The 72,089-nt window shown below is 45.4% G+C and overlaps 1 protein-coding gene across 3 annotated transcripts; it reads left to right on the top strand.

The window, feature by feature from the left end:
- The first annotated feature begins 24,866 nt into the window (after positions 1-24,866).
- LOC138662826 (oocyte zinc finger protein XlCOF7.1-like) lies at positions 24,867-61,675 on the top strand. 3 transcript variants are annotated; one of them, XM_069748794.1, is made up of 7 exons: positions 24,867-24,894; positions 57,560-57,709; positions 57,839-58,018; positions 58,101-58,224; positions 58,308-58,408; positions 58,607-58,697; positions 60,701-61,675. In XM_069748794.1, the coding sequence occupies exons 1-7, from the start codon at positions 24,868-24,870 to the stop codon at positions 61,552-61,554; spliced, it is 1,527 nt and encodes a 508-aa protein (XP_069604895.1). In that variant the 5' UTR covers position 24,867; the 3' UTR covers positions 61,555-61,675. The 3 variants fall into 3 exon arrangements, with proteins under 3 accessions (XP_069604895.1, XP_069604894.1, XP_069604893.1); XM_069748793.1 differs by lacking the exon at positions 24,867-24,894 and having other exon boundaries at positions 57,371-57,709; XM_069748792.1 differs by lacking the exon at positions 24,867-24,894 and having other exon boundaries at positions 57,371-57,709; positions 60,698-61,675.
- The last annotated feature ends 10,414 nt before the right edge of the window (positions 61,676-72,089 follow it).

The following is a 72,089-nucleotide window of genomic DNA, read 5'->3' as shown; positions in this document are numbered from 1 at the left end:
CCGATGTAGGATGTTCAAATTTGTAGCAACGGTAAAACAATTTAACTCAGATGCTTCCAAACAGTTTTGAATCAAACAATATTTAACATGTTGTATATATTATTTATTGCTCTAGTTGTAATAAAATGTATGTGGGTTGTAGCACCAGAACTTTGAAAAAAACGCATCTGAGAGCATTTGACTGAAATCTGACACTTCTGATTCTTTCTGCGCTATGTGCCAGGCTTCCAAACATTTTATACAGCAGCATTGAATACCTCCTCATTTCAAGTATATGCCATTGAAAAGGTATTTCTGGGACAAAGAGGAGGTGATGTCAGAAAACGTCTTCGAGATCGTGAAGCTTTCTGGATGTTCAATCTGAACCCGTGTGTTCCACAAAGATTAAATCTTCGGAGAGAATTACTGTTTCATTATTATTACCATGGTATTTTTTCCTTCTGCTTTGAAAAATTGCTTTATTTCATGTTTTGATGCGTCATCATTATAATGTCTTGTGCTTTTTAGAGATTCATTGTTAGTTTTAGAATCACGTGATATATTTGGGGGGTTTTGATATGTTTTGTATAAATCGCTGGATGGTCATTTTATGTGCAATTCTGAAAAGAACACGGTCGTGTTCGAAGCACGTTGCTGCGGATTTTTCATGCCATGTCCATTTTACCAATTTTAGATTAAAGTTTAATAGCCTTTTCATCAGCTGGACTATTCCGTTTTTTTTTTTCATGTTTCCATGTTAAAACTAATGGTGTTGTTCAAAAGTACAACTTGTCTTGCAAAAAACAAGCCCTCACATGGCCATACTGACCCCCCCAAAAAAGTTATGGCTCTGGGACAAAGGGGAGCAAAAAACAAAATGCAAAAATGAAAATACCTCCAGTCATGAAGGGGTTAAAGAAAACTTTTTTTTTTAAGTGTATACACTTCACAACAAACACTTTTCCATATATTTTATTATATATATTTTTTATCTCAAATTATTCATCACTGTTTTTTAAACTTTTATCTTTATAACTTTAACCCCTTAGCGACCGCCGATATGCCTTTTAACGGCGGCCGCTAAGGGTACTTAAACCACAGCGCCGTTAATTAACGGCGCTGTGGAAAAAGTGAATAGCACCCCCCACAGTCCAATTTTCTCCGGGGTCTCGGCTGCCGGGGGTAGCCGAGACCCCAGAGAACATGATTCGGGTCGGTTTTCACCGACCCCGCTTTTGCGTTCGCCGGTAATTAACCGTTTACCGGCGATCGCAAAAAAAAAATCCGGATTTGCTTTGTGTTTCTCTCCCCTCTAATGTGATCGAACATTAGAGGGGAGAGAAATAGGGTCCCCCGAGCCCCCCACGGTACCTTATGTACTGGAGAAGGTGCCCCCCCGGTCCCCGACCCTCCTCGTTCTCCCGGCTCCAAAATGGCGGGCGCATGTGCAGATGCGCCCACCAAAACCTAGCTTCCCCCGGTGTATTGGGGTCGGTTTTTACCGACCCCTGGAGCAATCGCAATCCCGGGGGTCTTTACAGACCCCCGGGATTGCGATCGCTGCAAATAGTTTGAAAAAAAAAATGCTTTTCATTTCTCTCCCCTCTGATGTGATTGCACATCAGAAGGGAGAGGAATAGAGCCCCCGAGCCCCCCACCATACCTCTTGTAGTCCTGCGTGCCCCGGTCCCCAGCCCACAGCTCCTGGCCCCCCTTCTTCTTCTCTGTTGGAAGAAAATGGCGGGCGCATGCGCAGTGCGCCTGCCATGATCTGCCAGCAGAGACTCAGCAACCTATGAGAATTTTCTCATTGGCTGCTGGGTTTTGATTACTGTAATATGTCCTATTACAGTGATCAAAACCCCTAATATTTAATAAATATGGCAGCACTTGGGATGTACCTCTCTCTTCTCTCCTTGTAGTTGTTCTAGGAGAGAAGAGAGAGACTACAGTTCAAGTGCTGCCCTGTCAGTTACAAAAAACACTTTTCTATATCCGCCAGCATCCCATTTACCCACCCCCGTTATCCGTAATCCCTGCATCTTCAGCAGAGGATTATTAAAAAAAAGAAAAAAAATTATAATTTTTTTTTTAAAAAATTTTAGGGTTAGGGGAGGAATTAGATAAAATGGCCCGCAGAACTTTCAGCGCGGAGCAAGCTTACAGCCTGCTTTGCTCCGGCAGCGAAACAGATTCTGTCTCTGAAGCTGAGCAGCTTTCAGACAGTGATGACGACTCTTCCTCCACGGGATCCCCCAGCCCGGTGGTAGCGGAGTTGGTCGTCACTGCTGAAGCTTCAGAGGCAGGACCAAGTACCGCAGTCCCCCCCACTGCTGTGGTATAATGACACCTCATTTTCCCCTCAAATTCCCCCTTTTTCTGCAGTCCCTGGAATAAAAGTAGATGTCGCCAATTTTACCCCCATTGATTTTTTTGAAATTTTCATTAGCCCCGAAGTCCTGCAATTAATCGTCCACCAAACAAACCTATATGCCCGGCAATATATTTCCCAAAAACCCACTGCCTTTCATTCCCGTTCCTGGATCCCCACAAATGTCCCCAAAATAAAAAAATTCTTAGGCCTCACCCTGAATATGGGTATAGTAAAAAAAAACACTCTCCGCTCTTACTGGGCAACAAAAGCTGTCCACTGCACCCCTGTATTTGCAGCCATCATGTCCCGAGCCCGTTACGAAGCCCTGATGAGATTCCTCCACTTCAGTGACAATTCCCAAGCTCTCCCAAGAACTGACCCCAACTACGATCGGCTAAATAAATTAAGACCCCTAATTTCCCTCCTAAAAACTTCCTTTCTAAATTCCTATACCCCAGAGCAAAATGTGGCAGTCGACGAGTCCTGGATGAGCTACAAGGGCCGTCTGTCATTCCGCCAATTTATTCCCTCCAAGAGAGCCAAATACGGCATAAAATTATACAAAGCTTGCGAGAGTTCATCAGGGTACACATCAACCTTCTTAAATTATGAAGGTAGGGACCGCCAAATAAACCCCCCAAACTGCCCCCAGACAATTGGTATCCCAGGCAAAACTGTCTGGGAGCTAATGACGCCCTTTCTCAATCAAGGGTACCACGTGTATACCGACAACTATTACACAAGCATCCCCCTATACAAATCCCTCCATGCTGCAAATACAGGGGCCTGTGGGACAGTGAGGAAAAACAGAGTGGGGTTTCCGTCACAGTTGGTGTCCAGACGTTTGGAGAGGGGGGCGTCATTCTCACTTGCAAGTGACCAACTTCTTGCAGTGAAGTGGAAAGACAGGAAGGACGTCTACATGCTTTCCACACTGCATGCGGACACCACTGTGACGGTCAGAGAAAGGGGTGCCACCAGGGACAAAGAAAAACCTGTCTGCGTCACAGACTATAACAAACATATGGGTGGCGTAGACCTGTCAGACCAGGTTCTGCAACCATACCTGGTCAACAGGAAGACCAGGGCGTGGTATAAAAAGGTGGCAATCTATCTAATTCAAACTGCCACATATAACAGCTTTGTCCTATATAAAAAATCTCAAGGACCACTTACGTTCCTGCACTTTCAGGAAAAAGTAGTAGAGAGCCTCATATTTGAGTCCATGGCATCGGGGGAAGCCTTCGACTCTGAGGATTCCCGGAGACTTGCAGAACGCCATTTTCTTCACCCTGTCCCTGTCACTCCCACCCAAAGGTATCCTCAAAAAAGGTGCCGAGTTTGCAGAAAGCATGGCAGACGGAGTGATTCCCGATTCTATTGCCCCACATGCCCATCCCAACCAGGCCTTTGTATCTACCCCTGTTTTGAGACCTACCACACCACCTACAATTATTAGTTTGTTTTTTTTCAATAATTTTTATTTTCTGCTTACTGGCCCCAGTAGTACAATTTGGAACAATTGATAAATAATATTTTAATTAGTAGATCCCATTTTACCACATTTCACAATTAATTCCAGAACTTGATCAATCCCATACCAAACTACTATCCCAACAAATTCTCATCCACGTACCCACGTCTGTACGCTCTAGTGTGGACCCCACAAATGTTCTTGCAAAGTCAGGTCATCTGAAAATTCTACGACTCGATCAATCCCATACCAAACTACTATTCCAACAAATTGTCGTCCACATACCTATGTCAATAAGCGTTAGAATGTGGACCCCAGAAATGATCTTGAAAAGTGAGATCATCTGAAAATGAATTCTAGGACTTGATTACTCACAAACATTTTTGACCATTTATCTAACTTTGACTGTTTTTACGACTGTCTTGCTACACAAAACTTTGGCTTCCATTTATATTACTTATATTTATGTTGATGATATGGGCATGATCATTTTATTGTAGGATTTCTAAAAAAAATTAGGAAGTTCCGTACTTATACACTATGGGCTTTACTTTATGGTTCTTGCCGAACCTCTGGTACCAGACAATACTTTCTATGGAGAACTGGTTGTTTTGTGCATATAGCGGTTCTGACCTTGGTGGGTGGGAGCTTGCTATGGTGTACCACATCTATTGGCACATTCGTCTCTCATATAGGGATTGATGGAGCTAAAAGGACGTTGTACGACCAGTCTCTGAAAGTGTCTGCCATTCTAGCCCTGATGGTGTTCTTTCATCTTTGGAACAAACTCCGCTTTGCCACATAGTTGGCTGCATTTTCCTACACATTTTGCCCTTCATTCCAGTACAGTTTATTCTTCCTGCTACAATATACGCAAATGCGGGACAACTGTTTTGTTAGCAAGACCAATTTTATAGTCAGCCAATGTGTTTTAGGAGCATGCCTCCCTCTGTGAGTAATAATTCCTGGAAGGATTTTCTTTTTTGCTCAATGTCTCTAGAAGCTTTGAATGGGTCCTGGATCTTCAATTTCAAATAAAGCCAAATTTGTCACATTGTGCCCCTTTCTGTCCAAGCCCTGCCATTTGTCCAAACAGAACTTTTTTACTAAATATGGGATATCGCTGCACTCATAATAAAGTGGGTAACGAATTGTGGGGTCCACTTTTTGATGTTATTTCTGAAAAAGTGAGACATTCAGGTCTAAAACAAGATTCTCGTGGAAAAAAATGAATTTTTTCAATATGACGACCTAATGTTATCAAACTCTGTGTCATACATGTGGGTTCAAATTGCTCAATATACCCCTGATTAAAATCTTTGAGGGGTTTAGTTTCCAAAACGGGGTCAGTTGTGGGGGGTTTCTGCTGTTAGGCACATCTACAAACCCAAAATGGCGTCCGCTCTCACAGTTAAGAGATTAAAAAGTCAAACGGCGCGCCTTCCATTCCAAGCTCCGCAGTGCGCCCAAACAGAGGTTTACCCCCACATACGGGGTATCGACATACTCAGGACAAATTGCACATCAACTTTTGGGGTCCATTATGTCTTGCTACCCTTGGAAAAATAAAAAATTGGGGGTGAAAAGATCATTTTTGTGAAAAAAAATGATTTTTAATTTTTTCGGCTCTACGTTATAAACTTGTGTGAAGCACTTGGGGGTTCAAAGTGTTGATGACACACCTAGATAAGTTCCTTAGGGGGTCTAGTTTCCAAAATGGTGTCACTTGTGGGGGGTTTCCACTGTTTAGGCACATCAGGGGCTCTCCAAACACGACATGGTGTCCGATCTCAATTCCAGAGAATTCTATGTTGAAAAAGTCAAATGGCGCTCCTTCCCTTCTGAGCTCTACTGTGCACCCAAACAGTGGTCCCTCCCCACATATGGGGTATCGGCATTCTCCGGACAAATTGCACAACAAATTATGTGGTTCATTTTCTTTTTTTACACTTGTGAAAATAAAAAAAATTGGTTCTGAAGTAAAATGTTTGTGAAAAAAAGTAAAATGTTCATTTTTTCCTTCCACATTGCTTCAGTTCCTGTGCAGCAACTGAAGGGTTAATAAACTTCTTGAATGTGGTTTTGCGCACCTTGAGGGGTGCAGTTTTTAGAATGGTGTCAATTTTGGGCATTTTCTGCTACATAGACCCCTCAAACTGACTTCAAATGTGAGGTGGTCCCTAAAAAAAATGGTTTTGTAAATTTTGCTGTAAAAATAAGAAATTGCTGGTCAAATTTTAACCCTTATAACTCCCTAATAAAAAAAATTTTTTTCCAAAATTGTGCTGATGTAAAGTAGACATATGGGAAATGTTATTTATTGACCATTTTGTGTGACATATCTCTTTGATGTAAGGGAATAAAAATTCAAATTTTGAAAATTGCTAAATTTTCAAAATTTTTGCCATATTTCCGTTTTTTTCATAAATAATCGCAAGTAATATCGAAGAAATGTTACCACTAACATGAAGTACAATATGTGATGAAAAAACAATCTCAGAATCAGCGGGATCCGTTGAAGCGTTCCAGAGTTATAACCTCATAAAGTGACAGTGGTCAGAATTGTAAAAATTGGCCTGGTCATTAAGTACCAAATTGGCTCTGTCACTAAGGGGTTAAAGGAAAAGTTAAATTATTGCTCAGAATTTGCACTTAGTAGAATACCCGGCTGGGTAATGAGAGTTATTTATAGTATGAAGAATAGGATGTTATTTAAAAATATTTAACATTGTTTCGTTTGTAACGTTCAAGTGTCCTCACCTCCCATAAAGGGAAGCATTGTTCTATTTACTTGTTTTAAGCATTTCAAAAATTTTGTATGTCTTTTGCTCAGAGCCTTCCCGTCATATGGGTGCATCCTAGCCATAACATACTGGGGGACGAGAAACTAGTAACATCTGGAACAAGAGAGAGAGAATTAGAAAGAACGAACGAGAACAGAAGTTGTGAGGACTATTCCGAATGCTCAGCAGGGTAGCACTACAACACACAGGCGCTAGTGGTAGGCAACGATTTTCACCTGCAAAGGGTACTTTGGATGTGCCCATCGGACCGGCCGGTCTCAGATAGCCCTGTTAACTGTGCTCTGGATTGAGGATCCTGAAGTCTTCAGTAAAGAGGTAAAGAGACTGCAACCCTGTGTCCTCGTTATTGACTGCACCTCACACCATCACCATCCACCTTACTGGGAAGCCCTGGGGACATACTTCACCTGTGGGAAGGTATACCATCTAGCTGCCATCACATCACCTCAGTGGACCCCAAGCAGCGTCGGTCACCCTGACCGAATACCACAGGTGGCGTCACGAACCCCTGACAGACTCCTATCACCTTTTATTGGACGCCCCTTAGCAGGGTCACGGACCGGGTCTAGCCACCGTGACAACCCCAGAACCGAACCAGAGAGGCCCGGTACCGAATACCCGTGGCCCTGTGTCTGGGGGCGCTCCATACATAGGTTGCATCATACTTTATACTTTCTTTGTCAGTTGTAAAGTATCAGCTGTGCTATTGTTTAGCCCAATACTTATATATGTCATTTGTATTCCTTTAGTTTTACCGCATTTCAATACCTGTTACCAATAAACAAGTTAGACTACAGAGAACAGTCTGCTTATTTGAAAGACAGAAGTGGTTTATGCTGTACGTTGGATCACACACCGTATCAACATGTATGAAGACAGAACAGCTGTAGACCCCCACATCTGCTCAGCTGCACTTCTCTCTCAATCTGCGCCTAAGCTGATGCTTGTACAAGCTCCTCCCCTACTCTACCTACCCAACCCGCTCCTCCAACACCCTTTCCTATCCAGCCAGGCCCTGACTGAATTCTCTAGTGTTGGATGCAGGTGTAAGGTTCTGTGCCGTGCCCCCTCCTTACCTGAGAGCGGAATCCCACACCTCTGGGTGAGGTGCAGTACTCTGTGGCGACTGGACCCTCAGGGGCACCACATCCCCCCCGTTAAACACAGCACGTCCATGGGCTGGAACAGAGCAAAAACAGATATTATAAGAAAGCATACAAACATTTTTCCGATATGCATATCAAGTAAAACAGGTAAAAACTTTTTTCCCTTTATGGGAGGTACTTCACATTTAAACATTACAACTTTAAATAACAACAATAACATAACTATCAAGCATAAAACATGGAATAAGACATTAGCACACTTTAATACTGCTTTCTATGAACTCCTCTTCTTCGAGTTCACCAGGTCAGTCCTTATTGAAGGCAATAAAATGTCTGTGTGGCAAGTGGAGTTCAACAAGCTTTAGTGGGATCCCCAGCCGGGGTATCCCTTCTGTCAGTGTACTATGGGGTAACCGTCCCAAACCCCCACGTACGCTCTGGGCGTGACTGCAGAGCATCGCTGGTCTCCATCTAGGACCACGTCTTCAGTCACGCCAGACAGTTTTAGTTCTGTTGTACAACATTAACAAGAAATGTTCTCCCCACACTAAATACTGTAGATGTAGTAAAACCAATAAGGAGCACCTTAAGAAGTGCTAACTGTGTACGATGAAAGTTTTTGGATCATTCACTGTTCATGACCTCAGTGTCTTGAAACAGCACAAACACTCAGTTTAGCTTATCTTAGTAATCGGCACTCCTGCTCTTTTGCCTCCCTCCTGGGCACTTGCTGTAGGCAGTAGTCCTCCCAACTGAGGGTCTCTAAATGGGCCCCCTCCTGTTGAACCTCCCCAGGGAATCCGATCAAATCAGTAGAACACCACCTTTTCTCCATACACCTCCTGGGGTGTGCGTGTGGGCTGTAGCAGAGCCACCAGTCGGCCCCTGACATCAGAGGTCTGATCCCAGACCAGGTAACTACCATCCCAGTTCGGTGGAAGTGCTGACGGGGGCTTTAATTGGCCTAGCAGGGTCTCCTCGGTTACTGGGGCAGAGTTGATGACATTACCTGCTTCTGTTGTTTTTCCGGTGCCGACCTCCTCTTCTGCTAGGGACGGTGATGCTGGTCACGAGGCCAACCGCCGCTGGCATGCTATCTTCTGCAGGGCCGTTTTCCACTTAGATGAGCTGCGGTGATCAGTGAGTGCAGGAACTGGCGGCTCAGCTCTTGCACCTCCGCTCCAAGGAACCCCGGATCCCTGGCTGGCAGCTGGTCAGCGTTCTCATCTGATCGGCTGGGGGAGTGCTCTGCTTTCATCCCTCGCTCCGGACAGCCACCGCTCGCCATCTTGGGTTCCGGGTTGTTTGCAGCACCCACGTGTTGTTCCTTCTTTCTCTCCCATGGGCGGTCCTTATAATAATAATAATAATTTTTATTTATATAGCGCCAACATATTCCGCAGCACTTTACAACTTATAGAGGGGACTTGTACAGACAATAGACATTACAGCATAACAGAAATCACAGTTCAAAACAGATATCAGGAGGAATGAGGGCCCTGCTACTCGCAAGCTACAATCTATGAGGAAAAGGGGAGACACGAGAGGTGGATGGTAACAATTGCTTTAGTTATTCGGACCAGCCATAGTGTAAGGATCGGGTGTTCATGTAAAGCTGCATGAACCAGTTAACTACATAGTAACATAGTAACATAGTTAGTAAGGCCGAAAAAAGACATTTGTCCATCCAGTTCAGCCTATATTCCATCATAATAAATCCCCAGATCTACGTCCTTCTACAGAACCTAATAATTGTAAGATACAATATTGTTCTGCTCCAGGAAGACATCCAGGCCTCTCTTGAACCCCTCGACTGAGTTCGCCATCACCACCTCCTCATGCAAGCAATTCCAGATTATCACTGCCCTAACAGTAAAGAATCCTCTTCTATGTTGGTGGAAAAACCTTCTCTCCTCCAGACGCAAAGAATGCCCCCTTGTGCCCGTCACCTTCCTTGGTATAAACAGATCCTCTGCGAGATATTTGTATTGTCCCCTTATATACTTATACATGGTTATTAGATCGCCCCTCAGTCGTCTTTTTTCTAGACTAAATAATCCTAATTTCGCTAATCTATCTGGGTATTGTAGTTCTCCCATCCCCTTTATTAATTTTGTTGCCCTCCTTTGTACTCTCTCTAGTTCCATTATATCCTTCCTGAGCACCGGTGCCCAAAACTGGACACAGTACTCCATGTGCGGTCTAACTAGGGATTTGTACAGAGGCAGTATAATGCTCTCATCATGTGTATCCAGACCTCTTTTAATGCACCCCATGATCCTGTTTGCCTTGGCAGCTGCTGCCTGGCACTGGCTGCTCCAGGTAAGTTTATCATTAACTAGGATCCCCAAGTCCTTCTCCCTGTCAGATTTACCCAGTGGTTTCCCATTCAGTGTGTAATGGTGATATTGATTCCTTCTTCCCATGTGTATAACCTTACATTTATCATTGTTAAACCTCATCTGCCACCTTTCAGCCCAAGTTTCCAACGTATCCAGATCCATCTGTAGCAGAATACTATCTTCTCTTGTATTAACTGCTTTACATAGTTTTGTATCATCTGCAAATATCGATATTTTACTGTGTAAACCTTCTACCAGATCATTAATGAATATGTTGAAGAGAACAGGTCCCAATACCGACCCCTGCGGTACCCCACTGGTCACAGCGACCCAGTTAGAGACTATACCATTTATAACCACCCTCTGCTTTCTATCACTAAGCCAGTTACTAACCCATTTACACACATTTTCCCCCAGACCCAGCATTCTCATTTTGTGTACCAACCTCTTGTGCGGCACGGTATCAAACGCTTTGGAAAAATCGAGATATACCACGTCCAATGACTCACCGTGGTCCAGCCTATAGCTTACCTCTTCATAAAAACTGATTAGATTGGTTTGACAGGAGCGATTTCTCATAAACCCATGCTGATATGGAGTTAAACAGTTATTCTCATTGAGATAATCCAGAATAACATCCCTCAGAAACCCTTCAAATATTTTACCAACAATAGAGGTTAGACTTACTGGCCTATAATTTCCAGGTTCACTTTTAGAGCCCTTTTTGAATATTGGCACCACATTTGCTATGCGCCAGTCCTGCGGAACAGACCCCGTCGCTATAGAGTCCCTAAAAATAAGAAATAATGGTTTATCTATTACATTACTTAGTTCTCTTAGTACTCGTGGGTGTATGCCATCCGGACCCGGAGATTTATCTATTTTAATCTTATTTAGCCGGTTTCGCACCTCTTCTTGGGTTAGATTGGTGACCCTTAATATAGGGTTTTCATTGTTTCTTGGGATTTCACCTAGCATTTCATTTTCCACCGTGAATACCGTGGAGAAGAAGGTGTTTAATATGTTAGCTTTTTCCTCGTCATCTACAACCATTCTTTCCTCACTATTTTTTAAGGGGCCTACATTTTCAGTTTTTATTCTTTTACTATTGATATAGTTGAAGAACAGTTTGGGATTAGTTTTACTCTCCTTAGCAATGTGCTTCTCTGTTTCCTTTTTGGCAGCTTTAATTAGTTTTTTAGATAAAGTATTTTTCTCCCTATAGATTTTTAGAGCTTCAGCGGTGCCATCCTGCTTTAGTAGTGCAAATGCTTTCTTTTTACTGTTAATTGCCTGTCTTACTTCTTTGTTTAGCCACATTGGGTTTTTCCTATTTCTAGTCCTTTTATTCCCACAAGGTATAAACCGCTTACACTGCCTATTTAGGATGTTCTTAAACATTTCCCATTTATTATCTGTATTCTTATTTCTGAGGATATTGTCCCAGTCTACCAGATTAAGGGCATCTCTAAGCTGGTCAAACTTTGCCTTCCTAAAGTTCAGTGTTTTTGTGACTCCCTGACAAGTCCCCCTAGTGAAAGACAGGTGAAACTGCACAATATTGTGGTCGCTATTTCCTAGATGCCCGACCACCTGCAGATTTGTTATTCTGTCAGGTCTATTAGACAGTATTAGGTCTAAAAGTGCTGCTCCTCTGGTTGGATTCTGCACCAATTGTGAAAGATAATTTTTCTTGGTTATTAGCAGAAACCTGTTGCCTTTATGGGTTTCACAGGTTTCTGTTTCCCAGTTAATATCCGGGTAGTTAAAGTCCCCCATAACCAGGACCTCATTATGGGTTGCAGCTTCATCTATCTGCTTTAGAAGTAGACTTTCCATGGTTTCTGTTATATTTGGGGGTTTGTAACAGACCCCAATGAGAATTTTGTTACCATTTTTCCCTCCATGAATTTCGACCCATATGGACTCGACATCCTCATTTCCTTCGCTAATATCCTCCCTTAAAGTGGACTTTAGACAAGACTTTACATAGAGACAAACCCCTCCTCCTCTCCGATTTTTACGATCCTTTCTAAACAGACTGTAACCCTGTAAGTTAACTGCCCAGTCATAGCTTTCATCTAACCATGTCTCGGTTATTCCCACTATGTCAAAGTTACCTGTAGATATTTCTGCTTCTAGTTCTTCCATCTTGTTTGTCAGGCTTCTGGCGTTTGCGAGCATGCAGTTTAGAGGATTTTGTTTTGTTCCAATCTCCTCGCTGTGGATTGTTTTAGAAATGTTCTTACCTCCCTTCTGAGTATGTTTTCCTGGATCTTCTTTGTTCAAGTCTAATGTTTTTCTTCCCGTCCCCTCTTCTTCTAGTTTAACGCCCTCCTGATGAGTGTAGCGAGTCTTCTGGTGAATGTGTGTTTCCCAGGTTTGTTGAGGTGTAGTCCGTCTCTGGCGAGGAGTCCATCGTACAAGTAATTCACACCGTGGTCCAGGAATCCGAATCCTTGTTGTCTGCACCATCGTCTTAGCCAGTTGTTTGCATCAAGGATCCTGTTCCATCTCCTGGTGCCATGCCCGTCTACTGGAAGGATAGAAGAAAAAACTACCTGTGCATCCAGTTCCTTTACTTTCTTCCCCAACTCTTCAAAGTCTTTGCAGATTGTCGGTAGGTCCTTCCTTGCCGTGTCATTGGTGCCAACATGTATCAGAAGAAATGGGTGGACGTCCTTGGAGCTGAAGAGCTTTGGTATCCTATCGGTCACATCCTTGATCATCGCACCTGGAAGGCAGCATACTTCTCTTGCAGTTATGTCCGGTCTGCAGATGGCTGCTTCTGTGCCTCTCAGTAGTGAGTCTCCCACCACCACCACTCTTCGTTGCTTCTTGGCTGTACTTTTTGCTGTCACTTGTTGCTGTGTGCCCTTTTCTTTTTTGCTTGCTGGTATTGCTTCATCCTTAGGTGTGCCATCTTCATCCTCTACAAAGATTTGATATCGGTTCTTCAGTTGTGTGGTTGGTGATTTCTCCATGGTCTTCTTGCTTCTTTTGGTCACATGCTTCCACTCATCTGCTTTTGGAGGTTCTCTGACACTTTTTTCACCTTCTGTGACCAGTAGAGATGCTTCTGTTCTGTCTAGAAAGTCTTCATTCTCTTTGATGAGTTTCAAAGTTGCTATTCTTTCTTCCAGACCCCGCACCTTTTCTTCTAAAAGGGCCACTAGCCTACACTTCTGACAGGTGAAATTTGATTCTTCTTCTGGTCGATCTGTGAACATGTAGCACATGCTGCAGCTCACCATGTAGGTTGTCACATCTGCCATGTTGCTCCTAGATCCTGCTGACTTGCTGTGTGTTTTCCTTCTTGTGTAATCTACTCAGCCAAGCTCTCTTGCAATAATGTCCTACAGGCAAAAATTTGCGCGCCGTAAGGCGCACGGTTTGGTGATACTTTCCAAGCAGCTGGTCCCGGCTGTACCCAACGATCTTCTAGCTTAGGGAGACTCTTCGCTTTTCCCAGAAGGCACCTGGAATATGCAAATTAGCCTCCTCAAGCTTGAATCCCTGGTTTGGTGATGCTTTCCAAGCAGCTGGTCCCGGCTGTACCCAACGATCTTCTAGCTTAGGGAGACTCTTCGCCTTTCCTAGAAGGCACCTGGAATATACAAATTAGCCTCCTCAAGCTTGAATCCCTGGTTTCAACTGCCTAAGTATGTAACAGTACAGACACAGAGGGCTATTAACTGCATAAAGTGTATGAGAATATGATGCGAGGAACCTGATTATGTTTTTTTTGTATCTATTTATTTTTTTAATAGGCCACACAGGGATAGTTAGGTTAATGCGTTGAGGCAGTAGGCCAGTCTGAACAAATGAGGTTTTAGGGCACACTTAAAACTGTGGAGATTGGGGATTAATCGTATTAACCTAGGTAGTGCATTCCAAAGAATCAGCGCAGCACGTGTAAAGTCTTGGAGACGGGAGTGGGAGGTTCTGATTATTGAGGATGCTAACCTAAGGTCATTAGCAGAGCGGAGGGCACGGGTAGGGTGGTAGACTGAGACCAGGGAGGAGATGTAGGGTGGTGCTGAGCCATGGAGTGCTTTGTGGATGAGGGTAGTAGTTTTGTACTGGATTCTTGAGTGGATGGGTAACCAGTGTAATGACTGGCACAAGGTAGAGGCATCGGTGTAACGGTTGGTGAGGAATATGATCCTGGCTGCAGCATTCAGGACAGATTGGAGCGGGGAGAGTTTGGTAAGAGGGAGGCCGATTAGTAGAGAGTTACAATAGTCCAGACGAGAATGAATAAGTGAGACAGTAAGAGTTTTTGCAGAGTCGAAAGTAAGAAAAGGGTGAATTCTAGAAATGTTTTTGAGGTGCAGATAAGAAGAGCGAGCCAGTGATCGGATGTGGGGGGGTGAATGAAAGCTCGGAATCAAGGATGACCCCAAGGCAGCGGGCATGTTGCTTTGGAGTAATGGTGGAACCGCACACGGAGATGGCAATGTCAGGCAAAGGTAGGTTAATAGAGGGAGAAAACACGAGGAGTTCAGTTTTTGACAGGTTCAGTTTCAGATAGAGGGAGGACATGATGTTAGAGACAGTGGTAAGACAATCACTGGTGTTTTCTAAAAAGGTCGGTGTGATATCAGGAGAAGAAGTGTATAATTGGGTGTCGTCAGCATAGAGATGGTACTGGAAACCAAATCTACTGATTGTTTGTCCAATAGGGGCAGTATACAACGAGAAGAGGAGGGGGCCTAGGACTGATCCTTGAGGAACCCCAACAGTAAGGGGAAGGTGAGAGGAGGAGGAACCAGCAAAACATACAGTGAAGGATCGGTCAGAGAGATAGGAGGAGAACCAAGAGAGAACGGTGTCCTTGAGGCCGATGGAGCGGAGCATAGTGAGGAGGAGCTGATGATCCACAGTATTGAATGCTGCAGAGAGATCCAAGAGAATTAGCATGGAGTAGTGACCATTAGATTTAGCTGTTAGTAGGTCACTAGAGACTTTAGTGAGGGCAGTTTCAGTAGAGTGTAAAGAGCGGAAGCCAGATTGAAGAGGGTCGAGAAGAGAGTTATCTGAGAGATAGCGGGTAAGACGGAAGTGGACCAGGCATTCGAGGAGTTTAGAGATGAAGGGAAGATTAGAGACAGGTCTATAATTAGCGGCACAGTTTTGATCGAGGGATGGTTTTTTAACTAATGGATGTATGATGGCATGCTTAAATGAGGAGGGAAAAATACCGGAAGTGAGGGAAAGGTTGAATATTTTTGTTAGGTGAGAGGTGACAGCCGGGGAAAGGGACTGGAGGAGATGTGATGGTATAGGGTCACTGGTGCAAGTGGTCGGGCGAAAAGATGCAAGGAGCCTGACTACTTCTTCTTCTGTAACTAGTTCAAAGTCAGAGAGTGAACTAGATGCAGTGGGGGAGGGAGGACAGTGCATGGTATGAAGAGATTGGGAGATGATTTCCTGTCGAATGTGGTCAATTTTTTCTTTGAAGTAATTGGTCAGATCGTCAGCACGGAGATCTGTGGTTGAGGCCTGCTCTCTTGGGTTGAGTAGGTCCTTCTTTCTATTCCCACATATCAGATCAGGAGGTCGAGTTCTCTTGCTGACGGACACTTCTTTTTCACATAGCAGTACTGGCAGGGTGTGGGCATGATCTTCGTGCCTCACAGCTGGATCCCGCCCACGATGGCACACCCCTCTTCTCCTGCGTGCCTCGTGGTGCTGCAACAGTGGTTAATTTGCACAATTTAACACAGCCTATGGTGCACAGGACCCAGCTTGCAGGATCGGTCCTTCCTGTTCGTGACACAAAATGAAGCACCCACTAGGATCATGAGGTACTTGGAACCGGGCCTGTTCTTAAAGGGAACATGTCACGGCAGCAGTGATCCGGTCCAAGGCCCTGGGCATTCATTTAAAGGGGAATTGAAATGGGAATAAAGTTTATGGGATAAATGTTCGTGATGTCACCTGTGGTACTCGGCAAATATAAGGTGTTAGCCGATGCTGCTTAAAGAGACCGCTGGGGCTGATGGTGATGCAGCAAAGTTGGTACAGCTCAACACAGGCAGAGCTTTAGTCCCAGGGCACTTTGGTCATAAATGATGGTGATGCTGACGGTAGATGTGGTGCAAGGTGGGTGGTGCAGTAAATAAATGGGAACACAGCATGGTGCAGTTTCCAATGCTTTACAGTTCTTAGTTGCCCCAGCTGGGGTGCTGTGTCCTCCAGGTTTGTGGTCCAGCCAGCTCTCAAGCAATTTGGGTGCACTTTCCAGAACCCTCTTTCTTATATTCCTTACTCGGCCATCTTTCTGCGCTGGCTATCGCCTCTCCTGCCCTGAGCCTGCCACCCAGTTTTCCAAGCCAGTAGCCATGGATCCTGCTGGGATGTGAGTGCTAAGTCTTCCCTTAATCCTATACGATTGCCTTTTCAGTGAATGTGTGAAGATGTGACTGTGCTTCTTGTAAAAGCCACAGTCTCCGGTTAGCTAGCTGAGTTCTTAGTTTCTCCATTAATTTGAGGGCCGGTCCCTCACTGCGACCTGGTCCCTCCACCCGACGATGGTCAGCATGGGTACGAGCCCCACGGGTAGTCTTCTCACTATCTAGGACCCTTTCCTTCGGTTCTTTCTGTTGTTTTACTTTTCTTCAGTTCCATCACTTTCTGGCAACTCCATTCTGTCTGACAGGAGCTGCAGACCCCCACGTCTGCTCAGCTCCACTTCTCTCAATCTCCACCTAAGCTGTTGTTTCTACAAGCTCCTCCCCTACTCTACCAACCACACCATCTCCTCCAACACCCTTTCCTATCCAGCCTGGCCCTGACTGAATTTTCTAGTGTTGGATGCAGGTGTAGGGTTCTGTGTTGTGACCCCTCCTTACCTCACAACGGAATTCCACACCTCTGGTTGAGGTGCAGTACTCTGTGTCGACTGGACCCTCAGGGGCGCCACATATGAATTTAATACTGTGGCCTGTGGGGCATTGGCTGCGTATTTCCGCTTGCGTTCTAATGACTTAGGGTGGTTTCACACTTGCGTTTTTGTCTGCAGCGTTTTTTGCAAAAAAAAACGCATGCGTTTTTTTTCCTATATTTAACATTGAAAACGCTTGCGTTTTTTGGTGTATGCGTTTGCATGCGTTTTTGAACGCATGCGTTTTTTTACTGCATGCGTTCATTTTCAGAAATGCAACTTGTAGTATTTTTGAGAGGCGTTTTTTGGACCAAAAAAAACGCATGTGTTTTCATGCATTTTTTTGGGTCAACAAATACATTGGAGTCAATGGGGACGCATGCGTTTTTTTGTGCATGCGTTTTTTTGCGTTAAAAACGCATGCGTTTTTCTATTAAAAAAACAGAAAACACACTGATATGCCACCCCCCAACATAAAGGTGATAAAGGGATCCTAACCCTAACCCTACCCTTACCCCTAACCCTAAGGGATCCTAACCCTAACTCTAACCCTACCCCTAACCCTAAGAGATCCTAACCCTAACCCTACCCCTAACCCTACCCCTAACCCTACCCCTAACCCTACCCCTAACCCTAATCCAGGGGCGGATTATCAGAGGGTCAATATGGGCGGTAGCCCAGGGCCCAGTGGTCTGGGGGGGCCCTGGGCTACCGCACAGATTGACCCTCTGATAATCATCTGTAAATGCCGGCGGCCGCCGCCGAAATTTATGTGCCCCCCCCCCCGCCGTACCCGGTGGGCAGAGAGAGGGGGCCCGCATTGGGCCCCTTCTCATCTGCTCACCGGGGGCCTTCCGGCGCTGCGGCGGTTTCCTATTGACGTGCGGGCGCGCTCCCGCACGTCAATAGTTAACAACAGCCGCCAGCCAATTGGAGGCTGGTGGCTGATGTCGGCCGCAGGCGCACACGTCGCCGGCGTCTGACGTCACTGTCAGTCGCCGGCGAGTGTGCGCTGCTGCAGGGAGCTCGCCGCCTGGAGCGCGGACAGGTGAGGAGACTGCTTGTTTTTTTTTTTTTTGTTTTGTTTTTTATAATGGTGGACACACTGAGGGCAATGCTGGAGGACACTAGGGCGGATTGCTGGAGGACACTGGGGCAGATTGCTGGAGGACACTGGGGCAGATGGCTGGAGGACACTGGGGCAATGCTGGAGGACACTGGGGCAGATTGCTGGAGGACACTGGGGCAGATGGCTGGAGGACACTGGGGCAGATTGCTGGAGGACACTGGGGCAATGCTGGAGGACACTGGGGCAGATGGCTGGAGGACACTGGGGCAGATTGCTGGAGACACTGGGGCAATGCTGGAGACACTGGGGGAAATGCTGGACATACTGGGGCAGATTGCTGGACACACGGTTGGTAATTTTCTGGACACACTGTCTGGGGGCAATGCTGGACGCACTGGGGCAGATTGCTGTACACACTGTCTGGAGGCAATATGCTGGACACACTGGGGCTCTATGCTGGACATACTGGGGCAGATTGCTGTACACACTGTCTGGGGGCAATGCTGGACACACTGGGGCAGATTGCTGGACACACTGTCTGGGGGCAATGCTGGACACACTGGGGGCAATATGCTGGAGACACTGGGGCAGATTGCTGGACACTGGGGCAATATGCTGGACATACTGGGGCAGATTGCTGGACACACTGGGGGCAGGACTGGAGGCATGGGCAGAATGAAGACACGGGGCATGATTAGAGACACGGGGCAGAATGAAAGACATGGGGCAGGATTGGATCATGGGGCAGGATGGATACGATGGAGACATATGGGGCAGGATGTGGAGATCATATGGGGTAGAATGGATACTCATGAGGGCAGGATGCGAGAACATATGGCTGGAGCCAGGAATGAGACACACGGGGCCAAGATGTGGAATATTATTACCATAGGGGCTAATTAAGGGATATTATTACTGCAGTGATGTATTTATTTTATTTTTTGAGTATACTGTTTTAAATGGGGGTCGGTCCTGTTACTGTGCAGAGTGACACTATATCGCCTTTTTTTCTTCATGTGGTGTAATGTAGAAGTTGTGAAAAATTAAGTAATGTGTTCTACAAGCGGAGCTCGAGATAACTGTGTTATTTTCTGCAGAAACGAGTCCTGGCTGGAAGAAATGATGGCGGTCTGTGCTGGATGAAAGATGAAGGACTTCACCTAGAGACGTCACTGGTGAGTCAGTGTTACCTATACACTGACACTATACACTGTATACTATATAGAGGTCCTGTGTATAATGTCACCAGTGATCTCTGTATTACCTCTACACAGACACTGCATACTAAGTACAGATCTCCTGTGAATACTGGCACTTATGGTGATAGTATTGTGTTGTTGTTTTTTACTGATCAGTATTGTAGTATTCAGTCACTATGTGGTGGTAATATGTGGTCTGGAAATGGTGTTGTGGTATTTGTCCCTTGTATGTGATATTTGGTCACCAAGTGGTGGTAATATGTGGTCTTGACATGGTGCGGTGGTATTTGTTCCTTGTATGTGATATTATTCGATCACTGTGGTTGTAATTTGTGGTCTGGTCATGTTGCGGTGGTATTTGTTCCTTGTATGTGATATTATTGGTCAAAATATACCTAAATTGTATTGCAGATTCTACCAAATATTTAATAGGTTACAGTAGAGTAGGGCCCGGCCATTTTTCTGGAATAATCTGGTTCGGGTATATCATGACCCCCGTCACATGACCCCCGTCACATGACCCCCGTCACATGACCCCCGTCACATGACCCCCGTCACATGACCGGGGGGGCCCACAGTGTCTGAACAGCCCGGGGCCCTGGCTACCCTTAATCCACCCCTGCCCTAATCCTTAGGGGTAGGGTTAGGGGTAGGGTTAGGGTTAGGATCCCTTAGGGTTAGAGGTAGGGGTAGGGTTAGGATCCCTTAGGGTTATGGTTAGGGGTAGGGTTAGGGGTAGGGTTAGGATCCCTTAGGGTTAGATGTAGGGTTAGGGTTAGGGGTAGGGTTAGGATCCCTTAGGGTTAGGGTTAGCGGTAGGGTTAGGGTTAGGATCCCTTTAGGGTTAGGGTTATGATCCCTACCCCTAACCCTAACTATTTCTGTTTATAGTGGGTTTTTTACTTTATTTTGATGATTGGCAGCTGTCACACATTTCTCAGCATGCGTTTAAAAAACGCAAACGCATGAAAAAACGCATGTAAACGCGTCAAAACGCCGCGTTTTTTTCACCACATGCAAAAACGCATGCGTCGAAAAAACGCAGCGTTTGCACGTGTTTACATGCGTTTTTTCACCATGCGTTTTTTTTGCGTTTGTTACCGCAAAAACGCACCCAAAAAATTGCAAATGTGAAACCAGCCTTAGGTATGGACAACTGAAAGCTGGGCTAGAACAAGGATGTGAACGTACTTGATGATAGTGCTAGTTGAATGTGGGCAACGACAGGTGTGAAGCCGGAGGCATCTTCGCATGCACCTTGGACAGGAGATTTGCTTGCATGCACAACAGTGGAAGAAGTGCTACTGCCACCTGCAGATACTGTTCCTGGAGACTGTGGTTCAGAGCACAAAGTCGGGTGCTTTGCTGCCATGTAAAATATGCAAAGAAAAATAGGAAGCTGCACAGCCCGATAACGAGATGAAATGTGGAATCACTAGTGGAGCCGCCGAGCCTGACGTTTCAGGGAGGTGCTCACGTCTGAAGCACAGCAAACATGTAGTAGTAAAAATTCAAGAAAGACGTGGCAGCACTCACCATCACCAATCCTGTGAAGCAGACTTTTCCTTTTATTCAAGCAATAGTGAAACCGTCTTCACGGCACGGGGGAGACAAAAACCAAGAGAGGTGAGCGGGGAGAGGACAACAGCCGTTTCACGCCAACACCGGCGCTTCTACGGGTCCACCCCTGGCGTGAAACGGCTGTTGTCCTCTCCCCGCTCACCTCTCTTGGTTTTTGTCTCCTATGTGCCGTGAAGACGGTTTCACTATTGCTTGAATAAAAGGAAAAGTCTGCTTCACAGGATTGGTGAGTGCTGCCACGTCTTTCTTGAATTTTTACTACTGCTTTGCTGCCATGTACCTGATCGTTCGGATGGTGGTGTGGCTGGTTGTTTTGCTACCCGTCCTAATGTGGGCATGGCAGGTGGTGCAAATGCCCTGTTTGGGGTTATTGGCAGAGTCTTTAAAAAACAACCAGACTCGGGAAGACCTAACAGTTGGACTGGCAACTTCCGTCATGTTGGTGTTACGGGGAACGGTGTCCCACCTTCTGTCTGCAGCCACCACACTGCTTCTTCCTGCCTGTTGGGATGGTACGCCTCCTTCCCCCTGTGTGCTGCTGTCCACGCTCTGCATGTCCTCCTGCCAGATTGGGTCAGTTACTATATCATCCACCACCTCGTCTTCCACTTCTGCACACTGGTCCTCCTCCTGACTTTCTGGCAATTGAGTCTCATCATCATCCACCTCGTGTGACATGTTCCCACTGTCGCCTTTGTGTGACCACGGCTGCTCAAATATTTGGGCATCGCTACATGGAATCTCATCATGCCGCACTTCAAGTGGACCGGGCGAGAGGCCTGAATCTATAAATGGAAAAGTGAACAGCTCTTCAGAGTGTCCAAGTATGGGATCAGTTGTCTCTGGGCACTCAGCATGGTGGAAGGAAGGAGGATCAGGACGAGGAATATGTGGTCCAGACTCACGGCTACTCAGACTTGACCGTGTGAAGGACAGGGTGCTGGTGGTGGTGTGAAACGGACGGGAAGTATTATCGGCTATCCAACTAACAACCTTTTCACACTGCTCTGGCTTCAATACTTCTGTTCTGCTGCGGTCCCTTAGTAATTGGGACAGGAAGGTCGAGCCAGCAAATGTTGGTGTTTGTTGTGGCCCACTTTCAGCTTGCCCACGGCCACGACCTGTGTATACAACATCACCATCACGTCCACTTCCCCATCCCTTGCCTCATGCCTTGCCCATTTTAAATGGACTACAATAATTTCCACGTTCACTACAAATGGCTGAATTTGGAGCGAACTTATATGCGATCTCTGTGGGAAAACCACAGTTTAATATCTGCCATGTAGGTAACAATTTTTTTTTTAGCAAACTGGTGTCTATAACTAGGGTAACACACAGCAAAAACAGTTCGATGGAGGCCTCAAATGCCACAATTTGTAGCCCACAGATAGATGAGGCATGTCACATAGATACCCAACTGTAAAATATATGGCCTGTATTTTTTTTTTTACGGCAAAATAGTGTATGGAACTAGGGTAACACACAGCAAAAAAGGTGGAGGCCTCAAATGCCACAATTTGAAGCCCACAGATATAGATGAGGCGTGTAACGAGATACCACATTGGAAAATATTTGGCTTGCATTTTTTTCACAGCAAAATAGTGTATAGAACTAGGGTAACACACAGCAAAAAAAAGGTGAATGGAAGCCTCAAATGCCACAATTTGTAGCCCACAGATAGATGAGGCGTGTCACGGAGATACCACACTCTTTGTATCGCATTATTCACCTCATCAACAACACCTCCCTCCATTTCTCACTATGTAACACCCCAGGCTGACATTCATTCTTATTACTTATTAACCATTGGGTTACGTATTTGTCTTCTGGTTCAATGGATTCTTTTCCAATAATGCTATTTTTTCAGTCCAATGCTGATCCATCAAGTTCACTAGTGGTGCACAGCTTTACACCACTATACCTGTGACTTCAGAATCTTCCAGAACACCAGGTCACATCTCATATAGGAAACTACTGACACAACTCAATAACACCATTTATAAATGATTTATTTACTGGCCAGAACTTTCTTATTCACATCACATACATGTTTATTCATTCTTTTAGGTGATCTCACTTCATTCATAAGCACTTTTTAATATAATTGATGTATGTAAATGTTTTTTTTTTTTTCATGAACCATAATTTATCTTTGATGGACTTTCTCATGAACTTTGACATATCATGCTTTGTTTGGCTTTTTTTTCTCAAAAACACTGCATATAAAACGTTCCAAGCTTGACATGTTCTTCCGCTATCAGGTTTGTCCTTAGGAAGAGGTCATGTGTGACTGTGAAACGCGTTGACTTTGAAAACCTATTTGATTAAACGTTTCTAAGGAAATCTCCATATCTGATAGTCTTCATCAGCAGTGCAGGTACAGACACATTATACCCGGATCAGCTATTCTGCTCGGTCTTTGGCCCCGTGTCCTGCAGCAGCTGATTTATGCATTGAACATGTTGCTAAGGTGCCACTCTATAGGTACCTTCACACTGAGCGACTTTAGAACAATAATGATAGCGATCCGTGACGTTGCAGAGTCCTGGATAGCGATATCGTTGTGTTTGACAAGCAGCAGCGATCTGGATACTGCTGTGAGATCGCTGGTCGGAGCTAGAGGCCAGAACTTTATTTCGTCGCTGGATCACCCGCTGACATCACTGAATCGGCGTGTGTGGCGCTTACACAGTGCAGGGAAGCTGAAGGCGGGGGACGCGACAGACACCGGAATGTAAGTATGTAGTGTTTTTTTTTTTTTACATTTACAATGGTAACCAGGGTAAACATCGGGTTACTAAGCGCGGCCCTGCGCTTAGTAACCCGATGTTTACCCTGGTTACCAGGGGACTTCGGCATCGTTGGTCGCTGGAGAGCTGTCTGTGTGACAGCTCTCCAGCGACCACACAACGACGAAACAGCGACGCTGCAGCGATCGGCATCGTTGTCTATATCGCTGCAGCGTCGCTTAATGTGACGGTACCTTATCAGGTGAGTGTAATACTCCTCTATTTTTTTTAGATCTTGTTATCAGATAAGACCCTATTTTTCGCTTGTTTGTTCCTCAGTATCTCGACTACAAGAAATCTCTGTAACGCTTTCAGGTTACTTGGTTAGAAGCAATCAAGGACTGCTTGGACCTTAACGGGGTCCATCTGAAACCCCAATGCAGAAGCCAAATGTCCTGAGAACTGGACCTGCTGTACCACAAATTGCCATTTCTCCAGGTTAGCAAATAAGTAGTTGTCACGTAGAACCTGGAGAACCTGTCTGACATGCTCACCATGCTCCTCCAGAGAACGTGAGGAACTCAATATATCATCCAGCAAAATTACCACAAATCTACCAATCAGTGAGAAAAAATATAATTAATGACATTTTCAAAGACTGCCGGAGCATTGGTTACCCCGAATGGCTGCATCAAATGTTCAATCTGCCCCTCAGGTGTATTGTGTGCGGTCTTCCATCAGTCACCATGGCGATACGTATAAGGTTATATGCCCCTCTCACGTTAAGTCTGTAAAACCATTTATCTCCAGGTAATTGGCTAAACAGGTCAGGTATTAGGGGTAAAGGATCGGGAAGGTGAGCTGTGATTTTATTAATCTCTCTGAAGTCCAAGCATGGACGCCGCCCTCCATCCTATTAACAAACCCCCCACAGCGACTGGAGAGGGGCATGGCCGTATATGACCCTTAGCCGGACACTGGAAGGGGGTAAATAAGCGAGATTTCTGCATTTTAGCTCCTGGTGTGGAGGCGATAGCACAATCATATGCCGCCATATACTAGACGTCCGGTAACCGGTAATAATTCCCTCATGTGTGGGGTCTATTTGTCTCCAGAGAAATCACACGTTACATTCCACACATAACATTGTGTAGAAAAGGCGGCGTGAGGTAATTGTGCCAGTAGTGAGGGCGAATAATGGCGGAAATGTCACTGACTGAGAAGTCTCCATGTAGGGTCTTCACTGCGGATCACGTGACCCCTGACTCCTCCCCCCTGTGACCTCATCACAGGTCCTGTGCGCACAGAGCAGCCATATATGTGGAGTGCGGCTCTGCAGGTGGAGGTATGTGGAGATTCCCCATTACAGAGCGCGGGGACATTAACCCCTTCTGCACGGAGACTCTTTTGGGGTTGTTGTTGCCACTTTATAAGAATCATAACGTTGTTGTTCTGTTTCCTGTAATAGATACATACGAGCCAACTATGGAGGACAGGAAGTGAGGGAGCGGATTGTTCTCCTAGTACAGGGCCCCTTTCTTGGCCCCACACAGTGTAATGCCCCCATTATGCCCTGTAAGCAGCGTTCTGCCCCACACCCAGCTGCCTCGGGCACTTTACCATGAGCTGGTACCTCAGATTCTTCCCTGCACCCCTTTCCTTTGTTTGGCGCCAAATCTGTTCTGCCTTTGGGGCTCCGGCCTTTATAATATCAGTAACTGCGTCATCAAGGTCTCCTGACCAGGTGCACCCTCTAGACTCTTCCCTCCGGAAACCCTCCCTCTTCCCATTGATGTCACATGGTCCCGTCTGGACGGCAGATAGCAGTCTTTTTGTACAAATGCAGCACAGCCCTGAGGAGTCTTTTTTATGACTCTCCTTTTTACACCCCTTATCTAATATATATGATGGCGCTCACACAGTATAATGTTTCCACAGTACTGGCATCTCTCGTAAAAAAGGTATTTTCACACTACCGCCATCCCCCACACAGTATAATGTTCTCACAGTACCGCCATACCCCCACACACAGTATAATGTTCTCATAGTACCGCCATACCCACCACACACAGTATAATCTTCTCATAGTACCGCCATACCCCCACATACAGTATAATGTTCTCATAGTACCGCCATACCCCCACACACAGTATAATGTTCTCATAGTACCGCCATACCCACCACACACAGTATAATGTTCCTACAGTACCTCCATCCCACCACACACAGTATATTGTTCTCATAGTACCGCCATACCCAGGGGCGGGGTAGCCGGGTGGCAGGAATGCATATGCCGCCCGTGCCGGTGCCTAAGCAGCTGCTCAGGGCCGCTGGAGGACTAACAGTGATGTTAATACGTAGCGCACCTGTAGTGAACGGTCACATCATCTCGCCAGCCGGCCTGACATGCAGGCTGCAGCAGCAGTGTGTGATGAGCAGGCTCCTGTCCTCCTGTGCGTCTGCCACTCTGAGGGAGAGATGTGTGATGCATGTGTGTGTGATGCTGCATGTGTGATGCTGCGTGTGCATATGTGATGCGTGTGTGAGAGCTGCGTGTATGTGATGCTGCGTGTGTGATGCTGCATGTGTGATGCTGCATTTGTGTGATGCTGCGTGTGTGATGCATGTGTATGTGTGATGTTGCACATGGGTGATGCTGCGTTGTGTGATGCTGCACGTGTGTGTGATGCGTGTGTGTGTGATGCTGTGTGTGAGATTTGGGTGTGATGCTGCATGTGTGTGAGAGCTGTGTGTATGTGAGAGCTGCGTGTGTGTGATGCTGCATGTGTGTGTGTGAGCTGCATGTGTGTAAGAGCTGTGTGTGTGAGACCTGCGCGTGTGTGATGCTGCATGTGTGTGAGAGCTGCGTGTGTGATGCTGCATATGTGTGAGATTTGTGTGTGTGAGAGCTGCATGTTTCTGATGTGCGTGTGATGTGTGTGATGCTGGGTGTGTGATGCTGCGCGTGTGTGAGATTTGTGTGTGTGAGAGCTTCGTACGTGTGTGATGCTGCGTGTGTGTGATGCTGCGTGCATGTGAGCTGCGTGTGTGTGTGAGCTGCATGATAGCATAGAACAGCGGGCACCACTAATAATGGACTATGATTAATACTGGGGTGCTACCCATATGCCCTAGGATGATAATTAAACCAGAGAAAAGAGGACGCAAATAATGGTGCACACCACTAGATAAAATGTAAAAAACAGCTTTATTGGACAACAACCGTGCAAACATTAAAAACATTTAAAAAGATATATAGTTACACAGGCTCATGACTAACAGTAAGGCATATATATAAAAAAAATAGAAATATGTGATGGTAGGGTTACGATAAATATATTGGCCAGTGTGGACAGCACTAGAAATGCTGGATAATGCGAAGACACTTACTGCACTCACATAAAATTAAGGGTTAATAACTAATGGTGATATATCAAAAATGCTGCTGGTGTCCATCTAGCATTGATGCAATTATTAACCAACAGCATACAGTATACAAGTGGTGCCATAAAAGTGTCCTACATGTAGATAAACAATAAATATATAGCTATAGTCTGTACATGCATATGGGTATGAAGCAAATAACTCTCTTGGCAAATTCCTCTCTGTGTGAAAAATAATTACAGAGTAGAGATTATCACAGGGTACAAATAAACCAAGGCTATAAGTGCCAAATATCTGAAACAGGGCAGTCCTGTTTTAATAAACCGCTATTGCCCTATTAACCCTAAGATAAGCTATAATACCATGCTAAAGAAAGCCAGCTATAGATACCTAGACCGGTGGAGATTACACATTATGCGTATCGCTATGCCATATAGCTTCGTCAGGGGAGGTATAGTGCTACCTGTGTCAGATCGTATATATATATATATACTAGTAAGTGCACTTACACCTGTGTCGGCTTTCCAGAAAACACATGAGGAGCAGTAGGAAGTACGTCACTCAGTCTGGTGGTCAGTTTACCTGCGGGTCACCGCTGCGTTCCAAGGAAGATTCCAGCTATCCAGGAATCTGTCAGAAGAAACGTCACAGGACTAAGCCATCCGCTCGTTTGCGTGTCAACCTTCCAGGATCTATGCCGGCCAACTGCGCTTACACCCCACAATGTTACACGGGGAAAAGGGATATATCTAAAAAGCCCTTATTAAAATGCAGATGAGTAGACTACGTGTGATAAACATCTACATTCCAAAAGATGAAGAAATAGGAAAATCTTTTCCCATCACAATCAAATAAAAAGCAAGGTACCCCCTCGCTCTTAATACTTACGTTATTTTAACCCTTACATGTTGTGCCTACCCTAAATATTGCCTAAGACCAAAAAATCTGATTAGAGCTTATAGGTGGCCAAATGACCAACATTCCATTACCTATCACAGATCCGACACAGAGAAAAATAAATAATAAAATAAAGAATTGTATCCTACTTACATAACAAAAGCGTAAACCAAATGACAAACTAGCTCTGATTACATGTACGCCCCAGAAATGACTGGGAACCAAGGGAAAAAAAGGCTATTAGATCAATTAAATAAAATTTACGACATAAGGAATCCTGTAAATAATAAATCTTCATTTAGGCCATTCGGGGCTACTGAGTTCAGATTATAGATCCATCTGGCTTCAGCCCTCAATAATTCCCCCTGACGGTACATTTTCCGCATATTGCTGGATAATTTCTGTAGCCCCACTACTTTAAGTCCACGAAGATTACTAGAATGGATTTGTAGAAAATGGTTAGCTACCATAGACAAAATTTTGCCCTTAGCTAAATCCTGTTTGACCAACTGTATATTTGATATATGTTGCTGTGTGCGTCTACGTAATTCTTGCAACATTTGTCCTACGTACACTTTGGGGCAAGCACACAGCAGGGCATAAATCACATTAGAAGACTTGCAGTTAATGTAATCCTTAAGAGGGTATTCTATCAAGTTTACAGGATTAACAAAATAGGTGGACCAATATATATACCCACAAATGTTACATTCTCCACAGGGATAGGTACCTCGAAGGCATGTGCCAGACACCAGTTTTTTCTTTGGTCTGACTAAGTGGCTGCTGGTGAGAGAGTCACGTAAATTAAGGGGCCCGTCTAGCAGTCAGGAGAGGACGTACTGGCAGTAAATCTACCACTTTGGAGTCTGTTTTCAAAATGTTCCAATGCTTATGCAACAGTTTAGTAACATTGGAATACTGATTATGAAAAGTCACAAACCTCAGACTCAAATCTGGTACTTTGGGAGTAGGTCTCATCAGTGATTCTCTAGGAGTTTCATCCGCTTCCTGAAATGCCCGAGAGTTAATAGTTCTTGGATAACCTCTTGCTTTAAAATGATCTGTGTTGTGAATTCTGTTGTCAAGCTCCCTCCTGTGGTCATGATTGGTACTTCGGCTGGTTCTGTCCATGGGCTTCCTCTGGTGGTTGTGAGTGGGGCTGCGGCTTCTGAGGTTCCTTCCACAGGTGACGAGGTTAATTCGTTAGCTGGCTGCTCTATTTAACTCCACCTAGATCATTGCTCCATGCCACCTGTCAATGTTCCAGTATTGGTCTAGTTCGCTCCTGGATCGTTCTTGTGACCTGTCTTCCCAGCAGAAGCTAAGTTCCTGCTTGTTTTTCTTTTGTTTGCTATTTTTCTGTCCGGCTTGCTATTTTGATTTTTGTCTTGCTTGCTGGAAGCTCTGGGATGCAGAGGGGCGCCTCCGCACCGTGCGTCGGTGCGGAGGGTCTTTTTGCGCCCTCTGCGTGGTCTTTTTGTAGTTTTGTGCTGACCGCAAAGTTACCTTTCCTATCCTCTGTCTGTTCAGTAAGTCGGGCCTCTCTTTGCTAAATCTATTTCATCTCTGTGTTTGTAATTTTCATCTTAACTCACAGTCATTATATGTGGGGGGCTGCCTTTTCCTTTGGGGAATTTCTCTGAGGCAAGATAGGCTTTATTTTTCTATCTTTAGGGCTAGCTAGTTCCTTAGGCTGTGACGAGTTGCATAGGGAGCGTTAGGAGCAATCCACGGCTATTTCTAGTGTGTGTGATAGGATTAGGGATTGCGGTCAGCAGAGTTCCCACGTCCCAGAGCTTGTCCTGTATTATTAGTAACTATCAGGTCATTCCGTGTGCTCTTAACCACCAGGTCCATTATTGTCCTAACCACCAGGTCATAACAGATCTGTAAGGGACTTCACCTGCACGCGAAAATCTTCTTGTCGCAGTTGCGGCGTAGTCTTGAGAACTGACTCACTGGTATTCCTCTTCTTAAATGCTGGGGATGAAAGCTGCCAAAGTCAAGTAGTCCATTGGATGCTGTGGGCTTGCGATATAGATCTGTCACGACCTGGCCGTCCCGAAGCGAGCCTGAGGTCCAAAAAATCTAACACATAAGATAAAATATGGTGAGAAAAGTATTCAGTGAGTTGGTATTGAGTGTTTGTTTGAATCTCTCACATGATTCCATGGTGTCTGTCTAGACGAAAAAAATATCATCAATAAATCTGAACCAAACCAAAATTTTAGCTTGAAAGTCCGGCGACAGGTGCACGTGAGTCCCCTCCCACCAACCCATAAACAGGTTGGCAAAGGAGGGGGCACAACGCGCACCCATCGCCGTACCTGACACCTGCCTGTAAAAATGCAATCAAACAAAAAATAATTCTGTGTGAGTACAAATTGAAGCAAACCCAGAATAAATCTATCATGTGCGATGCCATGGCCACTGTCAGATTGTAAAAAATGCTGACCCATGCCATTGGGCTATGCTGGTGTATAGTGAATCGACGTCAACTGCCACCAGCAAAGCTCCAGGTGGTATCTCGAGAAGAGATATCTTCTGTATAAGGTCCAAAGAGTCCGTAAGATAAGAAGGTAATTTGTGTACCAGTGGCTGTAAATAAAAATCAATGTAAGTACATGCTCTCTCTCCAAGACTGCCTATGCCCGAGACTATAGGCCTTCCTGGGGGGCAAGAAAGATTCTTGTGCACCTTAGGTACTAGATAAAAAGTTGGTATAACTGGCTTCTTAACAAAAATATAATCCTTTTCTTTTTTGTTGATCATTCCCTCTCTCAATGCTACCTCCAACAGCCGATCCGTCTTTAAATTTAACACTTCTGTGGGATCAGAAGGTAGCCTAAGAAAAAATTTGGTATTACCAAGTTGTCTCGTTGCCTCTGTAAGATACATTTCTATTGGCCAAAGAACTACATTGGACCCTTTGTCTATCTGCTTAATTATCAATTGGGTGTTAGATCTTAAAGTGGTCAATGCCTTTCTGTCCTCCATTGAAAGGTTTTGTTCACCTCTATAGTTGTTAGGCAATTTTTGACGGTACTATAGACCAAGGAAGAGTAGTTGTGGATGGTAATTTATGCGGGAAGGATCTCCTACCTGTAGGCTGATCATTTTCTTGTAGTACTGTAAATCAAGGAGGTCCGTAAATACTTGTCTATCCAGGTCTGAAGTTGGGTTGGGTAATAGATCAGGTCTATGATGTAGCACTCGTAGGATAATTTTTCTACAAAACAAATATAGATCTTTGATGATGACAAATTTATCCATAATTTGCATAGGAGAAAAAGTAAGACCCCGCTGAAGCACTGACCTTTCTGCCGAAGTGAGAGTATATGTAGACAAATTAATTATCTGCAACTGGTCATGTAGTGTATTTGTCTCTGCGGCTTCCGCTTTTGACCTCTCATTGGGTAGCGGTGCCGTGATCGATTGCATCTTTCTCCTGCTCCTTTGTCTGTGTCGCTTGTATCTGATGCTAAAAAATCACTCAAAGTGGGTTCTAGGCGGGTAGGGCTATTCGAGGGATTAATATTTGTTAGTCTCATATTTCCTGTGTGTTTCCATTTCTATGCTAGACCCTTTTCATAATCAATTTTAACACGTTTTAATTTCCTATTTTTACCCTGTACTATCTCGTTCTGAAATTTAGTAATCGTTTCTTTTAATTTTATTTGAAAGGGATGCACCTGTGTAACCAGATGAAAGCTGGATAGTTGAGTCTCGAGATTCTTAATCTTATATTTAAGGGATGTCAATAGTTCACTATCATGTTGTAACAACATGTTAATAATAATTTTAGAGCATTGCGCCAAGCCTGCTTCCGATGTAGTTTTAAAAGTTGGAGTCACCTCCCACGCTGGGAAGATATGTACTCGTACTCCTCGTGGGAAGATGGAGCTCTTGAGGTATTCCTTCAGGCATCGTGAGTTCCACCAGACCTTGGTGATAGATTTGGGTGTCTCTGTTAGATCCCGGGTCAATTTATTAAAATCAGAATTTTCCATTTCAACATCATCTGTGAATAACTGCTCCACATGACTGTTCCAGACCGCCTTACGAGCGGATAGATCATAAGCCATACCTAATACATACTACTAGATAGGAAAAAAAAATATGTGTGAGCTGCATGTGTGTGTGATGCTGCATGTGTGTTATGCTGCATGTGTGTGATTCTACCTGTTTGTGAGCTGCGTGTGTGTGTGTTGCATGTGTGTGAGATCCATGTGCGTGTGTGTCATTATACAGTGGGGCTATGTGTGTGCCTGTCATTATACAGTGGGGCTGTGCATGTACCTCATTATACAGTGGGGCTGGGCATGTATGTGTCATTATACAGTGGGGCTGTGTGTATGCCTCTCATTATACAGTGGGGCTGTGTGTGTCACTATACAGTGGTGCTGTGTGTGTCATTATACAGTGGGGCTGTGTGTGTCATTATACAGTGGGGCTGGGCATGTATGTCATTATACAGTGGGGCTGTGCATATGTGTGTGTCATTATACAGTGGAGCTGTGCATGTGTGTTATTATACAGTGGGGCTGTGTGTGTCATTATGTCATTATACAGTGGGGCTGGGCATGTATGTGTCATTATACAGTGGGGCTGTGCATATGTGTGTGTCATTATACAGTGGGGCTGTGCATGTGTGTTATTATACAGTGGAGCTGTGCATGTGTGTTATTATACAGTGGGGCTGTGGGTGTGCCTGTCATTACATAGTGGGGCTATGTGGATGCCTGTCATACAATGGGGATGTGTGCATGTGTGTCATTATACACTGGGGCTGTGCGTGCGTGTGTCATTATACAATGGGGCTGTGTGTATGCCTGTTATGATACAGTGGGGCTGTGTGTGTGTGTGTCATTATACAGTGGGGCTGTCTGTGTCTGTTATTATACAGTGGGGCTGTGTGTGTGTGTCGTTGTACAGTGGGGATGTGCGTGTGTGTGTCTTTATACAATGGGGCTGTGTGTATGCCTGTTATTATACAGTGGGGCTGTGTGTGTGTGTGTCATTATACAGTGGGGCTGTCTGTGTCTGTTATTATACAGTGGGGCTGTGTGTGTGTGTCGTTATACAGTGGGGATGTGCGTGTGTGTGTCATTATACAGTGGGGCTGTGTGTGTCATTATACAGTGGAGCTGTGTGTATGCCTGTCATTATACAGTGGGGATGTGCGTGTGTGCCTGTCATTATACAGTGGGGCTGTGCATGTATGCCTGTAATTATACAGTGGGGCTGTGTGTATGCCTGTCATTATACAGTGGGGCTGTGTGTGTCATTATACAGTGGGGCTGTCATTGTACAGTGGGGCTGTGTGTCTGTGTGTCATTATACAGTGGGGCTGTGTGTCATTATACAGTGGGGCTGTGTGTGTGTGTGTGTGTGTCATTATACAGTGGGGCTGTCTGTGTCTGTTATTATACAGTGGGGCTGTGGGTATGTGTGTCGTTATACAGTGGGGATGTGCGTGTGTGTGTCATTATACAGTGGGGCTGTGTATGTCATTATACAGTGGAGCTGTGTGTATGCCTGTCATTATACAGTGGGGATGTGCGTGTGTGCCTGTCATTATACAGTGGGGCTGTGCATGTATGCCTGTAATTATACAGTGGGGCTGTGTGTATGCCTGTCATTATACAGTGGGGCTGTGTGTGTCATTATACAGTGGGGCTGTCATTGTACAGTGGGGCTGTGTGTCTGTGTGTCATTATACAGTGGGGCTGTGTGTCATTATACAATGGGGCTGTGTGTGTCATTAAACAGTGGGGCTGTGCATGTCATTAAACAGTGGGGCTGTGCGTGTGCTTGTCTGTTATGATCTGGTGGTTTAGGAGCAACATGGGACGAGCTCTGACAGAGGTGGTACCTGTACTGACCGCAGTCCCTAAGCTCAACACAACACTAGAAGTAGCCGTGGGATGCTCCTGTCACTCCCTAGGCACCTCGTCACAGCCTGAGAACTAACTACCCCGAAAGATAGAAACAGGAAAACTATCTTGCCTCAGAGAAAATCCCCAAAGGATAGATAGCCCCCCACAATTAATGACTGTGAGTGGAGAGGGAAAAGACATACGTAGAATGAAACCAGGATGTAGCACAGGAGGCCAGTCTAGCTAGATAGATAGGACAGGACGTAATACTGTGCAGTCAGTATTAAAAACTACAAAAATCTCCACACCTGACTAAAGGTGTGGAGGGTAAATCTGCTTCCCAGAGCTTCCAGCTAAACTGAATTAATCCATACTGACAAGCTGGACAATACATAGAATGCACAGAACGAATAAGTCCACAACGTGTGGACAGAAAAGAGCAAAGAAAGAACTTATCTTTGCTGAACTGGTCAGGATCTCAGGGAAATCCAAGAGAGATGTGAATCCAACCAGGAACCATTGACAAGTGGCACTGGCTGAAAGGAAGAGCCAGGCATAAATAGCAGAGCAGAAAGACAATCAGTGGAAGCAGCTGCAGACTGCTAAATCCAAGGAGCAGCCATTCCACTTAAAACCACCGGAGGGAGCCCAAGAGCAGAACTCACAAAAGTGCCACTTACAACCACCGGAGGGAGCCCAAGAGCGGAATTCACAACAGTACCCCCCCTTGAGGAGGGGTCACCGAACCCTCACCAGAGCCCCCAGGCCGATCAGGACGAGCCAAGTGAAAAGCACGAACCAAATCGGCGGCATGGACATCGGAGGCAACAAACCAAGAATTATCCTCCTGGCCATAACCCTTCCACTTGACAAGATACTGAAGCCTCCGCCTTGAAAAACGAGAATCCAAAATTTTCTCAACCTCATATTCCAACTCTCCCTCAACCAACACCGGGGCAGGAGGATCAACCGAGGGAACAACGGGCACCACATATTTCCGCAACAAAGATCTATGGAAAACATTATGAATGGCAAAAGAGGCTGGAAGAGCCAAACAAAAAGACACCGGATTGATAATTTCAGAAATCTTATAAGGACCAATAAACCGAGGCTTAAACTTAGGGGAAGAAACCTTCATAGGAACAAGACGAGAAGACAACCAAACCAAATCCCCCACACGAAGCCGGGGACCAACACACCGACGGCGGTTAGCAAAACATTGAGCCTTTTCCTGAGACAACGTCAACTTGTCCACCACATGAGTCCAAATCTGCTGCAGCCAAATCTGTCCACCACAGAATCCACACCAGGACAATCAGAAGGCTCAACCTGCCCCGAAGAAAAACGAGGATGAAAACCAAAATTACAAAAGAAAGGTGAAACCAAAGTAGCCGAACTAGCCCTATTATTAAGGGCAAACTTGGCCAACGGCAAGAAAGCCACCCAATCATCCTGATCAGCAGACACAAAGCATCTCAAATAGGTTTCCAAGGTCTGATTAGTTCGCTCAGTTTGGCCATTAGTCTGAGGATGAAACGCCGAAGAAAAAGACAAATCAATGCCCATCCTAGCACAAAAGGCCCAACAAAACCTAGAGACAAACTGAGAACCTCTGTCAGACACAATATTCTCCAGAATGCCATGCAAACGAACCACATGCTGCAAAAACAATGGAACCAAATCTGAGGAGGAAGGCAACTTAGGCAAAGGTACCAGATGAACCATTTTAGAGAACCGGTCACAAACAACCCAGATAACAGACATCTTCTGGGAAACAGGAAGATCCAAAATAAAATCCATGGAAATATGCGTCCAGGGCCTCTCAGGGACCGGCAAAGGCAAAAGCAACCCACTAGCGCGGGAACAGCAAGGCTTGGCCCGGGCGCAAGTCCCACAGGACTGCACAAAAGCACGCACATCGCGCGACAAGGAAGGCCACCAAAAGGACCTAGCAACCAAATCTCTGGTACCAAAAATCCCAGGATGACCAGCCAACAATGAACAATGAACCTCAGAAATTACCTTACTTGTCCATCTATCAGGAACAAACAGTTTACCCACTGGACAGCGATCAGGCTTATCAGCCTGAAATTCCCGAAGCACCCGCCGCAAATCAGGGGAGATGGCAGAAAGAATCACCCCTTCCTTAAGAATGCCAACCGGCTCAAGGACTCCAGGAGAATCAGGCAAAAAACTCCTAGAGAGGGCATCAGCCTTAACATTCTTAGATCCCGGAAGATACGAGACCACAAAATCAAAACGGGAGAAAAACAGGGACCATCGAGCCTGTCTAGGATTCAGCCGCTTGGCCGACTCAAGGTAAATCAGATTCTTATGATCAGTCAGGACCACAATACGGTGCTTATCTCCCTCAAGCCAATGTCGCCACTCCTCAAACGCCCACTTCATAGCCAACAACTCCCAATTGCCAACATCATAATTGCGTTCCGCAGGCGAAAACTTTCTGGAAAAAAAAAGCACACGGTTTCATCAAAGAACCATCAGAATCCCTCTGAGACAAAACGGCCCCTGCCCCAATCTCAGAAGCGTCAACCTCAACCTGAAAAGGAAGAGAAACATCCGGCTGACGCAACACAGGGGCAGAAGTAAATCGGTGTTTAAGCTCCCGAAAGGCCTCAACAGCCGCAGAGGACTAATTTGTCACATCAGCGCCTTTCTTCGTCAAATCAGTAAGGGGCTTAACCACACTGGAAAAGTTGGCAATGAAACGGCGATAGAAATTAGCAAAGCCCAAAAATTTTAGAAGGCTCTTCACAGATGTGGGTTGAATCCCGTCATGAATAGCTTGGACCTTAACAGGATCCATTTCCATAGACGAGGGAGAGAAATTAAAACCTAAAAAAGAGACCTTCTGAACTCCGAATAGGCACTTACACCCCTTCACAAATAAAGCATTATCACGAAGGATCTGGAACACCATCCTGACCTGCTTCACATGAGACTCCCAATCATCGGAAAAAATCAAAATATCATCCAAATATACAACCATGAATTTATCAAGATAATTGCGGAAAACATCATGCATGAAAGATTGGAACACAGATGAAGCATTAGAGAGCCCGAATGGCATCATGAGGTATTCAAAATGGCCTTCGGGCGTATTAAATGCAGTTTTCCATTCGTCACCCTGTTTAATACTAACAAGATTATATGCCCCTCGAAGGTCAATCTTAGTAAACCAACTAGCCCCCTTAATCTGAGCAAACAAATCAAAAAGCAAAGGCAAGGGGTATTGGAATTTGACCGTGATCTTATTAAGAAGACGATAATCTATGCAGGGTCTCAAGGAGCCATCCTTCTTAGCAACAAAAAAGAAACCCGCTCCCAATGGTGACGAAGACGGACGAATATGCCCCTTCTCCAAAGATTCCTTAACATAACTCCGTATGGCGGCATGCTCTGGCACAGACAGATTGAAAAGTCGGCCTTTAGGGAACTTACAACCTGGAATCAAGTTAATAGCACAATCACAGTCCCTATGTGGAGGAAGGGAACTGGACTTGGGCTCATCAAATACATCCTGGAAATCCGACAAAAACTCAGGGACCTCAGAAGAGGGGGAAGAGGAAATTGACATCAAAGAAACGTCACTATGCACCCCTTGACAACCCCAACCAGTCACAGACATAGTTTTCCAATCCAGCACCGGATTATGTTCCTGTAACCATGGAAAACCCAGTACAACAACATCATGCAGGTTATGTAACACCAGAAAACGGCAATTTTCCTGATGTGCTGGAGCCATGTACATGGTCATCTGCGTCCAATACTGAGGTTTATCCTTGGCCAATGGTGTAGCATCAATGCTCCTCAAAGGAATGGGGCTCTGCATAGGCTGCAAGGAAAAACCACAGCGCCTGGCGAATTCTAAGTCCATTAAGTTCAGGGCAGCGCCTTAATCCACAAATGCCATGACAGAAAAGGAAGACAATGAGCAAATCAGGGTCACAGATAAAAGAAATTTAGGCTGTACAGTACTGATGGTAACAGACCTAGCAACCCTCCTAGTATGCTTAGGGCAATCAGAAATAACATGAGCAGAATCACCACAGTAAAAACACAGCCTATTCTGACGTCTGAATTCCTGCCGTTCTGTTCTAGTCAAAATCCTATCACATTGCATAGGCTCAGGACTCTGCTCAGAGGACACTGCCATATGGTGCACAGCTTTGCGCTCGCGCAGACGCCGATCAATCTGAATGGCTAGAGACATAGATTCGCTCAAACCAGCAGGCGTAGGGAAACCCACCATAACATCTTTAAGGGCTTCAGAAAGACCTTTTCTGAAAATAGCAGCCAGAGCATCCTCATTCCATTTAGTGAGCACAGACCATTTCCTAAATTTCTGGCAGTATAATTCTGCCGCTTCCTGACCTTGACACAGGGCCAACAGGGTTTTTTCTGCATGATCCACAGAATTAAGTTCGTCATACAATAATCCGAGCGCTTGAAAAAATGCGTCTACATTCAGCAATGCCGCATCCCCTGATTCAAGGGAGAATGCCCAGTCCTGAGAGTCACCACGCAGCAAGGATATGAGGATTTTAACTTGCTGAATGGGATCACCAGAAGAACGGGGTTTCAAAGCAAAAAACAATTTGCAGTTATTTTTAAAGTTCAAAAACTTGGATCTGTCCCCAAAAAACAAATCAGGAGTAGGAATTTTAGGCTCCAAAGCCGGAGTCTGGACAACATAATCTTGGATACTCTGTACTCTTGCAGCAAGTTGATCCACACGAGAAAACAAACCCTGAACATCCATGCCAGAGCATAAATCCTGAACCACCCAGAGATCAAGAGGAAAAAAAAGACAAAACAGAGCACAGAAAAAAAAATAGCTCAGAATTTTTTTTTTCCTTCTTTTGAGATGCATTTAATTCATTATTGGCCACTTGTACTGTTATGATCTGGTGGTTTAGGAGCAACATGGGACGAGCTCTGACGGAGGTGGTACCTGTACTGACCGCAGTCCCTAAGCTCAACACAACACTAGAAGTAGCCGTGGGATGCTCATGTCACTCCCTAGGCACCTCATCACAGCCTGAGAACTAACTACCCCTAAAGATAGAAACAGGAAAACTATCTTGTCTCAGAGAAAATCCCCAAAGGATAGATAGCCCCCCACAATTAATGACTGAGTGGAGAGGGAAAAGACATACGTAGAATGAAACCAGGATGTAGCACAGGAGGCCAGTCTAGCTAGATAGATAGGACAGGACGGAATACTGTGCAGTCAGTATTAAAAACTACAAAAATCTCCACACCTGACTAAAGGTGTGGAGGGTAAATCTGCTTCCCAGAGCTTCCAGCTAAACTGAATTAATCCATATTGACAAGCTGGACAAAACATAGAATGCACAGAATGAATAAGTCCACAACGTGTGGACAGAAAAGAGCAAAGAAAGAACTTATCTTTGCTGAACTGATCAGGATCTCAGGGAAATCCAAGAGAGATGTGAATCCAACCAGGAACCATTGACAAGTGGCACTGGCTGAAGGGAAGAGCCAGGCATAAATAGCAGAGCAGAAAGACAATCAGTGGAAGCAGCTGCAGACTGCTAAATCCAAGGAGCAGCCATTCCACTTAAAACCACCGGAGGGAGCCCAAGAGCAGAACTAACAAAAGTGCCACTTACAACCACCGGAGGGAGCCCAAGAGCGGAATTCACAACACTTGTCATTATACAGTGGGGCTGTTTGTGTGCCTGTCATTATACAGTGAGGCTGTGCGCGTGCCTGTCATTATACAGTGGGGCTGTGTGTGTCATTATACAGTGGAGCTATGCGTGTGTGTGTCATTATACAGTGGGGCTGCCCCTTTTAATGATGGGCCGCTACTCATGGGCCACTGCTGTGTGCTTGCCCCCCAGGCCAAAATTTGCCAGCCAGCCCCTGGCCATACCCCCACACACAGTATAATGTTCTCACAGTACCGTTATACCCTCACACACAGTATAATGTTCTCACAGTCCTGCTATACCCCCAGACACAGTGTAAAGGTCCGACAGTACCATCATCCCACCACACACAGTATTTTTTTCCCGCAATAGTGGCTTCCCACAGACACAGGATAATGTTTCCACAGGACTGGCATCCCCCTCACACACAGTATAATGTTTCTACAGTACTGCCATCCCCCACACACAGTATAATCTTCCTACAGTACCTCCATCCCACCACACACACAGTATAATCTTCCTACAGTACCTCCATCCCACCACACACAGTATAATGTTCTCACAGTCCCGCTATACCCCCACACACAGTATAATGTTCCTACAGTACCGCCATACCCCCACACAGTGTAATGTTCTCATAGTACCGCCATACCCACACACACAGTATAATGTTCTCATAGTACCGCCATACCCCCACACACACAGTATAATGTTCCTACAGTACCTCCTTCCCACCACACACAGTATAATGTTCTCACAATACCGCTACACCCCCACACACAGTATAATGTTCCTACAGTACCTCCATCCCACCACACACAGTATAATGTTCTCACAGCACCATCATCCCACCACACACATTATAATGTTCCTACAGTACTGCCATCCCACCACCCACAGTATAATGTTCTCACAGTACCGCCATACCCCCACACACAGTATAATATTCCTACAGTACTTCCATCCCTCCACACACATTATAATGTTCTCACAGTACCATCATCCCACCACACACAGTATAATCTTCTCATAGTACCGCCATACCCCCACACACAGTATAATGTTCCTACAATACCTCCATCCCACCACACACAGTATAATGTTTTCACAGTACCATCATCCCACCACACACAGTATTTTGTTCCCATATTAGTGGCTTCCCACAGACACAGGACAATGTTTCTACAGAACTGGCATCCCCCTCACACAGTATAATGTCCCCACAGTACTGCCATCCCCGCACTTTTTAATGTTCCCACAGTACTGCTCCCTACATGCACAATATGGTACCATCAACCTCATGATCGGTAACACGAACATTTTTCTTAAGATGGGAAAATGTCGGTAACATTCGGTAAAATACATAATAGAAGCCGGCAATACATGTGTCGCATTTAGTAAAATCACAGCCACCAATGTAGGAGACTGGGGTTCAAATCCTGGCTCTGCCCTGTTGGACATAATATACCAGTAGTGGTCCATAACACTATAGTGCCTATCTCAATTAACATTAGAGTGTCACTGGACCAAACCATACATGGACAAGCCAAGAGAACCTGGATCTGATGAAATGCTACTATATCAGCAGGCCAAATGGGAGAGGATATATGAAGCGTATGATGAAACTCTGGATGGATACAAGACCTGCATGTCCACTAACTGAGAAATAACTAGTCACATAACGTTTCAATATCATAAAGAGAAAGCTATTGTCACAACTTGAGATGGATCAACTGCACTGCAGATCCACCCCACATGAAGACCTGGAAGAACAACATGTGCAACCCCCTGAAGATCCTGATCCAACCCTGCAACTAGAGAGCACTGCAGCTGGTCTGAAACAGATGATCTTAGATAAACTAGATACCATCAATACCAGAGATCGATTGCCAAGGCTCACCAAAGAAAGGCCACCAAACAGTATGCTAGAGGATGTCAATAGAGCAGCACTTGCATCAATACCTACCACCACCATAACTCAGCCTAATCACCTGATCTATGCTACTGCCTCAGCAATCATGGAAATGCTTGGCTATACAACCAGCAAGAACAACAGAAGTACGTGCTCCCCTTGGAAAATAAGACTGTAGGTAAAGATCAAGGTGTTACGAAGGGAAGTCAGCCAACTAGCTGAAATACAGAAGTGTGTAAAGATCAAGAATAAGACCAAGCTGGGCAAGTACAAAGGCCTGACCCCAACTGAAGAGAGTGCTAAACAAAGGCTGACAGCACTCACTGCAAGATCAGGGAGATACATTAGAGAAGCTGAGGCCAAGAAGATAAATGCCCTGTTCTCCAAAGAACCATCCAAAGTGTACTCCCAACTACAGAGGAACAGCACAAACGCAGCAACTCAACCAATAGCAGAGACTGAACAATACTCGAGGAACATATGGAAGAAGGAAAAAACACAACAACAGTGCAATGTGGCTGCAATATTTGAGAATGAAACACAGCAACCACCTAGAGCAAGAACCAGTCACCGCTACAGAAGCAGACATCCAACAGCAGGTCAAGAACATGAAGAGCTGGACAGCACCTGGCCCAGACATGATCCTCACCTACTGGCTAAAGAAATTCACAGCGGTACATGAACCCATGGCAAAGCAGATGAACCAACTGCTAAAAGCAGGCAACCACCCAGCTTGGCTATCACAAGGAAGAACAGTGCTGATCATGAAGGATCCTCACAAAGGAACAGTTTCATCCAACTACCGCCCAATAACCTGCCTTACAACAACATGGAAATTTCTGTCAGGCATCATAGCCACCAAGCTACAGAACCATATGAACCAGTACATGAATCCTGCTCAGAAAGGCATTGGGCCTGACACCGGAGACTCTAAGCACCAGCTCAAGACTCAAAATACAGGCAGACCAATCTCAGCAGAGCCTGGATTGACTACAGGAAAGCCTATAACTCAATGCCAAACATGGATCTGTGAATGCTTGGCTCTGTACAATGTCAACAGGAAATTAAGAACCTTCCTCAAACTCACTGGGGCTATGTAGAACAACATTGGAAGTCAACTCAAGACAAGTAGCACAAGTGACCATCAAATGCGACATATATGTGGCACCCCAGGAGTTCGGATACCACAGTAAAGCTGCCTTCCTCTTGGGGTGGGTAGTGCTATGCCTGAAGACAAGAGGGATCCCTTTGGCAGGTAATCTCACACACAACACCTTCTGAATCCAGGGTAGGAGGGGAGCTCAAAACCCGGTTTTAGGGCAGCTTCCCTGAATAAAGGTCCTGGTCTGGAGTAGAAGTTAAGTCAGTTGAGTTGAGTTCAGTCTGGAGCAGACAGGAAAGGAGCAGAGGAGAGATTGAGGGCTCAAGGAGGAGACGATTAGGCACCTAAGAGCCAGAGCTCAGAAACCGGGCACCGTGAGCCTGAGGTAGTGGATAGCTCCAGAGAGCAGAGCTAGAGGGCATAGGACTATAAGTATATTGCCCCTACCATACCTGAAGCAAAGCAGCAGTTAGAGCCTGGAGTCACCCTGTCAGTGACCCCCAAGAGTACAGCTCAAGCTGCCTGCCATGCAGGTTCTGTCCCAGGACAGGAGAGAGAAAGGAGTGCTTTGCCAGGATACTACAGGTAGCAAGGTACTAGAAACCCAGTGCATATAGGAAGGCTTCCAACCTGACCTGCCAAGGGGACTTCTTGTTTCCGGGCTGCCTGGACTCCTTCTGTACCTGTTGCCTGCACCCTGGACTGAGGCCTGCTACAACTCCAGTAAACTAGGTAAAGACTGCAACCCTGTGTCTTCCAATATTTACCGGCAACCCACCATCCCTGCCATACACCTTGGGAGCCCTGGGGACCCCGTTTCACCTGTGGGAAGTGGAGCGCCCCCAGACACAGGGCCACAAGTCACTCGGTACCGGTCTCTTCTCCTTCTGTTCTGCGGTTGTCACGGTGGCTGGACCCGGTCGTGACCCTGCTAAGGGGCGTCCAAAGAAGGTGATAGTACAGTCTGTCAGGGGTTCGTGACGCCACCTGTGGTGTTCAGTCAGGGTGACCGACGCTGCTGTGGGGTCCGCTGGGGTGATGGAATGGCAGCTGGATGGTGTACCTTCCCGCTGGTGAAGTATATCCCCAGGGCTTCCCAGTAAGGTGGATGGTGATGGTGTGAGGTGCAGGCAATAACGAGGACACAAGGTTGCAGTCTCTTTACCTTTTTACTGAAGGCTTCAATATACTCAGTCCAGAGCACGTTCAACCGGGCTATCAGAGACCGGCCGGTCCGATGGGCACATCCAGAGTTTCCCTCGCAGATGGAAATCGTTGCCTACCAATAGCGCCTGTGTGTTGTAGTCCTATCCTGCTGAGCATTCGGAATAGTCCTCACAACTGCTGTTCTCCTTCGTTCTCCTTCGTTCGTTCTCTACAGCTTTCTCTCTCTCGTTCTTTGGTTCCAGATGTTGCTAGTTTCTAACGTCCCCCAGGTATATTTTGGCTAGGACGCCACCCGTTTGACGGGAAGGCTTGGAGGTCTTCCGGGATCCTAGAGACGCCCCTCTCCCAATGTTGCCCCCTATGTCTTCGTAGGTGTAGAAGGTAGACAGCCAACCTATAGTCAACTGTCCAGCGGAATTTGAAGTAAGGCCTGAAGTCAGTTACTCCTACGGTGATCCGGCCACCGACTACGCGCCTCAGTAAGATGTTGCCTGTCTCTCTCGGCACGACTCTTACTGGCTCTCCTTTCTGCTGATCTCGTTTACACTGTTCCACAATATTCTTGCCTTCTGGTCTCTCTCTTAGGATACCGCCGCAAGGTGTGCAGGCGCGGTTCCGTTACGTTCTGTTCGCTAGGCACCTGCCAGGTTCCCACGCCTGACAGGGACCCCCTGTATCTTCTCCCTGCAACACCCCCTGCCACGAGATGTTGCCCGGTTCCAACCCAGTCAGCTTCTGACTAACTTCCTCCCCAGCCCCTAGTTTTACCAGTGTGAGGAGTGGCCCAATAAATAAAGCCTTTTTCTCCCCCGAGTGGCCGGAGTGTGAAGTGTAATGTGTTCTGGTGATACCTGGTCAGGAGAACTCTTTAGTGCCATCAGACGTACTGCTACTCTCCTTAGTGGCAGAGTGCCATACTGCAACGACCAGGTCTCTGGGGCGCTGCAGAAGCGTCACCATCTTGCTGCAACAACACCACCCCAGAAGACCCCTTTAAGCAGTGTCGGTCCCCTCTGACCGAAAGCCACAGGTGGCGTCACAAATAGACTTTATTAAACCCTTTAAAGGGAACCTGTCACTCCGTTTTTTCAGTAGGAGATAAAAATACTGCTAAATAGGGCCTGAGCTGTGCTTTACAATAGGGTATTTTTTGTCCCCTGATTCCCTACCTATGCTGCCGAAATACCTTACAAAAGTGTCCTTTTTCGCCTGTCAATCAGGCTGGTCAGGTCAGATGGGCGTGGTCACAGCGCTGTTTCTCCCCCACATCTTGCTTATGTTCCCGTTGGTGGCGTAGTGCTTCTCGCATGCGCAAGTGCCGAATGCACTGCGCAGCTGTAGAAAAAGAGCACGCTCGCCGCTATTCAGCGGTTTCTCGGTGGGCGCGGCCATCTTCCTGAGGCCGCGCGTGTGCAGATGGAGTCTCCTGCTTCCCGGGGCTTCAGGAAAATGGCCGCCGCGATGTCCATCTGCGCACGCGCGGCATCCCGCGGCCATTTTCCTGAAGCCCCGGGAAGCAGGAGACTCCATCTGCGCACGCGCGGCCTCAGGAAGATGGCCGCGCCCACCGAGAAACCTCTGAATAGCGGCGAGCGCGCTCTTTTTCTACAGCTGCGCAGTGCATTCGGCACTTGCGCATGCGAGAAGCACTACGCCACCAACGGGAACATAAGCAAGATGTGGGGGAGAAACAGCGCTGTGACCACGCCCATCTGACCTGACCAGCCTGATTGACAGGCGAAAAAGGACACTTTTGTAAGGTATTTCGGCAGCATAGGTAGGGAATCAGGGGACAAAAAATACCCTATTGTAAAGCACAGCTCAGGCCCTATTTAACTGTATTTTTATCTCCTACTGAAAAGAACGGTGTGACAGGTTCCCTTTAAAGACTTTCCCCTTTTTGTTGTGTCCCAGGGCCACGGACAGGGTCGCAGCCACTGTGACATCCCCGCTAAGAGAGACCGGACCAGGTACCGAATATCCCCATTGCCCTGGTGGGCGACTAATATACCAAGGTAATGCACTGTCCCCATTGCTGTTCTGCATAAGCTTGAACCCCCTCAGTCAGATAATTACAGAGTCTGGCTATGGATACAAGTTCAAGAGTGGAAACACCATCAGCCACCTCCTCTATATGGATGACATCAAGCTGTATGCGAAAAACGAACGAGACATCAATTAGTGATCCACTTGACAAGGATCTACAGTGAAGAGATCGGGCTCTCCTTCGGACTGGAGAAGTGCGGCCGGTTGGTAATAAAGAGAGACAAGGTAGTCAAGACTGATGGAGTGGAATTACCAGCAGGGCACATACAGTACATGGCTCGGTGGGGTGTGGTATTGGTCACCCTCTCCTTCCCATCATCACAATTTCAGCGATATCCACATTCCCATGAAGGTGATACCGCTGAATAGATTAGTGAATCAGGGAGTGGAAAGTTTCGGATAACATGATACATGACTTTAGGTTTTTTTTGTCTAATCTCACTTGAATATACAGTACAGAGCAAAAGTTGGACACACCTTCTCATTTAAACATTTTTCTGTATTTTCATGACTATGAAAATTGTAAATTCACACTGAAGGCATCAAAACTATGAATTAACACATGTGGAATTATATACTTAACAAAAAAGTGTCAAACAACTGAAATGATGTCTTATATTCTAGGTTCTTCAAAGTAGCCACCTTTTGCTGTGATGACTGCTTTGTATACTCTTGGCATTCTCTTGATGAGCTTCAAGAGGTAGTCACCGGGAATAATCTTCCAACAATCTTGAAGGAGTTCCCAGAGATGCTTAGCACTTGTTGGCCCTTTTGCCTTCACTCTGCGGTCCAGCTCACCCCAAACCATCTCGATTGGGTTCAAGTCTGGTGATTGTGGAGGCCAGGTCATCTGGCGTAGCACCCCATCACTCTCCTTGTTGGTCAAATAGCCTTTACAAAGCCTGGAGGTGTGTTTGGGGTTATTGTCCTGTTGAAAAATAAATGATGGTCCAACTAAAATGCAAACTGGATGGAATAGCATGCCGTTGCCAGATGCTGTGGTAGCCATGCTGGTTCAGTATGCCTCCAATTTTGAATAAATCCCCAACAATGTCACCAGCAAAGCCCCCCCATACTATTACACCTCCTCCTCCATGCTTCACGGTGGGAACCAGGCATGTAGAGACCATCAGTTCACCTTTTCTGCGTCGCACAAAGACACGGTGGTTGGAACCAAAGATCTCAAATTTGGACTCATCAGACCAAAGCACAGATTTCCACTGGTCTAATGTCCATTCCTTGTGTTCTTTAGCCCAAACAAGTCTCTTCTGCTTGTTGCCTGTCCTTAGCAGTGATTTCCTAGCAGCTATTTTACCATGAAGGCCTGCTGCACAAAGTCTCCTCTTAACAGTTGCTGTAGAGATGGGTCTGCTGCAAGCGCTCTGTGTGGCATTGACCTGGTCTCTAATCTGAGCTGCTGTTAACCTGCGATTTCTGAGGCTGGTGACTCGAATAAACTTATCCTCAGAAGCAGAGGTGACTCTTGGTCTTCCTTTCCTGGGGCGGTCCTCATGTGAGCCAGTTTCTTTGTAGCGCTTGATGGTTTTGGCTACTGCACTTGGGGACACTTTCAAGGTTTGCCTAATTTTTCAGACTGACTGACCTTCATTTCTTAAAGTAATGATGGCCACTCGTTTTTCTTTACTTAGCTGCTTTTTTCTTGCCATAATACAAATTCTAACAGTCGTAGGACTATCAGCTGTGTATCCACCAGACTTCTGCACAACACAACTGATGATCCCAACCCCATTTATAGGGCAAGAAACCCCACTTATTAAACCTGACAGGGCACACCTGTGAATTGAAAACCATTCCCGGTGACTACCTCTTGAAGCTCATCAAGAGAATGCCAAGAGTGTGCAAAGTAGTCATCAAAGCAAAAGGTGGCTACTTTGAAGAACCTAGAATATAAGACATAATTTCAGTTGTTTCACACTTTTTTGTTAAGTATATAATTCCACATGTGTTAATTCATAGTTTTGATGCCTTCAGTGTGAATTTACAATTTTCAAAGTCATGAAAATACAGAAAAATGTTTAAATGAGAAGGTGTGTCCAAACTTTTGCTCTGTACTGTATCAGATATACAGACATGCTACAAGCACCTCGGCATCCCACAGGGATACGGTAACCAATATAGGAGGCAAGGAAAGCAGCAACATCCAAATGCCATCAAAGGGTAAGACAGGTCCTGAAGAGCCAGCGCAATGGGAAAAGTAAAATCCGCCCCATCAATATATATGCCCTGCCAGTTATCAGATACCCTGCTGGCATAGTGTGCTGGCCAAAAGAAGAGATGGAAGCTGCAGATGTCAAAACACGAAAGCTCCTCACAATGCATGAATGTCTTCACCCTAAGTCTAATACCCAAACAGAAAGGAGGGTGGTCGAGGCTTGATAAGCATCCAAGCCACCATCATGGATGAAACAAGGAGTATCCAGGAATACATCAGAAAAAGGCACCAAAAGTTGAGATGCTGAGAGAAAGCCTAAGGCAACAACAACAAGAGATCTGTAAGGAAGAACAGGAACATGAACCGCCATGGCAAGACAAGCTGCTGCATGGGATGTACCATCGACAGATAATGGAGGTGGCTGACATGGAGAAATCCTACCAATGGCTACAGAAAGCTGGACTCCGAGACAGCACAGAGGCACTAATCATAGCGGCACAAGAGCAAGCACTAAGTACCAGATCCATAGAAGCAGGAATCTACAACACAAGACAAGACCCAAGGTGCAGACTATTTTAAGGAACCTCAGAAACTGTCCAACACATAGTGGCGGGATGCAAAATGGAAGCAGGAACAGCGTATACTGAACACCACAACCAAGTAGCGGGAATTGTATACAGGAACTTCTGAACAGCATATGGGCTAAGTCCCTCTAAGTCCAGGTGGGAGACCCCAGAAAAAGTGGTGGAGAATGAAAGGGCTAAAATCCTGTGGGACTTCAAGATCCAGATAGATAAGCAGGTGTTGGCTAAGCAAAAAGACATTGTGATAGTAGACAAAGTTCAGAAGACAGCAGTGATAATAGATGTGGCAATGCCAAGGGCCAGCAACATCAGAAAGAAGGAATATGAGAAACTGGAGAAATACCAGGACCTGAAAGGAGAACTGGAGAAGATGTGGAAGGTGAAGGCAACAGTGATTCCAGTGGTGATAGGAGCACTTAGAGCAGTGACCCCTAAGTGGGAAGAATGGCTGCAACAGATCCCAGGAGCAACATCTGAGGTCTCTGTCCAGAAAAGCGTAATGCTGGAAACAACTAAGATCCTGCGCAAGAACCCTCAAACTCCCAGGCTTCTGGTAGAGGGCCCGAGAATGAGAAAAGAAAAACAAAGACCACCCCCATTGAGGGTGAGAAGGAAGTTTTTATAGATGTCAGTGACACAGTGTGTATATATTACATAGATAGAAGAAAAGCCGGTAATTGAGCAGCCGCGTTAGTGTAAAATCACTGCAGGAGCCAACAGGATAGAGGAGATGGATTACATACAGTAAATACAAATAGAATAGGTAGATATATAGATGTCAGTGACAAATACAATTAGTACAGTGTGTGCAGCTTACTGTACATGTATTTAATTAATAAAAGATAAAAAAGATAATTTTTCTGAAAAAAATGGCATGGGCTCTGTGAGATCCCTGCTAGCACTGTGAGGAAGTCGCACGATGCAGAGGCGAGTTCACGGGAGAATTTCAATGCGGTGAATTTCAACTCGCCTCTGCACTCTAATCCCTACGGTAACCCTAACCACACCTCTAACCCAGACACACCCCTAACCCTAATCCCAACCCTATTCACAACCGTAAATGTAATCCAAACCCTAACCCTAACTTTAGCCCCAACCCTAACTTTAGCCCCAACCCTAACTGTAGCCTTAACCCTAGCCCCAACCCTAACCCTAGCCCCAACCCTAACCCTAGCCCAAACCCTAACCCTAACCCTAGCAATAGCCCTAACCCTAACCCTAGCCCTAGCCCTATCCCTAATGGGAAAATGGAAATCAATACATTTTTTTAATTTTTTAATTTTTCCCTAACTAAGAGGGTGATGAAGGGGGGTTTGATTTACTTTTATAGCGGGTTTTTTAGCGGATTTTTATGATTGGCAGCCGTCACACACTGAAAGACGCTTTTTATTGCAAAAAATATTTTTTGCGTTACCACATTTTGAGAGCTATAATTTTTCCATATTTTGGTCCACAGAGTCATGTGAGGTCTTGTTTTTTGCGGGACGAGTTGACGGTTTTTAATGGTAACATTTTCGGGAACGTGACATTTTTTGATCGCTTTTTATTCCGATTTTTGTGAGGCAGAATGACCAAAAACTATCTATTCATGAATTTCTTTTCGGGGAGGCGTTTATACCGTTCCGCGTTTGGTAAAATTGATAAAGCAGTTTTATTCTTCGGGTCAGTACGATTACAGCGATACCTCATTTATATCATTTATTTATGTTTTGGTGCTTTTATACGATAAAAACTATTTTATAGAAAAAATAATTATTTTTGCATCGCTTTATTCTGAGGACTATAACTTTTTTATTTTTTGCTGATGATGCTGTATGGCAGCTCGTTTTTTTGCGGGACAAGATGACGCTTTCAGCGGTACCATGGATATTTATATCTGTCTTTTTGATCGCGTGTTATTCCACTTTTTGTTCGGCGGTATGATAATAAAGCGTTGTTTATTTGCCTCGTTTTTTTTTTTCTTACGGTGTTTACTGAAGGGGTTAACTAGTGGGACAGTTGTATAGGTTGGGTCGTTACGGACGCGGCGACACTAAATATGTGTACTTTTATTGTTTGTTTTTTATTTAGATAAAGAAATATATTTATGGGAATAATATTTTTTTTTTTTTTACACATGTGGAATTTTTTTTTTTTACTTTGTCCCAGGGGGGGACATCACAGATCGGTGATCTGACAGTTTGCACAGCACTCTGTCAGATCACCGATCTGTCTGAGAGCTATGCAGGCTTACCAAGCGCCTGCTCTGAGCAGGCACTTGGTAAGCCACCTCCCTCCCTGCAGGACCCGGATGCCGTGGCCATTTTGGATCCGGGCCTGCTACAGGGAGGGAGGTAAGAGACCCTCGCAGCAACGCGATCACATCGCATTGCCTCGGGGGTCTCAGGGAAGCACGCAGGGAGCCCCCTCCCTGCGCGATGCTTCCCTGCACCGCCGGCACACCGCGATCAAGTTTGATCGCAGTGTGCCGGGGGTTAATGTGCCGGGGGCGGTCCATGACCGCTCCTGGCACATAGCGCCGGATGTCAGCTGCGATAGGCAGCTGACACCCGGCCGCGATCGGCCGCGCTTCCCCTGTGAGTGCGGCCGATCGCTCTGGACGTACTATTCAGTCCTTGGGAAGTAGGGCCCACCCCACATGGACCGAATAGTACGTCCGATGGCAGAAAGGGGTTAAAGGAGTCTGTGTCCTTTTTTCAATTCACTTTATTCTTGCTGTGTCTTTATTTACCATATAACTATAGGATTAGTAATGGATCGGGTGTCTTACTCTCTATTACTGAGCCGTGGGCTTGATGTTACCTGACAATACAAAGGTAACATCAACTACACAAATTTGAACCCCACTTCTCACCGCTATAGGGCAAGTGAGAAGAGCCGGGCAAATCGCCAGAATTGGCACATCTAATAGATGTGCCTTCTCTGGGCAGCTGTGGGCTGCTATTTTTAGGCTGGGGGGGGGGTCAAAAACCATGGCCCCTTAGCAGCCTGAGAATACCAGCCCCCAGCTTTCAGCTTTAGAAAGGCTGGTTATCACAAAATGGGGTGGACCCCACACCATTTTTTAAAATAATTAATTTACATAATTAAAAAAAGAGTGTGGGGACCCCTTTATTTTTGATAACCAACCTTGCTGAAGCTGACAGCTGAGGGTTGCAGCCCCCAGCTGTGAGTTTTGCCTGGCTGATTATCAAAAATAGGGGGAAACCCACAGAGTTTTTTTTTTATTATTTATTTACAGTGCAGTAGTGGCTGATGAGTACACCCATCAGCCACTCCGGCTCTCACTGTTATTAGTGGCTGTAGGTGTCAGATGATGAGAGCTGTAGTCCCATCAGCTGATACCAGCCCAGTGCCCATATACCCATCAACATCCTCCATCCCATAGTCTAGTGCCCATATACCCATCACACATGGTCCATCCCATAGACCAGTGACCATATACCCATCATACTCATCCTCCATCCCATAGTCCAGTGCCCATATACCCATCACACATCCTCCATCCCATAGTCCAGTACCCATATACCCATCATGCATATCCTCCATCCCATAGTCCCGTGCCCATATACCCATCATACATCCTCCATCCCATAGCCCAGTGCTCATATACCCATCATACATATCCTCCATCCCATAGTCCAGTGCCCATATACCCATCACACATCCTCCATCCCATAGTCCAGTGCCCATATACCCACCACACATCCTCCATCCCATAGTCCAGTGCCCATATTCCCATCACACATCCTCCATCCCATAGTCCCGTGCCCATATACCATCATACACATCTTCCATCCCATAGTCCAGTGCTAATATTCCCATCACACATCCGCCATCCCATAGTCCTGTGCCCATATACCCATCATACATATCCTCCATCCCATAGTCCAGTGCCCATATTCCCATCACACATCCTCCATCCCATAGTCCTGTGCCCATATACCCATCATACACATCCTCCATCCCATAGTCCAGTGCCCATATTCCCATCACACATCCTCCATCCCATAGTCCCGTGCTCATATACCCATTATTTATTTACAGTGCAGTAGTGGCTGATGAGTACACCCATCAGCCGCTCCGGCTCTCACTGTTATTAGTGGCTGTAGGTGTCAGATGATGAGAGCTGTAGTCCCATCAGCTGATACCAGCCCAATGCCCATATACCCATAAACATCTTCCATCCCATAGTCCAGTGCCAATATTCCCATCACACATCCTCCATCCCATAGTCCAGTGCCCATATACCCATCGCACATCCTCCATCCCATAGTCCAGTGCCCATATACCCATCATACCCATCCTCCATCCCATAGTCCAGTGCCTATATTCCCATCACACATCCTCCATCCCATAGTCCCGTGCCCATATACCCATCACACATCCTCCATCCCATAGTCCCATGCCCATATACCCATCACACATCCTCCATCCCATAGCCCAGTGCCCATATACCCATCACCCATATCCTCCATCACATAGTCCAGTGCCCATATATCCATCACCCATATCCTCCATCCCATAGTCCCGTGCCCATATACCCATCACACATCCTCCATCCCATAGTCCAGTGCCCATATACCCATAGCACATCCTCCATCCCATAGTCCCGTGCCCATATACCCATCATACACATCCTCAGTCCCATAGTCCCATGCCCATATACCCATCACACATCCTCCATCACATAGTCCAGTGCCCATATACCCATCACACATCCTCCATCCCATAGTCCAGTGCCCATATACCCATCACACATCCTCCATCCCATAGTCCAGTGCCCATATACCCATCACACATCCTCATCCCATAGTCCAGTGCCCATATACCCATCACACATCCTCCATCCCATAGTCCAGTGCCCATATACCCATCACACATCCTCCATCCCATAGTCCAGTGCCCATATACCCATCACACATCCTCCATCCCATAGCCCCGTGCCCATATACCCATCACACATCCTCCATCCCATAGTCCAGTGCCCATATACCCATCACACATCTTCCATCCCATAGTCCCGTGCCCAAATACCCATCACACATCCTCCATCCCATAGTCCCGTGCCCATATACCCATCATACATCCCCCATCCCATAGTCCCGTGCCCATATACCCATCACACATCCTCCATCCCATAGTCCCGAGCTGGGTGGCGCTGAGCAGGGAGTTACTGGAGATGTGCTGTTATGTAACCTGGCAGTGCGGCTCTGTGTGCGGCCGCTGATGATGTGATTTTCTATGCCGGTAACAATAGAGCGCGGCAGTAATAGAGGAGGGGGATTAATTTCTGTCATGTGCTCTCTGCTCCTTTCTTGATGGGCAGGCAATGGCTGGAGCTTATGTTCCCGGGGATGCGAGATTTCTCCCACCTGGTCAGTGTCTGCTGAGGTGTTGTGGAGCGGGAAAACTGCTGCTCATAGCAACCAATCACTTCTTCTAAACGGCTCTGGTGAAATGAAAGATGCTTAGTGATTGGTTGCTATGTGGAATGGGCGTGGCTTGACGCACACACACATACAGACATACATACACTCAGCTTTATATAGATAGATAGTTAGATAGATAGATAGATAGATTTTTTTTCTTTCCATTGGAGGGCCCAGTTCCAGCTATTGCTGTCGGACCTGTGATTTGTATCTACACCACTGTGTAGAGGATAATAGAGCATAATAAAGTACACTGCCCCTTGAGAAAGTGAGTGCTGACAGCGGCGAAACACGCGTTGGGACACGTGCAGTGGGCTCCTCAGTTTCAGGTGAGACATGCTCTCTCTTTGTATACATTCTTAGGTCCACCAGGCCGGGTATATATTTCGGTTAGACGGTTTATAATACTGGTGGTCCGTTGTGTACACACTCCCATAGGTCACTACATGAGTCGGCCTGTGCCACAATGACCTTTACTCATTATGATGAGGGTGGTGCTTGTTTGGGATACTTTAAGGAGGGTTTTGCCTTCACCGTATTTATCTGATGATTGCACTAATGCAATGATACATGGACTATTATGCTGAGTGCCACTTACATCTGGTGTCTTTGTTCTTAACACTTTCTTCACATTGCTTGTATTTTTAATTGTTTGTATTGGTCTATAATAAAGCTTTTGTTACATTTTATACAAAAACTCCTATTTTAACTAACGTTGTGCAGTGACTCTGCATTCCATATAGTGATGGATATTTCTTCTTGTTGCTGAAACTATGATGTTTTTCACTTTAACCCTTTGGTAAACCCCTCTGATCAGTGCGATCATACAACATACAAGCCTCTGATGGCTCCGGTGATGCCCTGTACTACTGTAGTGCCGTGTATCATCACTGCTGTCAGTGTAATACTAACGGCCCCATACACATGAGATAAGAGTTGGCTGAACGGTCATTTGGCAGACGGCCATCTCTCCCGACTCCCCCATACACACAAATATTCCAGCTTTCCTGGGGACTGTATGAGAGAGTCGCCTCCAGACTCCTCTAGCGGAGGATTATGTACAGGAGGAATAAACTGTCCTCCCATCTCTCTTCCTGCTCCCTCTTTGACCGTTTACAATCTGGCTTCCGGTCACGCCATTCCACTGAAACTGCCCTAACTTAAGGTCACCAATGACCTCTTAACCGCCAAGAGCGACACTACTCTGTCCTCCTCCACCTGGACCTGTCGGCTGCCTTTGACACAGTGGACCATTCCCTATTATTATAGACCCTCTCATCCCTTGGCATCACAGACTTGGCCCTATCCTGGATCTCATCATACCTAACAGACCGGACATTCAGCGTCTCCCACTCGCACACCACCTCCTAACCTCGCCCCCTATCTGTCGGAGTCCCACAAGGCTCAGTCCTTGGGCCCCTGCTCTTCTCCATTTACACCTTTGGCCTGGGACAGCTCATAGAATCTCATGGCTTTCAGTATCCTCTCTATGCTGATGACACACAGCTCTACATCTCTGGACCAGATATCACCTCCCTACTAACCAGAATCCCTCAATGTGTGGCCACTATTTCATCCTTCTTCTCCGCTAGATTTCTGAAACTTAACATGGACAAAACAGAATTCATCTTTCCCCCATCTCACGCGACCCCCCCAACGAACCATCCATTACAGTAAATGGCTGCCCACTCTCCCCAGTCACACAAGCTCGCTGCCTCGGGGTAATCCTTGACGCTGATCTCTCCTTCAAACCACATATCCAAGCCCTTTCCACTTCCTGCTGACTTCAACTCAAAAATATTTCACGGATCTGTACATTCCTAAACCAAGAATCTGCAAAAACCCTAGTCCATGCCCTCATCATCTCTCGCCTTGACTACTGCAACCTCCTGCTCTGTGGCCTCCCCTCTAACACTCTCGCACCCCTCCAATCTATTCTAAACACTGCTGCCCGACTAATCCACCTGTCCCCCCGCTATTTCCCGGCCTCTCCCCTCTGTCAATCCCTCCACGTGCTCCCCTTTGCCCAGAGACTCCAGTACAAAACCCTAACCATGACGTACAAAGCCATCCACAACCTGTCTCCTCCATACATCTGTGACCTCGTCTCCCGGTACTTTCCTGCACGCAACCTCCTATCCTCACAAGATCTCCTTCTCTACTCCCCTCTTATCTCCTCTTCCCACAATCGTATACAAGATTTCTCTCGCGTATCACCCCTACTCTGGAACTCTCTACCACAACATATCAGACTCTCACCTACCATCAAAACCTTCAAAAAGAGCCTGAAGACCTACCTCTTCCGACAAGCCTACAAACTGCAGTACACACCGATCGACCAAACCGCTGCATGACCAGCTCTATCCTCACCTACTGTATTCTCACCCATCCCTTGTAGATTGTGAGCCCTCGCGGGCAGGGTCCTCTCTCCTCCTGTACCAGTTATGACTTGTATTGTTTAAGATTATTGTACTTGTTTTTATTATGTATACCCCCCTCACATGTAAAGCGCCATGGAATAAATGGCGCTATAACAATAAATAAAAATAATAATAATAACGGATTATCCTCTGAAATTCAGGATGTCAGATCCTTCTCTGCCCTGACATCATCTGTCGGAAGGCCCCAAATACATTATATGGTCGCCCAAACCCCCGAAATCAGTGCTTTCATGCAACCATAGACTAATGTGTATGGGGGCGTTAAAAGGTAACTTATTGGACGCTGCCTCTGGCCCGGCCTAATAGACCTTCATACATTGCAGCCCAGACACCATTATTAGGCATGTAAGTATCGTAATAACTAGGCCACCTCATACTATCCAGTACTTGGGGGCGGGGGGCACTCAGCCAAACTCTGTCACCTTCTTAGATGTCATGTTTGCTTTTCACAGCAGCAAGTGGTTAAACTGCCAGGGTTTCTGTTGAAGCCTCATCTGTGCCGTCCCTGCGGTGCACATCTATGTTCTGGGGCACAAAAAGATGAATTTCTTTATAATAAATGTTTAACATGTTAAAAATTATAAAATGTGTCTTCTGCTGTTTCCATGTTTTTTTATTTTTACAAGAATTGTTGGAGACAATTTTCTTTAGAAACATTTCAATATCTGTTTTTTTCTGGTGTTTTTCCTGTAATATAGGAAAATCTAAGGCCAGAAATAAACCCCGTAAATCACTGTACATGGAGACTTTGGGATCAGATCATTTCTGTCCAAGTTGATTGTGGAAACAAAAAATCTTTTCTAAAAGCCTCAAACTTCTGTGTGTGAATCAGAGCTGAGATCTAACGTGATAGAAGATTACAGTGCGGGGAAGACGGGAAACCTTCATATAGAGGCCGGTGGTGATGGAGTCAGTGACCGACTCTGGACAAATATGTTTCTAGAGCCGTAGTAGAACATGAAGATGTCGTCCTCATCATGAAGTAGTTATTTTTCATGTCGCGTGTAATGAATATCTCCTGCAGTATTGCTAATGCCGATTCCAGGGTCGGTAAATGAGACGAGAATTAGCTTTATGGAAGATGAGTCTATGAGAAACGTATTCAGCTGCCGACTCCGAGAAAGAAACTGCTTGTTGTCTGTGGCCTAAATATATAGGATTTATTAGTAGATCTAAAGAAGGAAACTAAATACTGTAAAATAATAAATCTCCTCATATGTTTCCCTCATTATCTCCAGTAATTGTATTATTACAGGATTCTTATGATGTTACATCGGCTCATCTTCTCATTCAGGTCTCTACAATATCGGATCCTCTCAGTGAAGATTTTCTCCAACAGAGAATTTTCCTGATTTACCCATCAAAGATGGATATGGACAGAGACAAGATGGCGGAGAGGATATTACACCTCACCCTAGAGATCCTCTTCCGGCTTACTGGAGAGGTGAGAGATTCTGATGACGTCACATTACATCATTCTTATCTATGGGAATAACAGATGGACAGAACTGGAGAGGTGAGGACTCTGGAAATGTCTGTAGTGAGATTTATTAATGTGTCTCTCCATTACCAGGATTACACAGTGGTGAAGAAGACCTCTAGTGATCGCTGTCAGGACCCTGTGTATGAGGGATGGGGAAGACCCCTGAGCCCAATCACGGGGCCTCCACCTCACTCCCTGATCCATGAGGACATCAATGACCAGAAGATCCTAGAACTCACCTACAAGATGATTGAGCTGCTGACTGGAGAGGTGACACTGCTGGGAATGCTGGGACATTATACAGTAACACTATGAAGGGATCGGGGGATGACGGTATCATTGTATGTGTCAGGTTCCTATAAGGTGTCAGGATGTCGCTGTCTATTTCTCCATGGAGGAGTGGGAGTATTTAGAAGGACACAGAGATCTGTTCAAGAACGTCATAATGGAGGTTCCCCAGCCCCTCACATCTCCAGGTAATAGACAGGACTAAATACATACAGCCTATAATTATCTGTATGTAAAGAATAAATTCATACCCTGTATATGTTTCCTCCAGATCTATCCAGTAAGAGGACAACACCAGAGAGCTGTCCCCGTCCTCTTCTTCTTGGTTACAGTCCTGTGGAAGAAGATCCCAATGCTCCTCAGGATCATCAGGTAGATGGAGAGAAGGTGTCATGAGATCTCCCCTATGATGTGTAGACGCCGGTGAAGGTCTTGTGCTCAGTCTTGTTTTATCCACCAGTATTATATGTTTTATACTTGTGTAATGAGAGCAGTGGACATGGCAGGATTAGAGCTGATCATAGATGTGACTTCTCCATCTGTCGGTGACTTTTACAATATTGGTTTCAGGGTGAAGATCTGACCCATATTAATACTACAGAGACACATGTGAGGGGGGATGAGTGGTGTAAAGAGGAGATTCCCACATATGGCTACCCAGGTGAGTAGTAACCACTAAATGCAGAGAAGTCACAGATTCCTCTCAGTCACCGGCTGTGGCTGCTTTATCGGTGGTGTAGTCCGGCCATATTACCATGATCACCATGGATTCTGGCTGATGAATTGGGACACATATAAATTTGTTTGTAGGACAATACGGTCTAGCAAGCGATCTGTCAAAAATAAATTTTAAAAAATTGATTGGTCCAAAATTTTCCACCTCCGCATTTATACCAGGAATGGCATTAAAATTAGGGATGAATGGAGTAGCCGAATTCGAAGCCTCCCATCTGGGAAATTCTACATCAAGAGCCAAAGCCCCTTGGACATTTATGTGCGCCAATTCACGAGCACTAGGGACAGCGCTAGTACTGGGCATTGTTCCCTGAGTTGGAGACATTTCTCCAGAAGCGCTATTTGTCCTTCTTGTTGTACTGGTCCTTGTGTGTGAGGATGGATCAGAATCACTGCTCATTTCTGAGCTATCACTGTCGCTGCTACTAAAGCCCTCGAAATCCACATCGCCATCTGGGACTGCACTTTCTTCAGTGTCAGAACATAAAAGTACATAAGCCTCCTCTGCGCCATTTTATTCATTTTTCGTTTTTTTCCTGGAAATAGAAATTACTGACGTGACCAAATTATTGGGGAGAAAATTGAGAAAAGCCTAATTCTTTAGCCTAACCCTAACTTTAGATTAAACCCTAACTTTAGCCCCAACACTATCCCTAACTATAGCACTAAACCTAACCTGCCATCTGTTTTTTTTTACTTTATAACCATATCACTGACTGACACAGCTGTTGCCAGCAGCACTTGTAACACTGTTTCTCCTCTAATCTCTCACAGGAGATCTGAGGAGAAACAGCATTTTTATGAGGCAGATCGCCCAGGAAAGTTAATTGCTACAACAAACTTTCCTAGTGATTTGTCTCATTGACTGGTGTGACGCTGACGTAATCACGACCTGAACCAATCTAGTCTCAATGAGGTCAAGCGTCGCAGTAAGTGTTGTGCGCCGGAATCCCCTCGTTATAAGGTACGTGGGGGACCCGATGAGCACAAAACCGTCGAGCGTAGACAAACGGTAGCTAAAGGTCGGCGCTAGGAGGGCTTTGTGCAGCGCTTACATTTATTTACCGTTGACGGTCACAAAGCAGTTAAGTTAAGGGTGACATCATTTATGTCCATTCCTATTTCCTGAGATTTATTTATTTTTAAATTCTGTTAAGCAAGGTTGAAAAGCAATGTCTGACTTTCATTTGTTCATTTTCATAGATTTTATATTTATTATTACTTTTGTCAGATTCAAGTTACCGTATTTCTATTACCATTCTGGGTTTTTCTGTAATTAATAAAGGGGTACTAACAATTTAGACCACGTGTGTAGGAGGAATGAATATTTTGACTCCACAGCCACTTTCTGGAAATTAGCACGAAGTGGATGTTGGAGAGTGAAAATTACACATTTGCCATTTTATTACCTAGCACATAGTGCCCAGATTGTGTTCCACACCGCAAATTAAGTGGATTCTTCTCACTATAAAATATTGCTAAATACAGGGATCCTAAATGTTGTTTGAGCACACTGCAAGACTCAGAAGTGAGAGCGGCTTTTGCTGGATTGGTTTATAGAAACTCTGTTGCTTTTCAACAGCCTTTGAGCCACTAGTAGTGTGGGAACCTCTGTTTTTCCATTGACAGATGATGGACCTGAGTGGGGACTTGTTTTTTGTGAGATGAGAATTGGTATTATTTTTGCCTACATAACATTGATTGGTTTCTTTTTATTCGATATTTGGGAGGCAGAATGAACAGTTGAACACCACACACTACTGGTTCATTCAACAAGGTTTTCCATTAGACTGTGAACTGTCATTGTCTTGGTAAATAATTAAAATATTTTTCATAGCTTGCCATTTTTATGGACCGTTTAAGTAGAAATGTTAAAAAATATAAAACTCAAGGATGTTTTATTAAAAAAAATGTTTTTTATCTTAGCAGATGACTGTGCAAGGAGATCAGAAGGACAGCTGACATCTTCAATTTATAAATCTGATGATTTTGAGATGCCACAAGAAACAATTGAAGTGATTGCTGTTACTCCAGATACATCATCATCCATTCACAGCAAAGATCTGTCATCTGATCCTATGAAACAGGTCCCATCTTCTGATTCATTACTGACTACTAAAGAAAATCAAAGTCACAAAAGAGGCATTAAAAAACAAACTGCTCCTAAAGCAAAGAAGTCATTTTCATGTTCAGAATGTGGGAAATGTTTTAACAACAAATCACATTTTGTTACACACCAAAGAACTCACACAGGGGAGAAGCCTTTTTCATGTTCAGAATGTGGCAAATGTTTTATCCAGAAATCAGATTTGGTTATTCACTGTAGAACTCACACAGGGGAGCAGCCTTTTTCCTGTTCAGAATGTGGGAAATGTTTTAAGCATAAAGGGAATCTTGTTACACACCAGAGAACTCACACAGGTGAGAAGCCTTTTTCATGTTCAGAATGTGGGAAATGTTTTACTCAGAATTCAAATCTTGTTACACATGAGAGAACTCACACAGCAGAGAAGCCTTTTTCCTGTTCAGAATGTGGGAAATGTTTTAACCAGAAATTGTATCTTGTTAGACACCAAATAACTCACACAGGGGAGAAGCCTTTTTCCTGTTCAGAGTGTGGGAAATGTTTTAACCAGAAATGGCATCTTATTAGTCACCAGAGAACTCACACAGGGGAGAAGCCTTTTTCCTGTTCAGAATGTGGGAAATGTTTTAAATGGAAAGTGCTTCTTGTTAGACATCAGAGCAGTCACACAGGAGAGAAGCCTTTTTCATTTTCTTAATGTGGGAAATATTTTATTTGTTAATCATCTGTTAATAAACATCAGAGACGTCACATAGGGGAGAAGCCTTTTTATGTTCATAATGTTGGAATAGTTTTAACTAAAATTGAATCTTCTGAAATGGGTTGTCTCTTGTCATTCCTCATGTTTGCTGACAAAAGGATGAAACTGAACTGTATTCATTCCAAATGTAAAACTATACCCATAATTCACCCCCTGAAGGTTAGTCAGTAGGTGAATAATAGAAAAAACATGTACCCCACATCTCAATATACAGGTATACAGGGTGAGATGACGTATACACACTCACTCTCCAAGCCTCTCATTTCTACTTGTTTTATCATCCTCACCAAAGGCAACGCATCAGGAGACTAATATTGACCTACAGTACAGACCAAAAGTTTGGACACACCTTCTCATTTAAAGATTTTTCTGTATTTTCATGACTATGAAAATTGTACATTCATAGTTTTCATGCCTTCAGTGTGAATTAATACATGTGGAATTATATATTTAACAAAAAATTGTGAAACAACTGAAATTATGTCTTATATTCTAGGTTCGTCAAAGTAGCCACCTTTTGCTTTGATGGCTGCTTTGCACACTCTTAGCATTCTCTTGATGAGCTTCAAGAGGTAGTCACCGGGAATGGTCTTCCAACAATCTTGAAGGCGTTCCCAGAGATGCTTAGCACTTGTTGGCCCTTTTACCTTCACTCTGCGTTCCAGCTCACCCCAAACCATCTCGATTGGGTTCAAGTCTGGTGACTGTGGAGGCCAGGTCATCTTGCATAGAACCCCATCACTCTCCTTCTAAGTCAAATAGCCCTTACAGAGCCTGAAGGTGTGTTTGGGGTCATTGTCCTGTTGAAAAATAAATGATGGCCCAACTAAACGCAAACCGGATGGAATAGCATGCCGCTGCAAGATGCTGTGGTAGCTATGCTGTTTCAGTATGCCTTCAATTTTGAATAAATCCCCAATAGTGTCACCAGCAAAGCACCCCCACACCATCACACCTCCTCCTCCATGCTTCACGGTGGGATCCAGGCATGTAGAGTCCATCCGTTCACCTTTTCTGCGTCGCACAAAGACACGGTGATTGGAACCAAAGATCTCAAATTTGGACTCATCAGACCAAAGCACAGATTTCCACTGGTCTGATGTTCTTTCCTTGCATTCTTTAGCGCAAACAAGACTCTTCTGCTTGTTGGCTGTCCTTAGCAGTGGTTTCCTAGCCGCTACTTTACCATGAATGCCTGCTGCACAAAGTCTCCTCTTAACAGTTCTTGTAGAGATGTGTCTGCTGGTAGAACTCTGTGTGGCATTGACCTGGTCTCTAATCTGAGCTGCTGTTAACCTGTGAATTCTGAGGCTGGTGACTCGGATAAACTTACCTTCAGAAGCAGAGGTGACTCTTGGTCTTCCTTTCCTGGGGCGGTCCTCATGTGAGCCAGTTTCTTTGTAGCGCTTGATGGTTTCAAAGTTTTCCCAATTTTTCGGACTGACTGACCTTCATTTCTTAAAGTAATGATGGCCACTTGTTTTTCTTTACTTAGTTGCTTTTTTCTTGCCATAATACAAATTCTAACAGTCTATTCAGTAGGACTATCAGCTGTGTATCCACCAGACTTCTGCACAACACAACTGATGGTCCCAACCCCATTTAAGGCAAGAAATCCCACTTATTAAATCTGACATGGCACACCTGTGAAGTGAAAACCATTCCCGGTGACTACCTCTTGAAGCTCATCAAGAGAATGCCAAGAGTGTGCAAAGCAATCAAAGCAAAAGGTGGCTACTTTCACGAACCTAGAATATAAGACATATTTTCAGTTGTTTCACACTTTTTTGTTAAGTATATAATTCCACATGTGTTAATTCATAGTTGTGATGCTTTCAGTGTGAATTTACAATTTTCAGAAACATGAAAATACAAAAAAATCTTTAAATGAGAAGGTGTGTCCAACTTTTGCTCTGTACTGTATATTCAAGTGAGATTAGACAAAAAAAACCTAAAGTCATGTATCATGTTATCCGAAACTTTCCACTCCCTGATTCACTAATCTATTCAGCGGTATCACCTTCATGGGAATGTGGATATCGCTGAAATTGTGATGATGGGAAGGAGAGGGTGACCAATACCACACCCCACCGAGCCATGTCAATTCATAGGCATCATAGCAACCGAGTGGGCTACCTTTATGGATGATACACTCCTGCCTATACCAACTATCGGATGGTAAATATCTCATAGATCCTGGGTTCATCAGTATCTGCACCAAGAATGAGGCTAAGTGAGTATTTATTAATTGTCGGTGATCGGAGGTAGTCAGTGAGGTGGATGGCACCATATTGTGCATGTAGGGGGCAGTACTGTGGAAACATTAAAAAGTAGGGGGATGGCAGTACTGTGGGGACATTATACTGTGTGTGAGGGGGATGCCAGTCCTGTGGAAACATTATCCTGAGTCTATGGGAAGCCACTATTGTGGGAACAAAATGCTGTGTGTGGGGGTATGGCGGTACTGTGAGAACATTATACTGTGTGTGATGGGATGGAGGTACTATAGGAACATTATACTGTATGTGGGGGTATGGTCGTACTGTGAGAACATTACACTTTTTGTTTGGTGGTATGGCGGTACTATGAGAAGATTATACTGTGTGTGGTGAGATGGGGGTACTGTAGGAACATTATACTGTGTGTGGGGGTATGGCGGTACTATGAGAAGATTATACTCTGTGTGGTGAAATGGAAGTACTGTAGGAATATTATACTGTGGGTGGTGGGATGGAAGTATTGTAGGAACATTATACCGTATGTGGGGGTATGGCGGTACTGTGAGAACATTATACTGTGTGTGGGTATGGCGGTACTGTGAGAACATTATACTGTGTGTTTGGGGGTATGGCGGTACTATGAGAAGATTATACTGTGTGTGGTGAAATGGAGGTACTGTAGGAACATTATACTGTGTGGGGGGGTATGGCGGTACTGTGAGAACATTATACTGTGTGTGGTGGTATGGCGGTACTATGAGAACATTATACTGTGTGTGGTGGGATAGAGGTACTGTAGGCACATTATACTGTGTGTGGGAGTATGGTGGTGTTGTGATAATACCATTTTTACAAGATGCCAGTACTGTGGAAACATACTGTGTGTGGAGGGGTATGGCGGTACTGTAGGAACATTATACTGTGTGTGGGGGTATGGCAGTACTGTAGGAACATTATACTTTGTGTGGGGGTATGGAGGTACTGTAGGAACTTTATACTGTGTGTGGGGGTATGGCGGTACTATGAGAAGATTATACTGTGCGCGGGGGTATGGCAGTACTGTAGGAACATTATACTGTGTGGTGGGATGGAGGTACTGTTGGAACATTATACTGTGCGTGGGGGTATGGCGGTACTATGAGAAGATTATACTGTGTGTGGTGGGATGGAGGTACTGTAGGAACATTATACTGTGTGTGGAGGTATAGCGGTACTGTAGGAACATTATACTGTGTGGTGGGATGGAGATACTGTAGGAACATTATACTGTGTGTGGAGGTATAGCGGTACTGTCGGAACATTACACTGTGTGGTGGGATGGAGATACTGTAGGAACATTATACTGTGTGTGGGGGTATGGCGGTACTATGAGAACATTATACTGTGTGTGAGGGTATGGCGGTACTGTGAGAACATTATACTGTGTGTGGGGGTAAGGAGGTACTGTAGGAACATTATACTGTGTGTGGGGGTATGGCGGTACTATGAGAAGATTACACTATGTGTGGGTGGGACGGAGGTACTGTAGGAACACTATACTGTGTTTGGGTATGACGGTAGTGTAAGAATATTATACTGTGTGTGTGGGGGTATGGCGGTACTATGAGAACACTATACTGTGTGTGGTGGGATGGAGGTACTGTAGGAACATAATACTGTGTGTGAGGGTATGGCGGTACTGTAGGAACATTATACTGTGTGTGGGTATGGCGGTAGTGTGAAAATACCTTTTTTACGAGAGATGCCAGTACTGTGGAAACATTATACTGTGTGAGCGGCATCATATATATTACATAAGGGGTGTAAAAAGGAGAGTCATAAAAAAGACTCCTCAGGGCTGTGCTGCATTTGTACAAAAAGACTGCTATCTGCCATCCAGACGGGACCATGTGACATCAATGGGAAGAGGGAGGGTTTCCGGAGGGAAGAGTCTAGAGGGTGCACCTGGTCAGGAGACCTTGATGACGCAGTTACTGATATTATAAAGGCCGGAGCCCCAAAGGCAGAACAGATTTGGCGCCAACAAAGGAAAGGGGTGCGGGGAAGAATCTGAGGTACCAGCTCATGGTAAAGTGCCCGAGGCAGCTGGATGTGGGGCAGAACCCTGCTTACAGGGCATAATGGGGGCATTACACTGTGTGGGGCCAAGAAAGGGGCCCTGTACTAGGAGAACAATCCGCTCCATCACTTCCTGTCCTCCATAGTTGGCTCGTATGTATCTATTACAGGAAACAGAACAACAACGTTATGATTCTTATAAAGTGGCAACAACAACCCCAAAATAGTTTCAGTGTAGAAGGGGTTAATGTCCCCGCGCTCAGTAATGGGGAATCTCCACATACCTCCACCTGCAGAGCCGCACTCCACATATATGGCTGCTCTGTGCGCACAGGACCTGTGATGAGGTCACAGGAGGGAGGAGTCAGGGGTCACGTGATCCGCAGTGAAGACGCTACATGGAAACTTCTCCTCAGTCAGTGACATTTCCGCCATTATTTGCCCTGCTCTGCTTTCCGGCTGCCCGGCGCTCACAGCCAGACCAGAGAAGCAGAGCGCCGGGGACAGACAGCGGTAGGTAAGTATGTAGCGTTTGTTTTTTTTTACTTTAACGATGGTAACCAGGGTAAACATCGGGTTACTAAGCGCGGCCCTGCGCTTAGTTACCCGATGTTTACCCTGGTTACCAGCGAAGACATCGCTGAATCGGCGTCACACACGCCGATTCAGCGATGTCAGCGGGACCTCAACGATCAAAAAATGGCCCAGGCCATTCCGACACGACCAGCGATCTCACAGCAGGGGCCTGATCGCTGGTACGTGTCACACATAGCGAGATCGCTACTGAGATCGCTGTTGCGTCACAAAACTTGTGACTCAGCAGCGATCTCGCTAGCGATCTCGCTATGTGTGACTCACCTGAAAGAGCGGCACCTCAGCAACATGTTCAATGCATAAATCAGCTGCTGCAGGACACGGGGCCAAAGACCGAGCAGAATAGCTGATCCGGGTATAATGTGTCTGTACCTGCACTGCTGATGAAGACTATCAGATATGGAGATTTCCTTAAAAATGTTTATTCAAATAGGTTTTTAAAGTCAACGCGTTTTAAAGTCCCGCAGGACCTCTTCCTCAGGACAAAACCTGACAGCGGATGAACATGTCAAGCTTGGAACGTTTATATGCAGTCTTTTTGAAAAGAAAAAAAAAGCCAAAGCACGATATGTCAGAGTTCATGAGAAAGTCCGTGAAACAAAGATAAATTATGGTTCATGAAAAAAAAAAACTAAAAACATTTACATACATTAATTATATTAAAAAGTACTTATGAATGAAGTGAGGTCACCTAAAAGAATGAATAAACATGTATGTGATATGAATGAGAAAGTTCTGGCCAGTAAATAAATCATTTATAAATGGTGTTATTGAGTTGTGTCAGTAGTTTCCTATATGAGATGTGACCTGGTGTTCTGGAAGTTTCTGAGGTCACAGGTATAGTGGTGTAAAGCTGTGCACCACTAGTGAACTGGATGGATCAGCATTGGACTGAAAAAATAGGGTTATTGGAAAAGAATCCATTGAAGCAGAAGACAAATACGTAACCCAATGGTTAATAAGTAATAAGAATGAATGTCAGCCTGGGGTGTTACATAGTGAGAAATGGAAGTGCTGACAACACAAGAATGTGATTGGATCTTGTATGTGATGGCTGTCTATTCGAAGAGCGCGTGTTGGTTCCTGATCGTGGCTGTTCTGGTGACAGGAGACATAAACCTAGTGAGCATGTATCGGGGTCAAGCTACTATGGTGGAAGCGGATAGAATGTGTAGTGAATGGGAGAAAGGGAAAATGAGGGAGGTGTTGATGAGGGGAATAATGCGATACAAAGAGCGTCGGCTGATCACTCAGGCTACAGAATGGAGGATCCATTGGAGGAGCACTCTGGATGCCAGAGACAACGAAAAAACTGGGGGAACGAACTACACTAGTGATGAGCGAGCATACTCGGTAATGGTCGATACTGGCCCAGCATCGCTGTACTAAGCGAGCACCGATCATTTCAGGGTTTGCTCGGTGGGAGTTTGGGTCCCCGCTCTGCATGTTTGGTGCTCTTTAGAGAGCCAATAAACATGCAGGGATTGTCTGCCACGCACTGTAATGCTGTAGCCATGTTGGTTGTAGCATTACAGTGATTGGCTGGCCGCACAGCATCATCAGGTCTATGAGACCTGGCGCCACCCTGCTCTTAGCATTCAGCTCCGCATTCAGACAGTGTAGGGAGAGCTTCTGCCGAGATAGGGTCAGATGTGGGGGGTTTCCAGTTAGTGAGGGTCTACCATCATAGAATCCACAAATCCAGCTAAACCAACAGTCCTCCTAAGGACTAATTCCGGAGTATATAGATTGCAGTGCTAGGTAGGCAGGGGAGTATATGTGGCTCTATACATATCAGTGCAAGGCCTGCAGGCACTGTATGTGGGTATATAGATATCATTGCATACATCAAGAGGGTTCATTCCATTACTGTCTCCTGCTGCTGCTGCCTATCACATGTATACCTAGCCCCAGGTATCAGTAGCCAGAAATATTTTTTTTTGCATCTTAATCCTGATTATTTTATTCCATAGCAATCCAGAGCCCCTTTTTTTCTCCATTTGCTTGTTCACACTGCAGACTACAGCCAGATCCTTTTCATAGTTCAGCATAAAAATCCAGCTATTTTACACGGGTTTGCCCGTCCCAGTGATCACATCTGAGTGCGCATAAAATTCTGCCATTTTTTGTGGTACTGTAAATATTTTTTTAACTGTCTTATCCAATTTCTTGACACCATTTTGCTACCCAAAAAATATTTAGCAACAGGGCAGAGTTTTGTAAGCCACATGGCTCACATATCATTGTGCTTAAAATTGTGCCGTTTCAGTATTCCATAGAATATTTTTTGTTGTGCCATTGCCTACTTATTGACACAATTTTCCTGGCCAAAAAAAAGAAAATACAGGCCCAGTTATTGGAACGCAAGCGGTAATATGCAGCCAACACCCCACAGGCCACATTACTAAATTCACACATTTCTTATCTGCTTACGCTCAAAATGTTGCCTTTTAGGCTCGTGAAGCTTTCCGCAAACTGATAGCGGCGGCAATCCGAAGATATTCGGTCCCCAACCACCACTATTTCTCCCGTTGTGCCATCCCGGCATTACCCAAGCACATGTCCCACAACATTACCCGTGCCCTCACCAGTGCTGTTATTTGGAAAGTCCTCCTAACCATGGACACGTGGACAAGTGCTTGTGGGCAGGGATGGTACATCTCACTGACGGCACACTGGGTTAACTTAGTGGAAAACGGGACCCAGTCGGACCTTGTGATGGAACGTGTACTCCCGACGCCAAGGAATGTGGGCCCTACATCAATCAGGATTGCCCCCATAGGCTACAGCTTCTGCACTTCCTCCTCCTCAGCCTCCATCTCTGAAATGACCACATCAGTCAGAAGCGCTGCAGTACTGCCTCAGCCAAGCGGCAACAGGCTGTGCTGAAGCTAATATGCTTAGGTGACAAACCGCACAATGCTGAAGAGTTGTGGACAGCTCTGAAAGAGCAGGCAATTCTGTGGCTGACACTACTGAACCTACAGCCAGGCATGGTCGTGTGTGACAATGGCCAGAACCTGGTGTCGGCTCTGAGGTGAGGCAAGCTCACACATGTGCCATGCCTGAACATTGTGGTTCAGCGGTTTCTCAAAACCTACCAAGAGTTGACGGATCTGCTTGTCGAAGTACGCCGTCTGTGTGCCCATTTTAGAAAGTCAGCTACAGTTTCAGCTGCACTTGCCGTTCTTCAGCAGAGTTTGCAGCTTCCGGCTCACCGACTGGTGTGTGATGTCCCCCGGTGTTGGAACTCTACACTGCATATGTTGGACAGGATTTGTGAGCAGAAGAGGGCTGTTGTTGACTACCAGCATTAACAAGGCTGTCGGTATTCAGTTCAGACTCCACACATAAGACCTCAGGAGTGGACATGGATGTCAGACATATGTACCATCCTCCAAAACTTTGAGGACTCCACCAAGATGGTGAGCAGCGATGATGCCATAATTAGCTTCACCATCCCACTTCTCTTGGTTCTGAAACTCTCTGTGCTCACAATCAAAGAGGGTGCTTTGCAGGCGGAGCATGATGAGATGGAGCAAGGAACCATTCAGGGTGATTACTCACAGCCCAGTTTTATCTCATCCCGACGTGGCTTGTGAGACAATGAGGAAGATGAGGAGGAAGACCAGGAGCTACTTTCATGCACTATAGATGGTACTACGAGCACTACTGCGATACCGTCTATTCAGCGTGGATGGCCTGAGGACAGGGAGGAGAAAGAGAGCATGGTCAGTTGTCCTCTTGGTGAGGACACAGAAGTCTTGCCTGTTGCCAGTCTGGCATGCATGGCTGACTTTATGTTGCGCTACCTTTCGCGTTAACCTCATATTCTCAAAATTTTGGGTGACAGTCAATACTGGTTAGTGACTCTTTTAGACCCATGCTACAAGGAGAACTTTCAATCTCTTCTTCCAGAGGCAGACAGGTGTACTAAAATGGTGCAATACCAGAAAGCCCTTGTTGCGGAATTAGTTAAAAAATTCCCATCTGTAAACGCTGGCAGCAGAGGTCACAGTTCATTGGACATCCAAGGAGTACAGGTGAGTGAAACACAACTCTAATCCAGCTCCGGCAGGGGAACACTAGCAACATTCTGGGACCGTTTTCTCAGACTCTCCCACCACAGAGGCCATGAGGCATGGGGTACTGTCACAAGGAGTGGAAGAAGCTGAGGGAGTATCGTGCTGACTGTACCAATCTCCTCCATAATTCCTCTATGTCTTATAATTATTGGGTCTCAAAGATGCACACATGGCATGAACTGGCTCGCTAAGCCTTTGAGGTCCTGGCCTGCCCTGACGCTAGCGTTTTGTTAGAGCGGGTTTTTAGTGCCGCTGGTGGAATTATAACTGATAAACGCATCCAACCGACAACTGAAAATGCTGACAGACTGACTCTTATAAAAATGGATGGTAGGGCTGGATTGGGCAAGACTTCTGTACACCAGCGCATGATAACAGTGAAACCTAACCTCAAATCCAGATTTTTAGGGGGCGATATATTCCCATGCACCTCTTCACATCCACACATCCTAATTTTGGCTATTTGCTATTATCCTCCTCCTTCTCCTCATCATCCACCACTAGATCACAAGGATGAATGTGATCTGTGATGCAACAGCCACTTTAATGTTGGCAAGTGTGTTTATGATGCCATTATAAAAAATGTTGACACAGTAGGTTGATGCGTACCCCTCAGGGTGAAATGTTTATCACCTCATACACTTAGTGTATGGGCATTACAAGTATAGGAGACACGCTCCTTTAACCTAGGAAAACATTTTTTGGAGGCCATCCTCCACATTTCTTCCTTGGGTGTTTGGAGTGCATGCAAATTTGGGGCAAGCCTTGTATTCACTTCATGGCAAACTTTATATGACTTAAAAAAAATAATAATGTGAACTTGGTTTCCTGTTGCCATCCAATACGTGGGTTCAAAGGCTTATTGTGTAACTTTGGTGCAGGGCAGGCCTTGCATTCACTTCTTGGGCAAACTGTATGTGAGTAAAAAAATAAGGGTAATGGGAACTTTGGTTTCATGTGTCCATCCAGGATGTCTGTTCAAAGGGTTATTGAGGTACTTCCAAATTTGGAGCAGGCCTTCCATTCACTTCATGGGCAAACACTACGGGAGTACAAAATTAATAATGGGAACTTTGGTTTCATGTGGCCATCCAGGATGTCTGTTCCAAGGGTTATTGGGTTGCTTGTAACTTTGGGGCAGGGCAGGCCTTACATTCAATCCATAGTCAAACACTCTGGGAGACCCACTGTCAGGACTCTGAACATTTTTTACCTTTTGTGCATTACTGCCCTTTTCCAAGATGGTGTCTTTGGTCTCATGTGCACTGTGTCTCCTGCTATAAAACTCCACCCCAGCTTTCAGTCTGTGCTAGAGTATTCTGCCTTGCATCCAGCTCCTGACCCTGGTGGCTCCCTAGCTATATACCTGCTCCTGTGAACCTGTGTGGTTATCCTGCCACTCTGCTCTGAGCTCCTGCTGCATACACCAGTTTCCAGTAATCCTCCTTCATCTGCTGCTCGTGTTACTTCCATCTGCATTTGTTGGACATGTAAGCTGTTTCTGCTCTGCAAAAAC

Source organism: Ranitomeya imitator, chromosome 2, assembly GCF_032444005.1.
Source record: "Ranitomeya imitator isolate aRanImi1 chromosome 2, aRanImi1.pri, whole genome shotgun sequence".
Taxonomy (NCBI): Eukaryota; Metazoa; Chordata; class Amphibia; order Anura; family Dendrobatidae; genus Ranitomeya; species Ranitomeya imitator.
This window is presented reverse-complemented; position numbering and strand designations above follow the sequence as displayed.

Excerpts from the sequence above, each read along its gene's own strand:
- LOC138662826 (XM_069748792.1), top strand. The coding sequence starts at position 57,482 with ATGTTTCCCTCATTATCTCCAGTAATTGTATTATTACAGGATTCTTAT. Across the intron at positions 58,409-58,606 it reads ATGCTCCTCAGGATCATCAG|GGTGAAGATCTGACCCATAT; the intron begins GTAGATGGAGAG and ends TATTGGTTTCAG. Across the intron at positions 58,698-60,697 it reads TCCCACATATGGCTACCCAG|CAGATGACTGTGCAAGGAGA; the intron begins GTGAGTAGTAAC and ends TTTTTATCTTAG.